Source organism: Cricetulus griseus, chromosome 8 (assembly GCF_003668045.3).
Source record: "Cricetulus griseus strain 17A/GY chromosome 8, alternate assembly CriGri-PICRH-1.0, whole genome shotgun sequence".
In the NCBI taxonomy this organism is placed as follows: domain Eukaryota; kingdom Metazoa; phylum Chordata; class Mammalia; order Rodentia; family Cricetidae; genus Cricetulus; species Cricetulus griseus.
The window spans coordinates 84,548,450-84,619,420 of NC_048601.1; the positions used below are offsets into that span (position 1 = coordinate 84,548,450).

At 40.3% G+C, this 70,971-nt stretch overlaps 2 protein-coding genes and 1 non-coding gene across 5 annotated transcripts; 2 read left to right on the forward strand and 1 right to left on the reverse strand.

Annotated features, from left to right (window-relative positions):
- Nucleotides 1–4,505: 4,505 nt before the first annotated feature.
- Nucleotides 4,506–50,505, reverse strand: Avl9 (AVL9 cell migration associated). 3 transcript variants are annotated; one of them, XM_027429709.2, is made up of 16 exons: nucleotides 50,190–50,504; nucleotides 41,384–41,504; nucleotides 39,989–40,074; nucleotides 38,847–38,918; nucleotides 35,332–35,421; nucleotides 34,396–34,462; nucleotides 33,315–33,355; nucleotides 32,379–32,417; nucleotides 30,003–30,072; nucleotides 28,500–29,038; nucleotides 19,818–19,952; nucleotides 17,804–18,023; nucleotides 15,700–15,817; nucleotides 13,343–13,396; nucleotides 12,812–12,900; nucleotides 4,506–9,532 (listed from the first exon to the last, which is right to left on the reverse strand). In XM_027429709.2, exons 1-16 carry the CDS (start codon nucleotides 50,280–50,282, stop codon nucleotides 9,417–9,419), a joined length of 1,950 nt encoding a protein of 649 aa, XP_027285510.1. In that variant the 5' UTR covers nucleotides 50,283–50,504; the 3' UTR covers nucleotides 4,506–9,416. The 3 variants fall into 3 exon arrangements, with proteins under 3 accessions (XP_027285510.1, XP_035304329.1, XP_027285511.1); XM_035448438.1 differs by lacking the exon at nucleotides 50,190–50,504 and adding an exon at nucleotides 43,358–43,479; XM_027429710.2 differs by lacking the exon at nucleotides 19,818–19,952 and having other exon boundaries at nucleotides 50,190–50,505.
- LOC113837100 lies at nucleotides 30,988–31,094 on the forward strand. The gene has a single exon (XR_003487735.1). It is a non-coding gene; the product is annotated as a U6 spliceosomal RNA (small nuclear RNA).
- Nucleotides 50,506–57,339: 6,834 nt separating the features above from the next.
- On the forward strand, nucleotides 57,340–60,403 carry Lsm5 (LSM5 homolog, U6 small nuclear RNA and mRNA degradation associated). The gene is made up of 5 exons (XM_027429708.1): nucleotides 57,340–57,461; nucleotides 58,381–58,476; nucleotides 58,755–58,782; nucleotides 59,705–59,777; nucleotides 60,171–60,403. Exons 1-5 carry the CDS (start codon nucleotides 57,416–57,418, stop codon nucleotides 60,201–60,203), a joined length of 276 nt encoding a protein of 91 aa, XP_027285509.1. The 5' UTR covers nucleotides 57,340–57,415; the 3' UTR covers nucleotides 60,204–60,403.
- Nucleotides 60,404–70,971: the final 10,568 nt, after the last annotated feature.

Below are 70,971 nucleotides of genomic sequence, written 5' to 3' on the forward strand. Positions count from 1 at the left end.
ACACGATCTAGTCACCAAGGCATCATAAAGAATGAATCACAGGAAAACATAAAATGACAAAGAAATTATATGCAGAATGCAAACACCCATATGTGTCCCAGTTTCAAAGACTTTGTCCCCTTAAAAATCTACGTTGAAAGTTCATCCCCAATGAAATAGTATTAAGCGTTTGGTCGTTAGGCACAGTCCTCATGAATGGAGCTAGGTGCTCTTACAAAAAGTGTGGTGGAGGGAGCTTAAGTCTTTAAATTTTTTTAAAAAATAATAATTTAAAATCCCTTCTGTGTTCCTCATTATTGTGAGGACACCACTCCTCTAGAGCAGTGATTTGTAACCTGTGGGTTCGACCCTTTTGGGGGGTTAATGACCCTTTCACAGGGGCCACACACATATCAGATATCATGCATACCAGATTTATAACATCACAATTCATAACAGTAGCAAAATTATTGTTATGAAGTAGCAACAAAAATAATTTTATGGTTGGAGGTCACCACAACATGAGGAACTGTGTTAAAGGCCGACAGCATTAGGAAGGTTGAGAACCACTGCTTTACAGGATGGTGTAGTAAGATGCTGTGTTGTTTGAATGAAAATGGACCCCACAGACTCAGGGAGTTGCATTATTGGAGGTGTGGCCTTGTTGGAGGATGTGTGTCACTGGGGGTGGGCTTTGAGGCTTCAGATGCTCAAAGCAGGCCCAGTGCTATTCTCTCTTCCTGCTGCCAGCCAATCCAGACAAAGAACTTTCCGTTACTTCTTCAGCATCACATCGGCCTGCATGCCACCATGCTTCCTACCATGATGACAATGGATTAAACCTCTGAACTGTAAGCTAGCCCCAGTCAAATGTTTTGCTTTGTAAGACTTGGCATGGTCCTAGTGTCTCTTCATAGCAGTAGAAACCCTAACTACGCCAGGAGCTGGCACTGGGGTATTCCTGTGATAGGTTACATCATGCTTTTGTTTGGCGGGATATGGACCACATTGGGATTTTGAATTAGAAAAGCAGTTGAATGCTGTAAGTCTCGGCTTAATGGCCTATGCTAGTAGAGGATAGAAGACAGTGGCACTGAAGGTGATTTCTACTGTGGGGGCCCAGATCAAGAAGTTTGAGAACAGAAGAGTATTAATATGTGGCCTACAGATAGTTCTTGTGGTATTTTGGTGAAGAATATGGCTGTTTTCTGCCCTTATCTTAAAACATCTGTCTGAGGATAAACTGAAGAGTCACGGATTAACAGTTTTGGCAGAGGATAGTTCCAAACAACCTAGCATTGACTGCGCTGTGTGGCTATTAGTGCAAATCTGTAATGAAAAGGAGCAAGCTGACCAAGTAAAAATACAAAAGGTACAGTTGGAAGAGAAAAGGAACATGAGGAAGATTAAAGAAAAGCCTGTTTAGTGGGATAAAGGAAGTGGTGGCTTCAGAGCAAGACCCCAATCCAGCTAGGCTTCCAACTTGTGAAAAGGAATCGAAGAAAAGCACAGGGCCAGGTGTGGTGGTGCATACCTTGAATACCAACAGCCAGATGGCAGAGGCTAGGAGAGTTCAAGACCAGCAATAGAAACCCTAACTAAGACAGAAGTCATCTTGGAAGAAGAGGCTCTGAAGACAATGGACCCAGTGAAGAGAATGGACAAGAATCTTGGATTCTTGTCCTCTAGGGTGATGAGAAATAACTTCTTATTCTTCATAAATTACCATATTGGGTAGTTTGTTTTTATCAACACAGCATAAGACAGAACATCTCTCTCTCTCTCTCTCTCTCTCTCTCTCTCTCTCTCTCTCTCTCTCCCCCTCTCTCCGTGTGTGTGTGTGTGTGTGTGTGTGTGTGTGTGTGTGTGTGTGTGTGTGTGTGTGTGTGTGTGTGTGTGTGTGTGTGTGTGTGTGTGTGTGTGGTGTATGAGAGAACATAAGGCAATGGGAATTTTTCTTTGCTAATTTTTGACACAGGGTTTCTCTCTGTAGCCTTGACTGTCCTATAACTCACTCTGTAGGTCAGGCTGGCCTTGAACTCAAGAGATCTGCATGCCTCTGCCTCCTGAGTGCTGGGATTAAAGGTGTGTGTCACCAATCCACAAACCCAGAGAAGCTAGGTAAAAAGGGGGACCTTAAGAGGGAAAAACATGGAGGGCCCCAGGATGGGAAAATAGTTAAGATCTTCTGGGCAAACTGGGAAGTGGGGTAGAAGGGAGGGGTGGCGGATGGGAACATGAGGGACCAAGAAGGCAGAGGTGAAGGAGGAACAGAGGGGGAGAGCAATGAAAGAGATATCTTGATAGAGGGAGCCATTATAGGGTTAGGGAGAAACCTGGTGCTAGAGAAACTCCCAGGAATCCACAAGGATGACCCTCACCTAAAATTCCTAGCAATAGTGGAGAGGGTGCCTGAATGGGCCTTCCCTTTTAATCATATTAGTGACTGCCCTAATTGTCATCATAGAACCTACATCCAGTAACTGATGGAAGCAGATGCAGTGACCACAGCCAAGTACTAAGCTGAGCTCCTGGAGTTCAGCTGAAGAGAGGGAGGAGGGATCATATGAACAGGGGGGTGGGGTCAAGATCATGATGGGGAAAATCACAGAGACAGCTGACCCGAGCTAGTGGGAGCTCACAGACTATGGACTGATAGCTAGGGAACCTGAATGGGACTGAACTAGGCCCTTTGAATGTGGGTGACAATTATGTGGCTTAATCTGTTGGGGGGGGGGACCTGGCAGTGGGATCAGGACCTATCCTGGGTGCATGAACTTGCTTTGTAGAGCCCACTCCCTATGGTGGGTTACCTTGTTCAACCTTGATACAGGAGGGAGAGGGTCTTGGTCCTGCCTAAACTTGGTATGCCAGACTTTGTTGACTCCCCAAAGAAGGCCTTGCCCCATCTGAGGAGTGGATGGGGGAGGTGGAAAGGGGGAAAGTGGAGAAGGGGAGAGGAAGAAATGGGATTAGTATGTAAAATAAGTAAAAACAAATCTATTTTCAAATGAAAAGAAAAAAATGTGTGTCACCAACACGGCTGTCAACAGGAATATTTCAAAAGTAGAAATGAATGAAATGCCTCCCAAATTTATCCACATTCAGAGAAACACTCACCAGACTGGCCAAGTTTAAGTCTGGTAGTACCAATAATGGTAACACAAGAAATAATGGTAATCCAAACACTCTGGGATTAGGAGATGAGAGAAGCATACTGGCTCTCTTGGGAAGTGGGAGCAGAAGCAAGCTTGTGTTGTTCACATCTCCCCGGGGCCGATGGGCAGCCGATGGGGGGCCGATGGGCAGGACACGGCAGCTTCCACCTTGCGCGGTGAATCTGTTTCCCTTTAAATTCTATTTCCTTTTGTAGCCCCATAATGAAGATAATTTGTAACTCTTGCAATACCTCTCACATTACACACAGACATAACACCCATACATAAACAACAAAGCAAAAAACCTTTGAGCCCTATAGCCCAGTATGGTGATGCATGCCTGTTATCCCAGCACCCAGGAGGCTGAGGCAGAATTGCTGAATTTGTGGCATTGAGAGCAACATGCCAGCAAGGGCTACATAGCAAGACCTTGTTCTAAAATCAATCATTTGAATACTACTTTATGATATGTTAGGATGTCAGTAGCTCCAACAGCAGCTGTTCACAGGATAAGAGCAAAGAATACAACCTTCTGATTTCTTGCCCAGGGTATTCTGTCTCCTGATTCCATGATCATGAAGACATGAGTAAGTGCTGGATGGTTTGGTGACAGAGAAACGAGGCAGGTCAGCTTTGTCAGTGTGCCTCCACAACGCTGTGTGGACTGCCTTAGATTCTCCTTCATAAAGACCCGACTCCTAGGGTCATGTCTTTTCCACTGTAACTCCCACTGTCCTGTCAGAGTGAAGACTAGGCAGCTGTTAACCTGGGTGAGGACAGGGACTCAGACTGAGCAGGTCACCAAGATGAGGAAGGAGATGGTAGTGGTCATCTCAACAGCTCCAAAACCCTTACAAGTCATATGAAAGAACTCTTAGTCTTGTACCATCACTCACATGTCCCCAGAAAAGGGACATTTATCAGCTTATTCCATGAAATGTATCACAAAGGCCTTCCTTTGTACAACAGTTGTAACAGAACCAGGGTGCACAGAAAATGTGCTTGGAACCCTCAGTGTAATATTTTGAACCTTTCAATTCCAAGTGGAGAAAAAGGGCTGCCTTAGTGCAGTGTCCTACTTCCCTGGCCTTGTCCATGAGGTGATTAGATGACCAATCTCCTTAGTACTTGCCTAGCATCCTATCTTCAGAGTTCCATAGATGCCATAGGGCTCTTCCTGCAGAGGTCACAGCTAGAAAGCTGAGGGTCCACCACAAGCAATGTCAGGAGGAGGCTATATGGGCGGAGAGTCCTTCAGTTCACCTATGTGCTGCTTTCTTGACAAATGAAGAATGCACTGTTGCCCAGTTGTGAAGGCCAGAAACCACACAGACAACACGCAGATATGTCTAGGAGATCAATAGCAAGTGTGCAAGAGAAACAGGATAATTTTATTATCAGGTTTTGCTTAAAATAAAGGTACAATAGAATCTCTACAGTTAGCATGATTAGACATGATATATAACTTGAATACACTTTAAAAAAACAAATGACGATAGAAATGAACCAGCACAAACTACAAAACTACTAAAGAGAAGCAATTTCTCTGATAAAATATGTGCTATAGCTAAACTTCCTTAGAAACTACTTTCCAACCACTAAGTGCCTTCACCAATTCATTAATCAAATGCTTCCTAAATTTAGAAATGATTATCAAGTGGACTGAAACATGCAATTCTCAATCTTGTTTTTCTAGCTATAAAAGAACAGTATTTCAAGAAAATAAAATATTTTCTAAGCAGTTTTCTGAAAACTTCAATGACCTTTTCTGGCTCAGTACCTGACTTGAAATGTTCAAATGTTTATATTGCACACAAAAGAAACTTGAGCAGCATAGTATGTGCATGAGAAGCTGATGAGAAATAAGATTTGAAACCCCCTTAAATTGTGTTCCATTTACATGATTTAAATATATAGCTTTCTATATCTTTAATTAGTATAAGTAAAAAGGTAAATTTATGAACAGCACAGAAATACAAATGTATTCAGAGTTTTACAAAATATATCCAACCCCTTAGACATGCATAACCTTTTAATTTTGGAGTGTTCTAACACATAAGGGAGCCAGTTTCTTCTTCATAACATATAGGTAGGAAGTCATTTTTATGAAGTTTTTTATATGAAAAAATAAAGATGCACATTCCTTTTCTTTGTTTCTGAAAAGTTTGTGGAATGTTGGGAAATATGAAAAAGCAATTCCAAAGCAACGAAGACAGAAGACTTGGAATGAGAAAGACCCAGCGGCACAGCATGTTATGATGGCTATCTTCGAGTGCTTTGGGGAGTATCCATCACAGTTAAAGGCTCCCGAGAGATGGCATGGAAAGCCAGGAATGCTGGGCCATTTTTCAATAAGGAACCAGAGTGTGCGAATCTTGCCACTTCAGAAATCCCAAGCAATGCCCCAATACACTAACAGGCTGGTGCACTTAGCACCACAGACCAGTCAGCAGCTTCTGCCCTAGCAGACTGCCTTCTGTGGAGGCTGCAGCAGATGTCTGCCTGTGGGTATAGATGAGGATGATGGCCTGCAGGACTTCCAAACCTATCAACATGGGAGGGAAAGGGGCCACTGACTGTTAACTCCCACAAAATTTTCTCCAGAGAATATACAGCTTCAATAAACCCTGCCTATCAGGAAAAGAATGTTACAGCTTCATTTAGAAACGCAAATAGCTGATTACAGTTCTAACTCCTCTAAAGAACTCATACCTGAAATAGGTTAAACACTGATGACAAAATACTCTCATTCAGACTTTGAGTGCCCTGCTCCCCAGCTGTGCAACACTTCATTTTTGTTTTCCGGATTTGCTTTCTCCTTGAGTTTCTAAGGAAAGCTATTCTAAAGAACAGTAACTGCTTAGTTCAAAACCTGGAAAGCAACAGGGTGGAGGAAGTATGTCCTGTGTTCAAGAAGGCCCTGCTGTTTCTTAATTCAAAGAGAGAGGAGAACTGCTTTCAGGCGTGGGGGCTAGTGAATCATGAATGGATTTAGGGATGGGCAAATCATATTCTTTTTTTTTTTTTCTTGGTTTTTCAAGATAGGGTTTCTATGTGGCTTTGGAGCATATCCTGGCACTCGCTCTTGTAGACCAGGCTGGTCTCAAACTCACAGAGATCCGCCTGCCTCTGCCTCTCAAGTGCTGGGATTAAAGTCGTGCGCCACCACGGCCTGGCCAATTCATATTCTTCATGAATCAAATATACATATAAAATTGTTCTCCACCTCTGTTACCTGCAGCTTCAGAATTTCTACTCATCTAGCCAAGATTCACAGTTTTAACTCTCTCCCTTATCAATGTCACTGTCACTATGCTAGGAATATCATGGGCTTCCTCAAAACCACCTGGACAGCAAGCAGTACAGCTACCGACAATGTCTGCATCCTGTAAACCTGAAAATTGTTCGTTGACTTTCACTTCCTCAGGTCTAGTTACAAACACTCAGTTCTTAGACACAAAAGCATTGTTGGTCACTGGAGAAAAGTGTGGGCTTCAACATCCATAACTCTGCAGGCAAGAGTCAAAAGGCCTGGTATTGGTTCCAGGGCTACGGCGTCAGTGTTTGGAGACTACTCATCAGTTAGTCTCTCTCACTGGTGCCTAAAGCAGTGTGTGGGCTCCCTGGGCTAGGGCCACATCTCTTATTCTCCACAACACTGGCTACAGGAGTGCCCCTGCCAACAAGAAAATGGCATATGGCCCTTGAAAAGTCAATGCTTCCCTGAACCTGAAGGAAGCAGGCATATGGTCTCTGACCATTCTAGGATGTTTTATATTCCAAGATAAGTTATTATATGCTGAAAGCCAGTAAAGTGACCATTTTAAGAGTTAAGTTTTAATTTACATTAAGAGAAGATTTAATTAAAATACACACTTAAGCTTAGCAGAGTGGTAAACTCCTATAATCCCAGTTATTTGGGAGACAGAGGCAGGAGGATGGCAATTTAGAGACTTGTGTAGTCAGACTGTAAGATCCTATGCAGAGGGACCCATACACACACTCAAATGGGGAATGTGATACAAAAGCAGAATTAAATTTCATTTAACTTTTTTCTTCAAGTATATTCCAAGGTGAGTGTTGCATTGCTTTTTAAGTGACAGCAGGCATATACCCAGTCATACACACCTGGTGCAAACTAAAGAATGAATTATTATCTTATTGACTAACGAGTCAGGGCTCCTAGCAATGCCAACTACCACAGGTCCATTGTCATGCTGTAGCTACATGAATGATATCTAAGAAAACCAACAGTTTCAGCAAAACACTGATTAAAATGCCTTTCAGCTTCGTGTGGCTTTACTACTTCTCTTTCAAATAAATATTCCCTGGCTGAAGCAAATGAATGGTGTTCTCCCATTAAACAATTTATTTATCTCATATTAATCAATTTATTGTCACTGGATTCTCTCAAGGTATTATGCCCAATTGGAAGTAGTTTGTGTTTTGTGTGGAAGTGCAAATTGCAAAGCTTTAGAGATATTAGATTATGCCCTATGTTCTTTCATAGTCTTTAGGGCATAAGGGATAAATGGAATATAATCCATGTCCTTAATTAGGCCCCTTACTTTTCCAGTGCTTGTTAAAAAATATGTAGATATGATTATTCCACATGTCTTCTGTTACTAAAAAGGCAGACTGTTCCCCAAAAGTAGTCCCTGAGAGCCCCCATTAAGGATCCCCTGAAAAGCAAATGTCAGTTATGAATGATAAACACATGAACTCCAGCTATGTACAAATCATGAGAAGTTGGCCAATTCATGCCTGTAGTAACATGAAACTAGTTGTACTTTACCTAACAAGTGACTCACAGCATGGCTGTGGGCTCATTCTCTTGCTTCTTACATTTCTATCATCTGAGGGGTACGTGTGCGTGTGTGCGTGCGTGCGTGTGTGTGTGTGTGTGTGTGTGTGTGTGTGTGTGTGTGTGTGTTTGTGTAAGCATGTACAATGACACACTACCCACGCAGAAGTCAGAGGACAATTTTCAAGAGTTGGTTTTTTCCACCTTGTTTTGAGGCAGGATCTGTCTTTTTTTCTGTCAATTCACTGCACACTCCAGACTAGCTGGTTTGTGAGCTTCCAGAACACTGTCCTGACTCTGACTCCCATCTCACTATAGGAACACTGGGATTACAGATTATTCAGATTCCAGGGATCTGAACACAGGTTGTCAGGTTTGTACATTAATCGCTTTTCCTCACTAAGTCAATCCCCTAGCCCACTTCTTGGTTTTCTACGTGTGAGCTAAGTTGTGGTCTATATTGTTGTGACCTTTATTGGTCACTTTGTTTTTCTTTTAAAGGTGGTAGATCTGACTAAAGGAGGATTTTCAGTCAGGGAAGTAGGAAGGCCAAATATCTCTGAAAGACTCGATGCAGAATAAGACTAAAGAAGGCCTGCAGATCTGTCAAGATCCAATGGACAACCATTCACAAGAAGAAACAAGGCACACATTTTAGATAACAAAGTGCTGATTAAGACTACAACATAACTGGAGCTGATCATGCCGGCACATGGGTCATTAAAATACTGCTCTACAGACATGTGCCAACCCTTCCGTGCTCCTGAGCCACCACTGCTGTTTCCCTGAATGGTCACTGCCAGCAGGAGGAAAGCACAGTGGCGTCTTTGCTGCCTCACACCAACTTTGTCACAAAGAAACACATCTAAAATGACAACTCATCTTTAGAGCTTTCCCTCTTGACTTTCACAGCTCTGGGAAGAAATGAGCTGGTAAATGTGTTCAGTGGGTAGAAGGTCCCTTCCATGCCCCACCCCCACAAAAGTTCATCCTAGAACTCAGCAGAGTAATATAGGCCGGAATGCATAGTCCCTATACTTTACAAGTATATTTTAGGGCTAACTTCAGAGAATAGTAATATAACTTAATTTTAGTCAATATAAATTACAATGACCATCTAAATATTTAAACAGCAAAATAGAACAAAATATACATATGTAAAAATTCTACGTAAACAAATGTACAATCTCAGAACTTAAAATTCACTAGAAGGTTCATTGTGTACATTAATTAGGCTCAGAATGAAGTAAAAGTAGTCAATTTAACCCCCAACCTGGAAATCAAGTCCTGCTATGGTTGTGGTTTCATGTGTTCAGCATCCTGGAACATTCATTTAGACAGAGTGCAACCGTCCATGTAAACACTTTGCTATCTTGGTCCCTGGGTATGGACCCGTAGATAGAGGAGACCCTGGGAGCAACAGATGAGGAGGGAGCATTACACCTTAGAGAACAAAGCAACTTCTGCTGTTGGCCTCAAGGCTTCCCATTGGGTGGCTCAGGAAGACTCTGAGGGGTGGATGTGGTGAAAGTAGATAGCCAGGAAGACATAGCTGTCTTTGCACTGGAAAAAGCTCCTCCCACTGACTGGCCTGTGTGAAAAAGAAAAACAAAAGGAAAAATATATGAACTTAATAAAAAGGTTTAATTTTTTGCATGCTGAGAATGGAACTCAGGGGATGCTCTAATATTGAACCACACCTCCAACCTATACTCAATATTTTATTACGAGACAATGAAAACCCAACAACCATTAAAAAGGGTATCTCACTGAAACACAGTAAAACGATGTGGTTACTAAAATACCACTTAAAATTTCAGTTTAAAACAATCTCTTTCAATGGGAATATCTTAAAGAAAACCAAGTAATTTCTTACCATAGGAGGCACACTAGGTACTTTGTAGGGGGTTAATAACATAATTTTATAGCCACAGCACTAGCAACTCTGACTGTGAATCAGAATTACCTAGAGAGCTTAAAAAGTCAAACATGGGCTGCAGAGATGTCTCAGGAGTTAAGATCATTTACTGTTCTTCCAGAGGACCCAGATTCAGTTCCTAGCACCCATATAAGTAAACTCGAAAACCACCTTTAAGTCTAGCTCCCAGGGATCCAATGCTTCTAGCTTCCATGGTCACACACACATACCTGTACATATTCATACACATTCAGGAAGACAAGACAGACAGACGACAACACACACACACACACACACACTCACACAGTCATACACTCTATGTACCTTAAATGCTGAGTAACCACTTACTCATACTGGAAGAATAGTAATATACTGGAAGAGAATCTAAAACTGCTATATAAAACAAAGAAATTCAGAGCCTTGCAGGCCTCAAGTCTTTGCTGTTTAAATACTCTCTCCGAAGCTGCTGTGTGAAATTATTTGAGTTACTGCTATTTCGATTTAATTAGCAGCAGCAGCAACACTGAAAAGTGGGGCCAGAAGTCAGGCAGACACAATAAGTAGTAAAAGTAGGACATACAGGGTGGGTGGTGGTGGCACATGCCTTTAGTCCCAGCACTCAGGAGGCAGAGGCAGATGCATCTCTGTGAGTTTGAGGCCAGCCTGGTCTACAGAATGAGTTCAGGACAGTTAGGGCTACACAGAAAAACCCTGTCTCAACACCCCCACCCCCCAAAAAAAAAGTAGGCAAAAAGAAAGGTAAAAGCCCCGAGGCAAAACATAGATGACAAGAAACAGGTTAAGTTATAAGAACTAGCAAGAAACAAACTTAAGCTAAGGCAGAACATTCATAACTAGTAACAAGTATCCATGTCATGATTTGGGAGCTGGTGGCCTGTAAGAAAAAGCCTGGTATAATAAGAATTCAAAATAAATCAAATGTATAACCATACAGAAATAAATGCTTATATGTTGTGGAATATTATTTTAATGTGTGTTACATTTGCTTATGCTATGGAACATTTGTTTTAATGATGCAAAGATGTGTTGGATTATTTTATTTTGCATTTGTTTAGCTCTGAAGCTGTTGTTACTTTGCCTATCTAAAACACCTGATTGTCTAATAAAGAGCTGAACGGTCAATAGTGAGGCAGGAGAAAGGATAGGCAGGTCTGGCAGGCAGAGACAACAAATAGGAGGAGAAATCTGGGAAGAAGAGGAAGGACTGAACAGCAAAAAGAGCAAGAAAATAACCACCACATTTATATATCAAATTCCATTCCTCTGGCAATAAAGTGAATCTAACAGTAGGACTATATGTTCTGTGCCTTTTAAAATGAGTTCATAGAGTCCTTCCACCATCTTTCTATAGGTGTAAGGAATGTTAGCTACCAAGATCACTATGACACATTCTCATAGGGGGCTTTTGAGTTGTGTTCAATAGGGTTAGCTAACAGTTATTTGTGTTATGTGTTAATCATAAAGTATCCCCACAGCATATGTTTGAATGTTTTATCCTTGCATGGTGATGCTATTTTGCGAATTCTTGGGTGGGGTTTTGAGATTGTATGTTTCCAGTTCCAGTTCCATGCTTCCTGATACACCAGGATGAAAGGAACAGCCACATTCTCACACTGTTATGAATTCCATCACGACTTTGCCAACCTGATGAACTGTACCCTTTAAAACCATAGCTAAAGCAAACTTTTCCCTTGCTTCTGTTAGGTACGGTCAAAGTGGTGAAAAGTAACTACTGTGGTTTCTAGGATTGAAACTGGATCAAAATAACAAGTTAAAAATACAGAAAAGAGGGGCTGGATGTGGTGGGGCATACCTTTAATCCCAGTATTTGGGAGGCAGAGGCAGGCAGATCTCTGAGTTCAAAGCCACCTTGGTCTACATAACAAGTTACAAGTTAGCCAGAGCTACATAGTGAGACCCTGTCTCAAAACAAAAAAAACAAACCAAACCAAAACAAAAACACCAACCAAACAAAACAAAGAAAAGAGAAGGAAAGGGGAAATAAAGAATTTATTCAGGTTCAACAAGGAATATCATCTTCAAAAATTTTTAAGTGAACAAAATGGTAGGCACAGAAGGATATATGTAACATGTTATGATTTATCTAGCTTTGGGTATCTGGTTGATACTGGCCTCATAAAATGAGGTGGAAAGTATTACCTCATTCACTACTTTCTGAAAGGCTTTGTATACAATTATGTTATTTCTAAGAATTTCAAAGAGAAGCTTATATTCTCGGCACCTGGGATGTTGAGTCAGGAAGATCCAGAGTTTGAGACTAACAAGAGCTACAAAGTGAGACTGTCTTAACAAAAAGAAGAAAGGGTTGAATAAGAGAAAGAAAGAGAGGGAAAGAGGAAGGAAGGAGGAAGAGAGAATTCAAAAGTGAAGCCAACATAGATGTGGATTAAGTTAGAAATCTGGCACCAGGTTTTAATTTCTTCAGCAGAGCCAGAGCTATTCTGATTTTAAATTCCTTATTAGTTTATGTCTTTCAAGGAACTTGTCCATCTATGTCAAGTTTGTTGACAAGCTTCCTTTGTCCTTTCAGTTCCTGTGAGTCTACAGTGAAGTCACCGCTTTAGTGTCTCTTTTAGCACTCCACTTAGAAAACATAAATGCCTTCCTTACTTTTAAAACTGACAATTTTTTTTTTTCAAGACAGGGTTTTCTGTATAGCTTTGGAGCATGTCCTGGAACTAGCTCTTGTAGACCAGGCTGGTCTCGAACTCACAGAGATCTGCCTGCCTCAGCCTCCTGAGTGCTGGGATGAAAGGTGTGAGCCACCAACTCCTGGTTAAGACTGACAATTTAAAAATCCCCTTTGTATTATATGATCCACAAATGTCTATAACTTTATTTTAATGAAATACACATTGAAGAGAGAAATAGGTATGTGTGATAGCAGCTCCTGCTGAGGGTGTGCCTTACCGACAGCTTTTCCTGTTTGTACCACATTCCGGCTAGTTGAGACCATGACATTGCCAATTTTTTTGCCACGTTCACTGTTCTGAACAGAACTAAGAAAAGAAATACAATTTTTAAAAATCTCAAACATTTGAGAACACCCACAACCAAACCACTCCATTACCATCCCAAATTAGTACTGGAAAAATAAAAAGCAAAATTATTATGAGTAAATTTCAGAATGTACTAAAAGACCCCAGAAATGAGCTAAGAGGTGAGGACATAAAGATGTATCTCCTTGACAGACATGGTTTGCTGACAGCATGTCATCAAAATAGGAATGATAAGTCCTGTTATTTTTTTCATACTATTGTGGATGGACAGAGTGCTTTCATTTTAAAATACATGCTGTTCAATTACAGAATGTTATACTCATTGGGTTACTATCTGAAACACAAGTCCATCAAGTAGATAAACAAAATACCCAATTGGCAATGAAACACATGGTATGTACTCAGACAGAATAATTTCCCCTTACTTTCTATAAGTACTCACTGTGAGAATCTGAGTTTCATGTCTGACACTGAGTACTGGCCTTGAAAAGGATGGCTGCAAAACAAACCTTAAGTTTAGACTATGAGTGCATCATCAATAAAGCTGCATGCTGTTAGTAAACCTTTTGGGGGACACAAGTGGACACAGTGCTCTTAAACTGACAGTGGGGCCCCATCTATCATTCCTAATATGAGCTCTAGAAGAAGTGACTCAACAATTTTGAGCCCTATCTTCTTTCTTTGTGCAATGGATGACCATGGTTAGAGATGGATGTGTGTGTAGGGATATGGAGGTGCTAAAACTACCCCAACATAGTGCTAACAACACCCCTTACTTCATCTGCGGTGAGACCTAAGCATCAACCCAGCTTAAAAACACACTAGGAAATCAATCAGGTGAGTAACTGACGTAGGTGAGTCACAAGCGTACCTTGACCCTGGTTGCCCTGTAAATAAATATGTGTCATTGCCCATGAAAAGATTTGCTGGTGAATCAGCAAAAACTGTTTTTATTAGACAAGCAACTCAAAATGCAGAAACTAAAATGGCACTGTAGTTTTGTATGAAAATACATTATTCTTACTTATTTCTGCCACACCTAAGGAAAAACAGTTTATTAAAACCAAAAGCAAACCAAACACATGACTCAAGCAATTAAGACTGGAAGAGAGAGGTCAATAAACAATTCCTATCTTACACTCAGGTCCCTCTGTCCAGTGCTATGAAGAAATTGAAATTCACAGCTACTTTTCAAATGACAGCAAAGTGCTGTGAGTCAAAGCAAGCACAGAGAGCAGGTCATCCTTTTATAGATATCATAACTAATCTAACAAATCACAGAAACATTCTGTGGTTGTAGCTGGTATATCACTTGCCTAATATGTTCCAAGCTCTGAGTTCAAAACACTATAAAATCACAAAAGCATCCCCAATCATTCTTTCTTCCTGTTTTCAGAAAGGCTTGATTTTAGAGGTAGGATGTGGCTGATGCTTGGTAATTTTAGAGGATTCTGCTTTAGGAGCTAAAAAAATAATTAGTTTGGAATGTTCCAAATTATACTTCCTGATTGTTCCCCCTTTTTCCTTTCTTCCCTACAACCCTTCCAATGTAACCCATCTTGCTCTCTCAAATTTATGGCCTCTGTTTCTTTAATTGCACACATACACATAAAACTTAGTCTGCTTAATGTTAATTGTACGTATATGATTTCAGGGCTGACCACAATTTGGGGGCTCTTCCCTGTGAAAACGTCTTCTGCTTCCTCTGTTCTCAGCATTCCTTAGCTTTCTGTAGTTCTTGGTCTGGCTTTGAAGACCCATGAGACTTCCCCTTTTGTGTTAGCATGTCTATTGCTGTCATCCTTGTTTTTGAAGACAAGTCTTGCCATGTGGCCCGACTTAACAACTCTCCTATTTTAGCCTCTTGAGTGTGGGATTGCAAGCATGTGAGACCATGCATAGCTATACTCCAGTCTGGTTTTCAACTCTCATAACCTTAGTTTCTTTATACATTTTGTCTAGGTACCATTTAAATAGGTACCATATCAAAGGATTTATAATCCTTTAAAGCCCATTCTAGCTAAGCCTATGTGATAGCATTAAGATCTGTAGAGCTGGTTCAGGTTAGTAGCATCAGATGCAATGATGGAGATGGCTCACATACTGGGCAGCTGACAATTAGGGTAAGGAGAGCCACCTCAAGTGTCCCTGGCAAACCAGCTCACATACTTTCTCTTTACATGCTTCAGAACATAGACCTTGTAGCTGGCAAGGCATACTACTTTGAACTCTTAGTTTCTTCATTTAATAGCAATAAAATGTTGTCTTCTTTTAAGTTTTTTAATATATTCAGATGACAATATAGGTTTTGCTACAGCCAAAAAATTCACCAAAGTTAGGGTTGAACCTATTCATTTTCTTTGAGAGATAACAGATGTGTTCACCAAAATGTTCTAAAACTACCTCCCTATGCAGATGATCCTGTTTAATCTGTACCTTGTAAAGTCTGTGTGTCTTTATCCTTTCTAGCATAAGTTAAATCACAGTTCCACTTTAGCTAAGAACATTAAACTACAGCCTCCAAATAAAATGGTGTTGAACACAAAATTGACTTTGTCCATTTCTCATAAAGAAATGAAGTTCAAAATACAATGAAAATAGCCAATAAATGTTTGTATCACTAAAAATCTAAGCAATGGGAAGGCAGAGCCAAGTGGCTCTAGGCTTGAGGCCAGTCTGGTCTACATAGTGAATTCCAGGTTAGGCAGGGGCTACACAGTGAGACTGTCTCAATAACAAAAAGACTTTCTTTTGAAAAGCAACCATTATCTATCCCATCAGTCTAGAGGATGTACTTACTTTGGGTTTATCTCTGAAAGTGCTGGGTGCTTATTGCTGTTCCATACCCTGTAGTTGTGAGTATTCTTCCAGGCGGCAACAAAAGTAGTTCCATAGTCTGATAACATCTTTTCATTATCTGACAATAAATGGTTGAAAGAAGTTGAGCTGGACCACAGCCATCTGGGCATGAAGATTAATAACCATAAAGGGTGAAAGCATAGTTTTAAGTCCCACTCCTACAGTGTGGGGACAAAGCCTACAGGTGTCAGTAAACTTGAGTCTAGCTCCAGAATTCCTGTTAAGAAGCTATGTAGCCTTTGGCAAGTCACTTAATCACTCAGAACTTCATTTTCTTAACTGGAAAATAAGAGGACTGAGCCAAACATTTTCCAAAGCTCTCTACAACACCAAAATGTTTTCATGTTTTCCTTACCGTTACAAGGATCATCTCACTTATTGCACAGAAACTAGAGACTTGCCACTGAGCAGACATACTGGCATAAGCATATAGTGGGGCAGTTAGAACCCCTTCACAAATGTCAAAAGAGTTAAGAACAAGCAAGTCAACTGCTTTTTTATCCAAGTTTCCTTTGTTTGGACTTTCTCTCACTATTTGGTGCTTTACTCTTGAGTATCCAAGTATTGTACTGTCAAAAATACTTAACACAGGATTTTCACATTAATGCTAAATAGCTCCTGCCTTTCTTGATACTATGGGGAAGTGTCAATACAGAACATTTTTCTACTTGCAGAGACAGAAAAGGTCTGGAAAACTGATCTAACAAGCTATTGCCTCACATTTATCATACAGGCACGAAGGTCTGCTATTTTGTTTTTGAGACAAGGTCTTGCTATGTACTCAGGTTTGCTTCAAATTCTTGTGACCCATCTGGTCTAGGCTTTCTTCTGTCCAGGCAGGTGGTAACTGAGGTGTGTGCCACCATGGCTGGCTATGTTGTTTGCTTTGAAGGTGAAATGCAAGTAGCTTTTGTTACTAGGAAAGGCCTAGGAGACACAGTTGCATCTACAGCTTAAAGGTATGCTTTGACAAGCCACTCCTGCAGCTAATTCTCCTCTCTTGACCGTGCTGGCTGGGAGCAGACTTAAACCAGACAGCTGAAGCCTCTCAACCAGATGGATGAGCAAGTTATGGCATTTCCCCCACCTCATTCTATCTTCTGTAAAATTGGAATGTCTGGGGTTACTGTTAAGGTAAAAATTAATTACTAGCTATAAAATGAGTTGGGTAGTGGTGTTGCATGCCTTTAATTCCAGCAGTGCAAAGGCAGAGGCAAGTGGATCTCTGAGTTCAAAGTCAGCCTACAGAGTGAGTCTACAAGAGCAAGTTCAGGACAGTCGGGCCTACATAGAGAAACCTTACCAAAAAAAAAAAAAAAAAGAGTATTAGCTATAAAGTTTTCAGAACAGACTTTTCATGTATTAATTTTTTTTTTAAGTTGTTTACTCATGAGGCCCAAAACCTGGTGGCTACCTGGGCTACTTTTTAGATTAGTAATTAAATTTGAAATGCATTTTTTTTTTTTTTAAGACAGGGTTTCTTGTCGGATGGTGATCCCAGCATTCGGGAGGCAGAGGCAGAGGCAGAGGCAGAGGCAGAGGCAGAGGCAGGCGGGTTTCTATGAGTTGAAGGCCAACCTAGTCCAAGACAGCCAAATCTACCCAGAGAAACCCTGTCTTTGTTGTTGTTGTTTGAGACAGGGTTTTTCTGTGTAGCTTTAGAACCTGTCCTGGCACTCACTCTGTAGACCAGGCTGGCTTCGAAGTCACAGAGATTTGCCTGCTTCTGCTTCCTGAAAGGCATGTGCCACCACCACCACCTGGCACAAGATTTAATTTTGATGCTTCTGCTGCTGTATTCGTAGAGGTGACAGACATTTAAAAACATCCAACTAACAAATGAGGACTTGACCATTAGTTCTTCTTTATAATAAAGGACGTCTCTGAAACCTGGATTTAAAACTACCCTGGTAGGTGGGAGTGACAGTAATGATCTAAAACCCTGATAGACACAACAAGGCAAATTATCTTCATGACACTTTCACAAAACATTACACCAGAACATGAAAATTCATAGGAAGAAACGTGGCTGTGTGCTTCTTACCTAACTGCAGTGTAGCAGCCAGCAGAGCATGGATGTAGACTGCAAATTGTGCCCGGATCCATTCGTCACCTCCCTCCCAGCCTGTGCCATCCAGGAAGACATCATCGCGGTTCTCAGTCACATGCCTCACTAGGTAATCTGCGAACCTTAGGTCTGCAGTGGTTGGGTTAAGCAGCTTCCTAAGTTCCGGATCATGGATCTGGATTAGTGCCTCTTCTACCTAGAAGAGTATTCAGGAACAAGTCAGAGCTGGGACACTCACACAGACATCCATGCCACATTTTAAAGGTAAACACTGGGGAACTGCCGCTGGAAATAAAAAAAAAATATCAGACAGTCTAAGAAAGAGGCAGGTTTTTACACTGAAGTTTCTATATACTTTTATTTTTATAAAAGTGATTTTTATTTTTTAAAAATACAGGCAGAGAAGCATAGTTGAGTCAGTGGTTAAGAGCACTTGTTGCTCTTGGAGAGGATCTGGGTTTGTTTCACAGCACCTACATGGTTGCTTATATCCATGGGTAACTCCAGTTCTGGGGGATCTGACACCTTCTTCCAACCTTCAATGTGCACACAGTACACACATATACATATATGTAGGCAGAATAAACATGTATAAGTAAGTTTTTAAAAGCAGAACTTACAGAAAAAAAATACATGTGCAAATAACATGACTTTGAATATAAAAGTAATTCATGCTTTTAAAAATCTTTCACAGTGCAAATATTTGGGGAAATATAGATACATACACAATGAAACTTGCCCTTATATTAACACAGAAAAGAACAAGCTCAGTTATAAGTTCTTTAAATTTTTCCATTTTGAGGGCATGGATATTTCAGAATATTTTAAATACTGTAACATTTTATGTAAAAAAAAAAAAAAGACTACCTTGCAAGGTTTTGTTTTGTTCTTTGAGTGCTGCTGATTAAAATCAGGAACTTAGGCATACTTAGCAACTGCTGTACCAGTACACTAATCCCCAAATGTTAGTTTTAGATGAAATAATAAAACATCCACCAAACAACTTCTGAATGTTAAAGTACTTTGTGGTTCTCTCACCTGTACCCTCCTATCTGGTTTTCCCCCCTCACTCAAATTTGGTATAATAAATATAATTTTGAATCTTGGATTTTTCATGTTATATTTCAACCATTTTCCCACAATGTATGAATATTCTGTCACTAATTATAAAAGACCTAGTACTGTTAAAATTGTGAAATTAAATGAGTAATTAAAAAATTTAAATACAGCTTTGCAGTGGTGGCACACAGCTTTAATCCCAGCACTCAGGATGCAGAGGCAGGCAGATCTCTGTGAATTTGAGGCCAGGCTGGTCTATAGAGCATGTTCCTGGACAGACTCCAAAGCCACACAGAACTCTGTCTCAAAAACACAAAACAGCAGCAAAAAACTTAAATGTATCAATAAGTAATCAAATATGTACTCGGAACTTCCATAACATCAGGAATACATTAATCAGGATATGTGTTTAAATTAGTTTAAAAAAAAAAAAAAGAAAAAAACTCACATTTTAATATGGCATTGAGACCATGATAGGTTGGTTTACTCAGGTTGGAATCTTTGCTCAAGCATTTACCAGTTGATTGATAATTGGAAAATCACTTAACTTGTGTACCTTAGCTTATGTATGTGAAAATATAGACAGTACTTTTCTTATAGGGCTTTTAGGAAAATTAGATCAGTTAATACATATAAAGTAAGGAGGCATAGTAAGCTATGCCTTTAATCCCAACATTTGGGAGGCAGAGGCAGGCAGATCTCTGAGTTTCAGGACAGGCTACACAGAGAGACCCTGTTTCAAAACAAAACAAAACAAAACAAACAAGACAAAACAAAACCCCCAAACAAACAAAGATATATAATTAAAGTTACTGGAATAGAGCAAGCATTATTTTCTTTGTTAGTGCTGTTACTATAGCTTCATAATTATAATTAGGAAAGGAAGAAGTGAATTGGTAGGCCAAGTATACACACTCAGACATAAACGTACTTCCACAATGGCATCACTGAGGTGCTTCTGTTGTCGAAAGAGGATGTTAGTAGCTCCAGCCACAAATCCCCGAACAGTGACATCAGAGAGAAGATGATGCTGCTGCAATGCCATGTAAGGCAAACACAGATATCCCTATGGATTACAAAAGCAACAGAAAATAACAGAAAAGTCAAAAAAACCCCAGCTACTTCTCTTTTCAAGCTAAAAGCAGAAGAGCAAAGAGTAAAAGAAATGTCCATTCTTCCCTGCCTGTCTAGTTAATCTCTGGCTCAATAAAATAATGCTCATGGACAAATGTCTCTCCTTGATTGCAGTAGGTCCAGTTACTGATTTACTGATTTTCTTCACAAACAGTCAAATCTCTCTGCAAGGCTTTCTTACTTGATCACATTGGTTCTGATTCAATTTAAATAAAGTCTGACTTTTTTGATTTAGGAAATTAAAAGCATTGCATTCAATAAAAAGTATGTTATCTAATAGAAAACAGTTAAGAATTATAAAACATGTATCTGTACACTACCATGAAGGTGCAATGAGATGGCAAAGCATCCGTTTATTATCAAATTGCAAAAATATGTCAAAGTATTTGCTACAAAACAGTTAAAGCCCAAGTTACACCGACAGTATCTGTGTTCTAATTTCCATTTGAAACAGCACTGCCTTAAAATTATACCCTCAGCAGGCATTTAAGTCTACAAACCAAGCAAGCAAAAGCAAGCTCAACCCTGCACAAACCCCAGAATTAAAGGTGGGGTCAGGGGTAATGATTTGTGCACGAAGGCAGGGCAGAGCTGTTTAATTTTATTTGTAGCCTCATGTTGTACATAAATCATCGCACATACCAAAACCTATTCTGACTGAGGATTTTTCAGCAAGTTTCTATTTTCCTTTCTGTGAATATTTCGACCGGGCTACTTACAAAGAACCTTGTCTTGAAAACACATAACACACACACACACACACACACACACACACACACACACACACACACACACACACACACACACACACCCATCCCTCCATCTAGTACTTTAACTAAATTTATACCTGCTCATCTGTTGGTATATCTTTAAGTTATTTAATAGAGCACTATTTATTGTAAATAGGATTCATAACTTCATGAAGAGAAGAGTACATTTTTAGCCATATAATGGAACATTCTAAAGCCATCAAAAATGATGGAGTTCAACTTCCAAGATTGTCATATAAAAGTGATCTAAGGGCAGAAAAAGATGGGTACGGAGTGCTATTGTTTGTGTAAAAGGGGTAGGGGAAAATCAGTGGGAAGGCCTTGCTTGTCAGAGGTTGGAGTCTATCATGGCCTGACAGCTTTTTCTAAAGCTCAGTGACATGGGGACTAGATTCCCTTCCCTCTAACGAAACTTCCTGCTCTCTATCTGCCATCTAGAGAATGTCCCTGGGCCCACAGGACTGACCTTATCTGAAAGCTTTCTCTAAGTCTGGGTGCCTGATTTACCTCTAGGGTGACCCTTGGCACAGTTTCCTGCTAGAACCTCCCCTGCTGCACACATGCCAACTAACACTTGTGCCAGGGGCTTTGCTTTAGGACCCTGCTGCCACACATGAAGCCTTGTGATAGGAGTGTGCCACCATGCAAATGAGGACTTGCCCCAGGCTCCCCAATCTTATATATGTCCTATACTCTGGAATAAAGAAGAGCAGATTCACCAAAGTCTGTCTGCTTCCCTGAGGGCTGTCTCTGTTGTACCCACAACTGTCTGAACCCTGTTCCTTGCTTCTGCCCTTCCACCCTTGTGAACCAATACACCACCGGATCTAGAAAAAGAAGCAGAACCACAAAAATCTATGCATTTCCTTATGCCATAAAATACAGCCAGAAGGAAATAAGACATTGGTAATGTTACAGAAGGTAGATGTGCACCTTCTATATGGTTCTAGAAGTTGAATCCATGGCTGTGTGTATGCCAGGCATGCATTCTGAATCCTCAGTCCATAGAAAGTTTTATTACAGGTACTTTGGACCATTTTACTACTGAAGCATGTGGAAATATTACATATTGACACAAGTTCAAAAGAGTTTAATATAGTGCCATTATTTTTCTTTCCATGACACTCAATTTAGCTAAAGTCTTTCGGAGATGCTGGAATATGGTTGCAGAAGAATATAGGTCTTTTTCCAAAAAGATTTCACACCTAAACCCATTACTGGCTTCCTATTTATCTAGGACAACTTAACATCTATATTTGAAATGATACCATATACTGATAAAACAAGACAAAAAAAACCCCAGAACAGTTATCATGTATGATTAACATACACTAATACACACAAATTACAACAAATAAAAATCCCAAGCAAACATCACTGAGATATATGCATATCCATATTCTCACAAGAATTCATAATAGGCAAGCAGGAGAATCAATGAAAGTATCTGCTAATGGATGAAAAAAAATAGAGTAGGGTAGAAAATGTAATGGAATATTCATCTCCCCTCTAACTATCCAAATACTAAAAAAAATATACTCTATATATTCAGTTACAATTTGAGCAGTTACAATTTGTTTTTATTTTCCCAGACAGGATCCTACTATGTATCTTCGGCTAGCCTCAAAGGATCCTCTTGCCTCAGCTACCAAAGTGCTGGGTCACAGTCATGTGCCACCACACATGGCTGATATAATAAGATTTCATTATTTAAATTTTTTGTTTTAAATTTACAAATAGCAACTATAATGAAGTAACTTCTAATCATAGTTTTTACCATACCTCAACTGATTATACTAAATGACTTGCAACTGGAGAGGAACGCTGACACATGCAATTAGACAGAAAGGGATTCCAGTCCTTTCTAGCCAGTCTGACCCTAAGTATGCCAGAATGTGCCCAATTCTAGTAGAAAATCAGGGGAAATGGAAAACCTTCAATAATGAATTTTCACATCCTAAAACATTTCTAAGTCTCTCTTTTTTTTAGCTCTTCACACCCCCCCCCCACCGGTTCCTCTGCTCATTAAGTTGCAAAGCATGAGTTCACAGGCATTTGTTTTAAAGTTTTTTTTTTCTACCATTCTTGGTATCTACAATTTACTTCCTACCACTCCATGGGTGTCCTGCTTGATATCTGCTTCTAGACTCATCATTTCCTCAGCCCTTCTGTTACTTCAGTATATTTCTTAAACAGCTCTCAGGGAAAGGCCAGACAAACACCTGACAATCTATTACCACTAGTGTTTACATAAAAACCTGGTCTGTAAGACTGACATCGTCCTTATCCAAGTTCAGACACTAAGGTGGGGAACTGGCTTAGCAGTTAAGAGCACAGGCTGCAGCATTTGGGAGGCAGTTCAAGGCCAGCCTGGTCTACAGATTGAGTACCAGGACAGCCAGGGCTACACAGAAAAACCCTGTCTCAAAAAACCAAAAACAACAAAAAGAGCACAGGCAGCGTCTACATGGTGGCTCTCAACCCTCTGTGGCACCCACCCAAGGGTGTCTCTAGGGTATCTAACATCCTCTTCTGACCTGAGCAGGCACTGCATATACACATACATGCAGGCAAAAATCTTACATGTATAAGAGAAAAATAGATCTAAAAGTAAAAGAACTAACTCCAGGAGGAAAACAGCTTAAAGACAACGTGGTTTTAAGAATATTTCATCTTCCAAAGTTACTGACAAAAAGGATCAGTATTTGTAGTTAGAAGTGTGATAAAGCAACAAACTGGGTTTTACTCAACATACAATAAAAGATAAAGCCAAGAAGAAAAATGATTTAGTTATCATAGTAAAGTGGTAAGCCTATGACATAGTCAGTACTGGCATAAAGAACATAAATCTATCAGCTAAACATGGTTTATTGACAATATTCACATCACTTTAATTTAGTAACTTGACCCGCAAAACCAAAATTCTTCTTCAGTTCATTTGCCTCTTGATAAAAAGTGCCCTGAAAGATGCAGGAAACAGTGACAGTTTAAAAAAAATTCACACGCTGGTGTTGGAGAGCCTACTTGGTGGTTATCACCTGATGCTTTGCAGGGCACCTGGGTTTGGTTCCCAGTATACAAACTCACTTGGCCACAACTGTCTACCACTCCACTTTCCAGGGATCTGGGACCAACCACATCAGGACCACACAGCACACGTACATACATTTTCTTACTTAGGGTTGCTATTGCTGTGATAATGTACCATGACCACAGCCAAGTTGGGGAGGAAAGAATTTATTTCATCTTACTACTCTCAGGTCACACTCCATCACTGAGTGAAGTTAGGGCAGGAAGCTGAAGACACAAACTGAAGCAGGAACCTGGAGGAATGATACTACTGACTTGTTGTTCCCCAAGGCTTGCTCAACCTGCTCTTTTATACAACCTAGAACCACCTGCCCAGAGATGGAGCCACCCATGACAGACTGAGCTCTCCCCCATCAATATTTAAGAAAACGCCTTGCAGAATATCCACAGGCCAATCTTATGGAGTTGCTTTCTCAATTAGGATTGCCTCTTCCCATGTATCGTTAGGTTTGTGTCAAGTTGAGGAAAACTAACCAGGACATTTGACCCCTTGCCAACTTGACACAAATATATCACTTACTAATCATAACTCTTCCTTTCTTGTTCATCCCCATGATCTATCAATATTACAATATAAACTGAACATTTTTAAAAGTTCTTCAGTCTTTAAAACATTTCAATACTTTAAAAGTCCAGGTTTTCTTTAAAAATTCATCATCTTTTTAAAAGTTCAGTCTCTCTAAAGTATCTAAACTGTGGTTTTTTTCATTTTATAGGAACTGTGTGTTCCTATAAAATAAAAAAAGTAATAGTAATTTCTTATTCCAAGAGAAGAAGGAAGGTAGAGTCACAATCTAAACAAAAGAAAACCTAGGTCCCAAGGTGTAAAGCTCAGTGTCAGACAACTGGGACTCAATCTTCTGGACTCCAAAGGGCTTGAGCAGCACCATCTCTGTGGCTCTGCTATCCAAGCACATACAGTATGTTTCACAGTCTCACAATTGCTCTATTCCACACCTGGCTTTGATGCTTATCATGTTAATGGAATTTCCAAAATGCTGGTGTCTCTGCCACAAATGGATTGCACCTTCACCGATAAATAGCCTCTCTCCAGCTTTCTTCGGGGACTCTGAGTGCCTGCCATATGATGCTAAGTCTCAAGTCTCAACTTCTCTCCACAACTTATTCAGTCTTGGGGCTTCTTTACCTGAGGCTGCACACTCAGTAGTAGTCTCTCCTAGCTGCTTAGGTAGTGCTAATCCCCAGCTACTCTCCAGGTCCCCTTCATGGTATGAAAACCAGTACTATCTGGGAGACTCTTACATATTATCAAGTTTAGTGGCCAGCACAACAGCCTTGTCCCACTCTGGACCACAGCTTGTGTGCTGACCCAGAGGAAACACTTGCCAGATTTTTGTCTTGATGATGTTGTGCTCTCTCTCTCTCTCTCTCTCTCTCTCTCTCTCTCTCTCTCTCCTCTCTCTCTCTCTCTCTCTCTCTCTCTCTCCCTCTCCAGGATTTCTCTGTGTAACAGCCCTTGCTGTCCTGGAACTTGCTCTGTAGACCAGGCTGGCCTTGAATTCATAGAGATCCTACCAGCCTCTGCCTGGGATTAAAGGCATGGCTACTATGCCCAGCTTGATGTTAGTTTTTTTCTAATCACAGCTGACTCTTTAGCTCCAGCTGACCTCTATCAACTGTCCCAGAAAAGTAAAGGTTTCACTTTAGTGGTTCTGGCCTCTTGTTAATTGTAGAGGATTCTTCACCCCAAATGGCCAGATCAACATTTCTTTATTCAAAATAACAAATGGCCCTTAAGGGACTCTTCAAACTTCCCTCTGAAACTCCATAAGTTAAGGGACAAGCCAGTATGCTGCATTCTTCCTTGGATTCTGCTTCAGTTCCAGGTTCTTGCCCTGATTTCCCCCAGGGATCAATTGTGACCTAGGAGTTGTAAAGTGAAATGAACCCTTTCCTTTCCTAGTTGCTATAGAAACCCCAATTAATACAGAAATTGGTAGGAGGTTCATGGGATTTTGCTGTGACAGACCCGACCATGTTTGGGGGAAAGATAATAGAAGGACTCTAAAACTTTGGGCTAGAAAAGCTATTTGGTGTTCAGATGTTAATAAGCTGTTGTAAGAACTTAGAAATTAATACTGAGATCAATGTGGACAATGGAGCCCTGGCTTGTAAAGTTTCCGAGACTGTCAATGTCTGAACATTATTTAAGAGTCTAAAGTCTCATAAAATCTCAAGGGAGTCTCTTGATTGTAAAAATCAAAACACAAATGATATACTTTTGACATACATTGGCATAGAATATACATTACCATTCCAAAAGGGAGAAAAGAGGGAATAGTTACGAAAAACTGGATCCAAGCAAGACTGAAACCTAGTGGAAAAATTCAAATCCTGTAGCTCTATGTCTGATGTGCGTTTTAATTTCAAAAGACTTAGATGGCTCTGCCCCTCCAGCTTTGCGGCCTGTAACATACATCTTTGTTTAGGCTGGTTTCACTCCCTGTATGCAGCTCTCCCTGGCAGATATCCTATGGCTCTGGCATCTCTAACAGCTCAGGGGTTCCTCTCCAAAGATCTCACTTTCACAGATTCACTCAGGCTACAGGCTGCCTGGCCTCAGAAGCTCTCTAAAGCCATGGAGGAGGAATCCATGACCCTTCTCTCTTCGATCCTTCATACCTCTGAAGTCAGCACCCGGTGGACATCATTGTCAAGTTTGGCTGCTAGCTGGGGATGAACCCTGGGCCCCTTAATTACATTAAGCACCAGAGCTTTTTTAAAGCAGAAAAGGCCTTAGGACCTCTTTCATAAGTCTGAAACTTAGCTGGGTAGTCTTGTCCAAGGACACCTTCCCTTTATTGTAGGGCAGTGCTGGCCTCTCCTTAATGGCATTAATTTCCTTAACTCTTTCAGCACAAGCTTTGGCTGCATCATTAAGTTTCTTGGTTTATTTTAAACTATACATTTTGTATTTATTTCTGAGTTGTTTACTGTTTTTCATTGTAGATCTGCATAAGAGTTATCAATAATAATGCCAGATTCAATATTACTTGCCTTGAAATTGTCAAAGAAATTAGTCCATTACTTTAAATTTAGCTGCAGGCATGTAGTTAGGACAACTTTTCTCTTGTGATAAAACACCATGACTAAAGCAGGTGGCAAGAACAAGAAACTGAGAGCTCACATGTTCAATGGCAAGTAGGAAACAGAGCGAGCTGGAAACAGTATGAGGCTTCTAAATCCAAAGCCCACCCCAGTCACATCCTTTCTCCAGCAAAGCTGCACCACCTAATCTCCTCAAACAGAACTGTCAACTGGAGACCAAATATCTGAGCACTTTTGGGTCAATATTCATTCAACCACTATATATATCCTTTTTTGTTTTCTATGTAGGTTTTTTTCATGAATAAAAGATGAATAATGTATAGAGAAAAAACATGCTTTAATTACTTGGAGGGCATATTTATAGTTTGAGGATGGCAAGAATTTATGATAACCTGCACATAGGACAATAAATATGTGTAGAATAAAAGTTGAAATGGATTTTTTTTCCCTGTTCCACTTTGAAAAATAATTCACAAGTAGCAATGGAAAATTTTTCCTGAATAATTTGAAAAACAAAAACAAAACCATTTCAAATGAAGCGGCCCCAGGTATATCTTAGCATCACTGTTACTGGTTTATTGTATCATCTTTAATGCAGGACTGATGTTAAAAGATTATATTCAATGACATAAGATCCTGAATCAAAGACTGAATTGATTTATTACACTGTGCTTAGTTATTTAGAAGATACACTTCTGCTAATATTACAAGTATACACCATGATACCTGGATTGAATGGTTTGTCATAAAATAATTGAATAGTTTGGGGATATAATTTTATACTAAATTATAGCAAAGTTAAGTATATGAAATATATATATATATATATTATATATATATATATATATATATATATATTTGTTTTTGTTTGTTTGTTTGTTTTTTCCAGACAGGGTTTCTCTGTGTAGTTTTGGAGCCTATCCTGGCACTCAATCTGGAGACCAGGCTGGCCTCGAATTCACAGAGATCCGCCTGCCTCTGCCTCCCGAGTACTGGGATTAAAGGCGTGCGCTACCAACACCCAGCCAAATGTATATATTCTGAGTAGAAATATGTATACTTACTAACATAAGTTAAACACTTATGCAAATCTTTTTGTTTTAAAATGGAAGATTTTAGAATTATTTCTTTTTTCTCAGATAGTCTCTCTTATGTTTTTAAGTTGGCCTTAAACTCCTAGATTCAAGTGGTTTTCCTGTCTAGTCTCCTACGTAGCAGGGACTACTGGCTATAAGCACAGTTTTTTAATACAAACTTTAAGTTCAGTCAGGATTATCTAGATTACTTGTTTAAGGATTTCATTTCATTCTTTTTTTTCAAAGAGAAGTCTGAATAGTAAAAAATAGACCAAATGCAGTAACTGCTGGCCTCACTGCCCACTGGCTTCCAAACTCTTTCCCTTTGAGCTTTTCCCCCATAATTTTAAATATAATCACAGATCTAACAGCACTATACATTCAGTATATATATTTCAGTTTTTAAGGACAACTTTTAGATCTTAAAAAAGTGTTCAAACATTTAATGCCCTCAATAAATAAGCTGCATTTTACCTTTGTAAAGATGGCCAGAGGCATGCCATATTGGTCCTCTTCCAAACCAGAAATGAGTCCTGGTATCAGGACCACCTGCCTGGTGTTAGCTTGAGGTTGTACAGTAATTGGAGGACTGTCGGAGGGCACAGAGTCTTTTTGAAATATGTTTGTCTGGTCTGACTCCATCTGTTCCCTTTCTTTCAAGCTAGAGTCCTCTAAAACACTAGGATCCAAAGTTTCCCAGTCACTTTCTGAAGACTCTGGAGATGGCCGAGGTGGGAGTTTCAAATAGCGGCCAGTATCACTGGGTTCTTGTTCTTTGTTGTTGTTATCTTCTACCTGGAAACAAGGCTTTTCCAACTGGAGGACAGTGTCTCCTCCATGGTTTCCTGAAATGATTTTTGTGACAGTTCCCAAGTTGGTATTTGAAATGTCAGAAGTGGACTCAGAAATAAAATCATCTGCAGGGGGATTACTTTGTTGAAGTCCAATATCTTCAGACATACTCTTTCGGGGTCTATACTGAGAACAGTCACTGAGGCCATGTTCAATCATTCCTAAAATGTAAAATATTGGAGAACAGCTTGGATTATAATAATATAGAAGAAAATAAGAGATATATATTCTACTTTATAGAGTGGAAATCTATAAACTTTTTTCAAAAGCTGTATTTACGCCTGAATTAATCCCAGCACTCACATAGGCAGAGGCAGGCAGACTCTGAGTTTGAGGTCAGCCTGATCTACATAGTGAGTTCCAGGACAACCAGGACTAAATAGAGAAATTCTATCTTGGGGAAAAAAAAGAGTTAAGATGGGAGCCTGAATACTCAGGTTCTATACCACAACACACACACAGTGGAAGAAGGGAACACTCTTACAAGCTGTCCTCTGACCACCAGCATGCCATGGCTTGTAGCCCCCCACCCTACCCAAAATAAAGGATAAAAAATAAAATAAAGAAATAAAGAAAGGCACACAGACTTATTGTGGGATAATTGATCACGCTGTATGAAAGATGTGTCACTTTTACCTCACTTGCCTCAGGCACCTTCTGATTGGTTTAATAAAGAGTTGAATGGTCAATAGTTAGGTAAGACAGGTTAGGTGGGATTTCAGGCAGAGATTGGAACTCTGGGAAGAATCTGAGCAGCAGGGTATTTGCCAGCAGGATGTGAAGGAAGTCAGATATGTGGTACTGAGGAGAGATGACGGGCCACATGGCAGAGTGTAGATAAATATAAGCAGGGTAAGGTTAGGAGCTAGTTGGGAACAAATCTTGGCCAAACTTTCAGAATTAATAATAAGTCTCTGTCATTATTTGGGAGCTGGTGGTTCAAAGAAAGACCTGCTACATTGGCTAACAGGAAAAACAAAACAAAACAAAAAACAAAAAGCTATTGCCAAAAGAAAAATTAAAACAGAAATGTTAACATTAATGCATTTATTTTTGTATACTTTTATTACTAAAAGTTTAAAGTCAAATAGCCTTAAACAAAAGTAACTATGGCTATCCTCTTACCTGGAAAAAGGGATAACACGGTCATTAGTGCACCCACCAATCTATTCACTGGAGAAATGTAAAAAAGAACCTGAAATGGATTCCAATGAAATGAAATTAGAAAATTCAAGAAACTATATTAATATATAAAGGAAAGATTCTTTGTATATAAGTAATACTGAAAAACAAAAACCGGGCTGGAGAGATGGTTCAGCAGTTAAGAGCACTGGCTGCTCTTCTGGAAGACCTGAGTTCAATTCCCAGCACCCACATGGTGGCTCATAGCCCTCTTTAATAGGATCTGACTACCTTTCCTGGTGTGCATGAAGAAAGAGAACTCAAAGACACAAAATAAATACATCTTTAAAAACTAACAAACAACCCCTCTCCCAAACCCTTGAGTCATGACTTAACAACAAAAACAATCAGCTTTCCTACCCACCAAAATTCAGGTAAAATCTGAGGTCTAGTGATGATTCAAAGGATAAAGGTGCTTGATGGATGAACTCAGTTCAATCTGTGTGTCCTACATAGCAGAAGAAACTCCTACATACACACATACATAGATACATACATACACACACACACACACACACACACACACACTGAGTTAACTAAACGTTGGGTCTGGCTAATTTCATAATTTTTAAAAAATTTACAAGTTCTTTATAATAAAGTTTTAATAAATAAAAAAATAAAAGTAATTATAAAAATATTGCCAATGGACACTGAAATGACCATGGAAGATTGTTGGGCAACAGAATATTCACAGTTATATTTATTATCTCACAAATTATTAGTTAAGGTAGTTTGTCACCTTAACCAAATGATCAAATTTCCTATTACCAAAAACAGTACAGTTATGTCACATTCTGAAGTAATGTGATCACTCATTTAGCATCTTGCTAAAAATGCTTAAAATTTGTAATCTGAAACTAACACCAAGAAGACAATCACACATTTAATTCTGTAATACTCGACTACATTCTTTTAAAAAATGCCAGTGGAACTCACTTCAGCAGCACAGATACTAAAATTGCAACTATACAGAGAAGATAAGCATGGGCCCTGTGCAAGGATAACTTGCAAATTCATGAAGCATTCCATAATTTGAAAAAGTGCCAACCACAGCTGAGTGTTGGTGGCACACGCCGTTAGTCCCAGCACTCGGGAGGCAGGGGCAGACGGGTCTTTGTCAGTCTGAGGCCAGTCTTGTCTACAGAGTGAGTTCCAGGACAGCCAGGGCTGTTACACAGAGAAACCCTGCCTCAGAAAACCCAAAAAATAGATAGATAGTACTCTGCCTTCTGAGTACTGGGATTAAAGGCATGCATCACCGCAGCCTGGCCAGAAAACTTTTTCTATACATCTCTTATCATGGCTCAATAGTTAAGAACAACTGCTGCTCTTGCAAAAGACCTGAGTTCAATTCCTAGCACCCACATTAGGTACCCTGTAACTACAGCTACAAAGTATCTGATAATTCTGTTTATGGCTTTCACAGGTAACTGTATACATGTGCACATACCCACACGCATAAACATTAATATACATATATAAATACAAATAAGTTTTAAAAACAATAAACTTCTATAAAAGTAAGTGGTAAGCTAGAACTGACTATGAGGCCTAGTTCGTAGACTTGAGGTTGGCAACAATCCTGTCAATCCCAAATTCCATCTCTTTGTAGTACAGAGCGGTCTGGAACCCAAATTTAAGCCTATTAGTGTAGGCAAACTTTTGGTAACAGTTCTGAATTCTGCCTGATGGGCAAACAAACTGATGACACAAATTCATATTCAACGATTTTGGAAGTCATATTATGTCTGAGGAAGCAAACAGCCAAATTACTGTTGGAAGTTTCTTATATATAAAAGAGATGAGCTCTGAGTAAAATTAATTAGACTGTAGAACAAAGAGAAAACCCCCAAGGTTGTGATACCCTGGAAGCACCAAGTCTGACTGAACTACAACATTTCCTTTTCTTTTCTTTTTCTTTTTTTTGGTTTTTCGAGACAGGGTTACTCTGTGGCTTTGGAGGATGTCCTGGAACTAGTTCTTGTAGACCAGGCTGGTCTTGAACTCACAGAGATTCACTGGCCTCTGCCTCCCGAGTGCTGTGATTAAAGGCGTGTGCCACCAACGCCCGGCCACATTTCCTTTTCTATTTAAGTTAGTTTAAACTTCTTTCGGCAACAGTATAATTGAATATACTATCAAACTGCCTCCAAAAAGGGCACACAAATTTTTATGTTTATGACAGCAAAGAATTTTGTTTCATTTGATAGACTAAATATGTCTTAATACTTAATCATTAATTCCCATGTTACATAATATGTAAGCAATGTCAATAAAAGATAAAACATCTGTTCTTCCTTTCATCTTTCTATATCTCACCTTTTTTTCAAGAAGAATTAGCTTAAACAGGATCAAGACCTGCAGAAAGAAAAAGAAATGTTGTGTTAAAATAAGAACTCAGATCTATTAATCATTTGCTATTTTCTTTTCTCAAGTACAATCAGGTTATGTAATATTAAATAATTATAGTACTTAAGATACATAAGAAATTATGAACTTGAATTGAGAAATTAGGTATTACCAATGTCCTCAAGAAATATGAGAATCATTTAATCTTCAATTGAAATAGTTTGTTTTTGGAAGGAATAGTGTTAATTTTGCTTAAAAAATTACAAGAAAAGGCAGAGATTTGAGGCTGGGGAGTGGCTCAGTTGGTAATGTGTGCACCTACAATGTATGACAGCCATGTGTTCAGATTCTCAGAACCATTTAAGCTATACATGGTGGTGCACACTTGAAATCTCAGCACTCAGAAGTGGAGGCAGGAGGATCAGAAATTCACAGTCATCCTTAGCTACACAGTGAGTTCAGGGGCAGGCTGGAATACATAGACAGCATTTACATGGATATTCAATAAAGGTTTGGTAAATAAATGACTAATGTGTGTGTATCTTAGACAACATATACTTTAACTATAAAGATCATAATGTCTGGCCCCAAAAGCCACAACAAAAGAAAAAAAAATAATTTATGTAGAAAAATGTTCGGGGAACACATTTTTTTCCACCCACACTAAGTGAAATTGCAGACTGCAGAACAAAGGAATCAAAAGTAAACCCTATCCAACAAGAGATACTCCCAGACTTTTACCACACAAATACCCCTGATGCCTCCAGCATTTGTGGTTAGGAAGAGCAAAAGCACAATTATGCCGTCAGCTGATTGTGATGCTGCCTACTGAGTTCACAGGAAAAGGAACCCAAGAACAGCCTTTCCCTTTTCAGTACATCACAAGTTGAAGGATATCTATCACACCTTGTGTCGAAAATGAAGGACAAGATCTCGAGGAGACAGACCTACAATGTAAAACAGGAGAACTAAGTGTGAAAGGAAGAGAATATCTAAAAAAGCAAATGAGAATATATAAATATTCAAACATTTATGTATATTTGGTAAAACACATATACACTCAGAAAGAGTACTGTCTAAAAGAATCTTCCCCAAGAATGAAAATGTTTAAATATGCCCTGTGGATACATTAGCCACTGAGCACTTTAAATGTGGCTTTAAAACTATATTAACAGCAATATAAATACACAGATCTATTCATTATTAGTGAATACTGCTTTAGACACTGGGTCTAACACTGCTATTCTACAAACATAAATCACAGAAGTTTAAAATTCATGAAGCTTACACCATTGCGGCAGTCAGTCATTTAAATGTAACTTCTAGTCATTAGATTACATATACTATTATTTCTGAATCACATTGTTTTCCAATTATTCATCTCAAAAACCACAGTAAAAGAGGAAACAATTTATAAATACACTCTCAGAACAGGACTATCTAGCTGACTTTCTGTATAACTACATTAGTATTAGTTACTTCACATTGAAATGGAAACCAAGGAAGCAAACATCACCATAATTGAATATTCACCACAAAAGAATATTTATTGTCTCAGGTAATAATGGATGTTTTGAGCTGTCAAAACACTGTACATTTAACAAATCCCCAAGATGAAGAATTTCAGTAAAGAGCTAAGCAGCACCCGCCCCCATCCCGCTAGTAATTAAACTGATCAGCATTAATGAAAAGAAGTCCAGTACTATTCTAAAAAGTTCAAACTCACCTGTGCACTACCTGTAACTGTCACTACCAGTGTAAGATAATGATCAATCTTGTATGAATGCTGGCAAGAGGGTATTTAAGAAAGAAAGCAAACTTACGAACTTAGATCCCATACAAAGATTGTGTGAATATTTAATTATTTGTACAATATTCAATGAAAGGCACATATGCTTTAACAGTTCTGATCATGAAGAGTTACGTGCAACTCAGTTTGGCCACAGACAACTTTGAGGACGTAGCTTCTAACCTGCAAGTTACTTACCAAGATACACCTGTGATCCTTCTAATGAGGCCCCTCCTAAGGAACTGTTCATATGCTCATAGAGCTCCTGTGGAATGCAGACCAAGTTTAGAACCTTTCACTATTACTTTAGACCTAAGCTCCTAGAATTATGACAATCAGAAAAGGATTGTGTAGGTTATCCTGCCACCTACTAAATTAAGCAACCACAGTCTCTGAAACCTACTAGTTTTCAGCACTCAACTCATTCCTTTTCTTGTAGACATCAACAATATCAGGAGAGTATCTGAGCAAAAAGAACAAAAAGCTACTTAGGACAGTCTTTCTTTTTTGAGCCATTTCAGAGCTTTAATAGTGTTATAAATTACCTTCCCTCTGCCTCCTCACTAAATTGTAACTGTCCCTCTCCCCCAGGGCCCAGGACAGATCCAGAACTGTATACTGATGCCATTCTTGAGAAAAATATGCTACCCTTCTTCAATAAAATACCAGGCTAGAAAACAGATATTCAAATTTATAGACATAATGCCATAGCACAACACTGGTAAGAGTCACTGATAGTAGTTGCTTGCGGTTACTACCTCCTCAAGGACAGTCTGCATTTAGTACTTAGGTAGAGCTTGCTAGAATATCAATGTTTAATGCAAATATATTTTAAATAAAGAATATATATATATATATATATATATATATATGGTGAATCTTTAACATTTTTATTAATGTGCATGTATGTCCCTGAATAAGCCAAAGAAGAAAACATCAGAGTGATCCCTAGGTGGTTGCGAACCATTCAATGTGGGTGCTCTTAAGCACTGAATGTTCTCCTGGGGCCAGGGAAAGGATTTTCAACTATGTTATTCTTAAACTATCAAGTACTATGCTTCACAGTACTACTACAGAGCTACTTGATTCATTAAGCTACCTTCCACCAAACACATTTGTAGGGAAATCAGTTACCTTTAGAATAGAAATTTGGGAAAAATCTTTCTCTTCAAAATATGCATGTGTAATGAGTTGAAGTTTTGCTTGAAGTAAGCCATAAAGAGGCTACAGAAAAAGAGAAACCATCATTAGGTTGATCACAGTAAACAACAGGAAGAAACAAATCCCTATCATCTTTTACTCTGAAGATATCAGGGAGGAAAGTTATTAGCACAAACTGAGGGCCCACATACACTGCTGGAAGCTCTGATATCACGCGCTCTCACTCTGTGACATGGTGAAAGCTATCTTGCCAAGGTGGCGGTGAGTCAGCTCAGACTCTGGGCCACTCCATCTTTCAGCTGCTTAATTAAGGGCCCTTAACTCTTTCATACCTCCTCACCAGCGACCTCGTATAAAAAAAGGTGCAACTTCTATGGCTGTGTTAAAGATCAAATAATTGGAAAAGCACTTAACAGAGTCTCTGGCACATAGCAAGAATGTCAATAGCTACTGCACTCATTCTGTTGTAATGTCTAATCATCTCTCAAGTGGTCTGTTTCCTACACCAAGCTGAACACTGATTTAAGCTCATATCCTTTGTTTCCTGTTACCTGTGGAAGATGAGAACACCTAGTCTATGTCTTCTACCATAATATTATTTTGTATACAAAGTTACTCAATTCTTATTTTTCCTACCCAAAATTGATCATATCCTCCCTTTTGTTCAACATTCTTAAGATATTTTCTCATTTATGTGTCCCTTTTAGAATGCAAGCCCTGTGTTGTGGAATATTTGTTTACACTGTGCAGATGTGTCTTTGCCAAGGAATCATCTGATTAGTTTAATAAAGAGCTGAATGGACAATAACTAGGCAGGAGAGTTTAGTGGGGACTTCTGGGGACAGAGAGGACTCTGGGAAGAAAAAAGGTAGACTCCAGTCAGACTCAGAAGACACAGGAAGTGCAAGGTGGAAGAGAGGTAATGTCTGTGGCAGAACATAGATTAATATAAATGGACTAAATTAAGTTATAAGAACTAGTTGAGACATGCCTAAGCTAAAGGCCAGGCATTCACAATTATTATAGTAAGTCTCCGTGTCATTATTTGGGAGCTGGCTGGTGGGACAGAGAACTCCTACAGTCCCCATCCCTGTAAATACATGAGAGTTATCATTAAGTATAATACCATTATATTTTCATATCTATTTTAATGCCCTATGAACAAGTGAACCTTTCTGATTAAATAAGTTGTTCTCATTCCTTATGTCTCTTTTAGAGACAGACAAAACTGGATTTTTACCCTATTTTTATACTTAATAGTCTGACAAATTATGAGAATTAGATATTGCTACTCTAAAATATATTTACTTATAAAATGACATCAGCAAAAATATCTCAAGATTGTTAGGAAAACAAAAAATACAATATGAAATGTCTGGTAAGAACTAACATCTGACACAGACAGACACTTGGTGGTTTCTGTTATCCACATTGCCCTTTGAAGGTGACTATTTGGGGAGCTTTTCAACATCTACCTACTTACACATATGATAGCCTATGTTTTGGTTAATGGACCCTTTCTATACTATTTTTCAGGCTAGCCTCTAGAAATTGTGTATTGTTATTATAATTTATGTATTATTATTACAAATTATGATTGGAGTTATTGTGATATGGCAATGGCATGCTGGTGCACATCTAATCCCAGTATTCATGAGGCAGAAGCAGAGGCAGTGGGTAAAGTTCTGTGAGTTCAAAGCCAGCCAGGCCTACAACAGTGAGACCTCCTCACTGTTTTCTCCTCCAAGAAAAAAAAAAGTATATATTATTATAAATTATTATTATTCATGGTCTCTCTCCAGCCACTTCTCTCTCCTTTTCCTTTTCTTTCTCCTCTTACTCTTTAGATAGTAATAAATCCTATCATGCAAACCTGGATTTACATTATAAAAAACTTTTTTTCTAGTTTTTCGAGACAGGGTTTCTTTACATAGCCTGGCTGTCCTGGAACTTGCTCTAAGGACCAGGCTGGCCTCATAATCTCTATGAGTATAGAGATCCATTGCCTCTGCCTCCAGAGTGCTGGGATTAAAGGTGTGTGCTATCATCACCTGGCTAAAACTGTGTTTTGAGACAGGGTCTCATTATGTAATTCTGGTTGCCTTGAACTCACTATACAGACCAGGCAGGCCTTAAACTCTCAAAGATCTGCTTGCCTCTGTTTCAAGTACTGAGATTAAAAGTGTGCCACCATTCCTAGCTATACAAAGAGTATTTAAACTGCCTATGGATAAGGAAATTAGATAAGTACCCAAGAAACAATCAGACAAAACCTACATATATCTGGTAATTGGGCCAATAAAACATTTTAAATTTTGGTTTGGAGTGACTACAAAATGACTACCATAGTAATCATAAAACACAGATAATTAACATGATATAGATCTAGACTATTTCCCACAGGAGGTTTTTTTTGGAGGGGGCACTAAATTTTACTGTAGAATTAGGCATCTGATACAATGTTGTCATTATCTTATTGATTATCAACAGACATCAAATACTGTAAATTATTCAACTGAGGACTATGAAAACCAAAAATGTCATTAATTTGTATTTCCTTCCTTCCTCTCTCTGACCCTTCTTCTCCCCAACTCTTTGTGGCGATGCAGATCAAAACTAGGACTTCCATAATACATACATCTCAGTCACTTATTTTCTTTAAAAAAATAAATATAAGCTGAGTATGATCATACACACATGTAATTCTAGAAGTGGAGGCAGAAGAATCAGAAGTTCAAGGTTTTAGATAAAGAGTTCCAGGTTAACCTGGGCCATATGAGACCCTGTCTTAAAAACAAAATGATGTTAAAATAGGGACAACGACATTGGCCCAGCTGATACAGGTACTTGCAATCCTGCCACAACCCTGATGACCCAAGTCTGATTCCTGTAACCTACATAAAGGCAGAGGGAGAGTAGTGACTTCACAAAGTTGTCCTCTGGCCTTGACATGTGCAATGTGGCATACACCTCACCCCCAAGACTAACAGTACAATTTAAAAAGTAAAATACATGTTTAAATGTGTAACTGTTAATGTCAACTTGAAAAAATGCACCTAGAAGAAAAACATAGCTCTGAAATACTGTTATAGTACATGCAGTTTTACCATGTTATTAAATTTAAAGTTTATATTAAAGTTAAAAGTCTTCACTACAATAGTCATGAACTCTTATATTACAAATAAAATTAAAGCAATTATGATTTTTTTAAAGTTACTAAAATAGCATTTATCCAAAGTCTTGGGGACAAACAAAAATAGATAAATGAAATATAACAGCTGCTTCATTTGGGTCAAATGTCAACTTGCGCATCTTATAGTTTTCAACAGAATACAAAAAAGACCAAACTCCTGGAAGCAGAGGATACAGGAGCATATCAGTAAGCCAATGACTAATTGTATCAAGTCCTTATTCTCATACACCTCTTACTCTAAAACAAAAGTTCTGCCTTGAATGTTTCTACATAAGGAGGTTACAAGATCTCTTACCAGCTTGCTCAAAACACAGACACTTTTCTGAACAGTCTCTCTGGTGATGTCAGCTTGCCTTACTTTTAATGCCTATGACAAGCAAACAGTTATTTATTAGAAATACTTCATAGCTGCATTTACAAAACAGTTTCAATATGAACATAATAATTAAATAGAAAAAAATCTTGCATTCAGTTAAATTAAAGAACTTCACAGTGAATCTCAGATATGCTAGCTGAACGTATCTGCTAGCCTTGCATTGAATGCCAGAAGCTAGGCACTAGGTAGAATACTGAAGGGAATCCTCAGTATTGGAATTTACAGGCCAATGGAAACTGCTTTATGTACAAGTCATATACCAGACCAACCATTCAAAGAGAACCAACCCATAAAAACTGACTAGATTAAAAAATAAGATTTGCTATCTCCTAAAAACATACCTGTCAGATATCTAAAAACTGAGAGTCACAAGGATGGAAAACAACCTACCAAGAAAATGGGAGCCTTCAAAAAAAACTAATGTTGCTAGATTCATAGCTGCGAAAGTAGACTTCAAAACTAGTCAGGAGAGATAAAGAAGGCCACCATACCACAAATGTGTTCTTAGGAACTGATGCTCAAATTTACTTCTGGATGTATCTCCTCTTTTCATTAGTAAGGCTACTGAAAATATTCTTTTTTTATATTTCTATACATTTAAACCCTTCCACCGAGTTTAATTTTTAATGTGGTTTTGATGCCATCTTTTCATTAGTTCACATTATGTATATTTAAATATGCTCATAAAAATAACACAGGACAAAAAACCCACACAAACAAATCGTAACAAATTCTGGTACATATGTGGAGAAGGAGAAACCCTCATTTTCTTCTAGTAAGGGTGCAAATTGTTACAGCCACAGAAATCAGTAAGGAGGTTACTCAAAACCTCCATTGTTTGGAGCTGGAACAATGGCTCAGCAGTTAGGAGTGCACATTACTCTGACAGAGTGCACCACTTCTGTCCCAGAACCCATGTCAGGGGGCTCACAACAGCTCCATGGGACTGAACAGCCTCTTCTGGCCTCTTCAGGTACTTGCACTGATTCCCCAAATGACCAACATCTAAGCAAGGGTTGGAGGAGCTTTGTCCTGCTGTTGCTCACCATCAATTATCATACCTTGGCTTCAATTTGTCGATAGCAAGAGATACCATATACGGTGGCTCCATTTCCATTTCTGGGTGGCAAGTGAAAAAACACAGTATCTAAGAGATACATAGAAAAATGTAAATAGTGATGTTAATTACTCGTTACTAAACAATCAAATGTGAAGTTATAAAGCAGTCATTAACACACAAATGATGACAAATCCAGGAACCATCTGATACTTATTTCTAGGATCTCAAACTTTTTCCCAATCTTATAGTACATGTCTGTCACAAAACCTAAGAGATAATAGGTCAAATAAACTGTACAATTACAGGAAACATATGCAGTATTTAGTTCCAGACTAAAGGAAAGTCAAGTCATAAAAACTGATGGCAACATGTGAAATCTTGAGTAGATTGAAGAAATTTTGAGAAAACTGGGGAGATCTGAACATAGACTGGAAGTGAGATGACACTATAGAATCACTGTTAGATCTTTTAGCTGGATAATGTAACTGGATGATAGGGAATGATTATATTCTTAGGGGGTACAGGTACTAAGGTATTTAGAAGTCAAGTATCTGCCTTTATTCCAAATGACTTTAGAATAAAAAGTAGACAAAACTGAACATACACATAAACATAATGAAAACTTATAATATATTCCCTCTACTCTTAATTTAACTCTTTCACCAGGTTGAAAGCATCCATAACAAAAGTTAGGAAGAAATGTATTTCTCAGGTTATATATCCTATAAGAAAACTTATTTTGAACTGCCTGGTAACATTTGATTTATAAAGGAAAAGTTAAATATTGCAATAGGAAAGCAAGTAGTCAAATTACATTGAATCCCGTTTAATCAAAGTAAAATAGTATTTCATTAGGTCTGGTACAGCACTTTTCATATGGGGGGTAGAAGACTCAGTAAAAATGTCACCACAATCTTCTCTGAGGACACAAACATTCTCCTCATACAAGCAAGCAACTTTTAAAGTACAGGGTTGCAACAATGGCTACAGAGTCAAAGAAACAATCTCAACTGTATTCAGATGGACATGAGAGGGTGGCCTAGTAAGTCTGAAACTAGAGCTTTCCAGGCCATGCAGGTAACTTCATTTCTGCCACCAAGTGGAGTCTGAAGCATGATATAATTGTAGGCAGAAACCCATCAACAGCTGTCCCGCTCTGGCTATCCCTGAGTGCTCTGGACAGGAGAGGAGCCAAGCAAGGGTTACTGACCACAGAAATAGACCCAGCACTCTGAAGCTTCTCTAGTGCACACCTTACCTCCAAACACCAAACACACACATTTCATAAATAATCATAATAGGTTCAAAGGTTTCCATTTACCCAAGTATTCAAACTTGTTATGGAAAAAAAATTCCAAAATTGCACCTAGTAATTGGTGACTATTTAATGACACACCTTCCTGATAGTTATGTGCACCATCTGGTAAGGCGAGGAAAGGCAAATACTTCCATTCTTCAGGTAAAGCGTGACTGTCATGTCCATCTCCTGGAATCAGTGGTGGGTAAGAGAATTCAACCTAAATTGGAAAAGAATGTTAGCGAAATGGTTATCAACGGGAAGACACTTATACTGACAAACAATAATGCTCTTAAACCCTGAATGATGCCATTGGAGATCATCAGCAAACCTACACAAAGCGGAGAGGGGAAGGTTTATAGACTGTTCCCTGCTGACTTAAAGTGCCTAGTTGTAACTCAAAATGCTGTCTACTCATAAATATGTTTAAATAGAACTTAGATACTATATATACTCAGGAATTCTGTAAGTGAAATTAAGGCAATGCTAGGATAACTTGGGTTCAGTGTTTATAACTGTTTGTTTGGGAAAATGTGGTCCAGACTCAAACAGCTAACTTTGGGAATACAACTCATCCATAAATTGTAGACTGCATGCCTTATGTGGGCAGTTTTAGAATTCTTATTTCCTGCTGGTAAAGTTGCTACTAATAGATACTTGTACTTGAAAATAGATGAATTTGCTAATCAATTTCAAAACAGTTAACCTCCTATCTACATGGACACATACAATTTTTTTTTTTTTTAAGACAGGGTTTCTCTGTAGCTTTGGAGCCTGTTTTGAAACTCCCTTGGTAGACCAGGCTGGCCTTGAACTCAGAGATCCACTTGCTTCTGCCTCCCAAGAGCTTCGATTAAAGGCATGTACCACCACCTGGCTGGACACATACGATTTTAATAGCTACATGGTATCATTTATTTATTTAGCAGTCCTCTTATTTTAGAATTTTTAAATAGTTTTATTAACTAGTTATATTTTTCAAATGTGGCATAATAAAAATATTTCTGCTTTCTACAACCAAGATCCTAAAACGCTTGAAACTTCCTGAGTCATAAACTACTTCTAATGAGTCCAGGGCTGGGAGATGGCTCAGCTGTAAAGGCTAGGCTCACAACCAAAATATAATGAATCCCAATACACGAGCTTATGCTTAAGCTATCTTAGGAAAATGGCTGTCACCAGAAAGACAGTGCCTTGATTAGAAAGATAGAACTCTCGGGCTGGAGAGATGGCTCAGTGGTTTAGAGCACCAACTGCTCTTCCAGAGGTCCTGAGTTCAATTCCCAACAACCACATAGTGGCTCACAACCATCCATTATGAGATCTGGTGCCCTCTTCTGGTGTGCAGATATACATGGAAGCAGAATGTTGTATTACATAATAAATAAATAAATCTAAAAAATAAAAGAAAAGGAAAAAAAGAAAGATAGAACTTGAATCTATGTTTTGACCCTGGAAGAGAGCCTGGAGATTGAATGGACAATGTATTAACCAATCATGCTTATGTAGTGAAACCTTTAAATCCTTTAACATGGGTTCAGAAAGCTCCTGAGTTGCTAAGTACATGAAGATGCAGGGAGGGAGTGGATGCTCTCTGTCTCTCCTTCATATCCTCTATGTTTCACTCTCTTCACCTGGCTACCCTTGAGTTCACAGTTGTGGGAACCTTTAATTAGGGCTAAGTTGGACAGAAGTCAGGTGGCCTGAGTCCTTGGGACCTGTGACTGGCATTTGAAATAAGGTAAGTCTTATGGAACCAAGCCTTTAAACTGTGGGGTTTGATGCTAACTCTAGGTAATAAATAATAAGTCTCAAGAACAGGTAAGAATCTGAGATCAGACATGGACATTAAGCTCTCAGAGAATAAAGCACTTACACCAATTATTATCCACTAGTAAGTAGTAGAAATTCATGGGCCAAAATCTTAGTGAAATTTAGGGATCAAAGAACATGGTGAGGCAATAGAATACATCAGTGTGAAGGAGATATTAATGTTCTTCAAAGGTATAACGATAAACCAAAAAAACTTCAAGAATCTCTCTTTAAATAACCAATTCATGTGGCTAGACCTACCTTGATTCCAGTTACTTTATACATTTATTCTGAAGTGATTACAGGAGGAAAGACGACAACAATGGCTGACTTCTAAAAAGTAGAAATAATAATGATGCTCTAAATCACAAGGAATAGTTTTTTTCTTTATTATGTGTACAGCTGTTTTCCCTGCATGTATGTAAATACACCATGTGGGTACCCTTCTCTAGTGATTACCGAAGAAACAGGAGGTGGGGTCCAACGCTGGTATGATGGAAGGATCTATCCTCAACTGCCCCCAAACCTGTTAATTCCTCACTAGCTACTTAACAGGAAAGACCACACTGCCACATATGAAAATGGTGAAGACTATGTTGAGGCCCACTAAGGGAAAGCTGCTTTCTCTGGGTCAAAATGATAGAACCTGAATTACATCTCTGGTCCTAGGTGGAGACATGACATTCTGATGTGCTCCAAAGATTAGAAAATTATACACTATTCTCTCTAAGAATTAATCCATGGCTAGTAAAATGGCTCAGACAGTAATGGCACTTGAAGCCAATCCTGAAAACTTAAATCCAATCCCTGAAGTCCATGTAGTGGAAGGAGAGAACTGGCTCCCCAAGTTGTCTTCTAACCTCCACTTGTGTGCCTGGTCTGTCAATCACCTGGCCAGAAGAAAAAAAAAAGATGGTTCATCCGAAGGTACGCTGTGGCGATGAGAATGAGATCATGTACTTATCTCCCAGAAGCCCGACTCCCCAAAAGCTGCTTACAGCCCCCTTCCATTATGCAGTACTACTAAGTTTGCCAGTTGTTCTGACTCAATCAGTATAATTTTCCTTTTCTACCTATTTCTTCTTTGGTTACAGTCCAAAATCTGTTCAGACTCTCTGGGCCTTTTCACTTCCTATGTAGACTCCTCCACCCCATTTATAGCGGTTTTCTGACTTCCATGGCTGAACCCTCCAGGTCTCTTGGATTCTAATTCAAAAGGCATGACTTTCAGAACCTATGAGATGGCTCAGAAGGTTAAAAGCATCAATCCTAATGACTGGAGTTTAATCTCCAGGATCCTTATGGAGGAAGGAGACAACTGTTTCCAAGTTGTTTCCTTTATAAATTGCCTGAAGTTAGACTATTTGACAAGAAATAATCTATGTATGTTTCTACAGTAAATTTGCTAGTTATAGATCCCAGACTTTTATTTGTTCTAGTATATAAACTATAATTGTCAGATTGGCATTTTTTACTATTATTTATTTACTTTTGAGTAAGGGTCTTACTATGTAGACCAGACTGGCCTTGAACTCAGAGATCTACCTGTCTGCCTCCCAACTGTTGGAATTAAAGTCATATGCTACTATGCCCAGCTCTTTTTAAAAAGTCATGCATGAGGACTGTATTTATACAATTTCCTCTCTCTCTCTCTCCCTCCACTCCTTTCATGTCCTTCCCTCTCCTCATGATTTCATCTTTATGATTATACACACACACACACACACACACACACACACACACACACACAAACACTCAGCAATGTACATATAAATATAACCTGCTGAGTCTATTTAGTGTTGCTGTTATATAAGTGTTTAGGGCTAAGCACTTGGAATGGGATAACCTATCAGGGACTTGTCCCTGGAGAAGACTGATTCTCCCTCTCTAAGCATTCATTAACTGCCTGCAGCTCTCACAGTAAACGGCAAGTAAAACCTCCATGCACATACAAAATAAAATTAAAATGTAGTTTAAAAAAACAAGCCATGGGGGCTGGAGAGATGGCTCAGTGGTTAAGAGCACTGACTGTTCTTCCAGAGGTTCTGAGTTCAATTCCCAGCAACCACATGGTGGCTCACAACCACCTTGAATGAGATCTGGTGCCCTCTGCTGGCATGCAGGCAGAAGACTGTACACATAATAAATAAATAAATAAAATCTAAAAACAAAAACAAAACACACACACACACACACACACACACACACACACACACACACACCCTGACTTTCTCTCTTCGTCTTCTCCACCTCCTTTCTTTTGGTTTTTCGAGACAGGGTTTCTCTGTGTAGCCCTGGCTGTCCTAAACTGGCTCTGTAGATCAGGCTGGCCTAGAATGCAGAGATTTGCCTACCTCTGCCTTCCGAGTGCTAGGATCAAAGGTGTGCACCACCACCATTCTGCTCCTGTTTTTTTTTTTTTTTCAAACTCTAAAGAAATGGCCCTTAAATTTCCTTCTAAGTAAGTTTCTAAATTGTTTTATTAAAAGACTAAAAGCCCACAAAAGGAAACCTCAAGTTCCTTAGCAATGGTCCAACTGTTTTGCAATTCTTTTTCTTCCTCCCCAGAAATACAGAGTGGGGCTGGAGAGATAGTTGAGAAGATAGAGTACTTGTTGCTCTTCCAAAGAGCTCAGGTTCCCAGCACCCATATCAAGCAGCTCACAAGTGCCTGTTACTTTCTCTTCTGGCTTCCATGGGCACCTGCATGCATATGAACATATATACACTCAGGCACACACATGTACACACAAAATAAATAAATCCTGGGGGGAAAAGAAATACAGGGTCATGGAGAGAGGGTCATAAGGCCTGCCCATGTTTGAGGAGCTACTGGCAGTTACAGTTGCTGGGGAATGGTGGTGGGGGGGATTATTCTCTTGAACAGTGTAGCCATTAAGCTGCCCAAGTTTCAGTGAAAAACTTCCCCATCCATGCTTGTGCAGTGGGTCACACACATAAGTAACAAATGAAACATGAAGGAAGACTTGTTGAGAAGAAAGGGTTCAGTAGGAGTGGAGGGCATGAAAAAGAATAATGCAGGAGTAAAATGACCTAAAGACTTTACATACTTACATGATGCTCTCAAAGAATAAAGAAAGCAAAGGAATACAGTTTGGTAAAAACATTCACAAGAGGTGAAGTTAAGCTGGGAGGTGGTGACACATGCATTTAAGCCCAGTACTTGGGAGGCAGAGGCAGAGGCAGAGGCAGGAGGATCTCTGTGAGCTTGAAGCCAGCCTGGTCTACAGAGTGAATTTCAGAACAGCCAAAGCTACACAGGGAAAATCAAAAAAGAATTTAAGTTGCTAGCTATGTATACAGACAAGCTATCTATCAGAAAAGAGGTTAAAAGCAAAAATTTAGGGTGGTCAGATGGCCTAGTGGGTAAAGGTGCCTGTAGCCGGACAATGCCAGCACGAAGACACTGGTTCATTCTCTGGAACCTGTGTAAATGTTGGGATTCAATCTATGGAACCTGTGTAAAATGCTGATGGAGAGAACTGATTATCCTCTGATTTCCACAAATGGGTCATGTCCCCATTCCATGAATGTTGTACACACAACAAATAAAGTGTTGCAGAATATTTGTGTATACTGTAAAGATGTGTCTCTGCCTAAGATGCCTCCTGACTGGTATAATAAAGAGCTGAATGCCAATAGCTAGCCAGGAGGTATAGGAGGGACTTCTGGGCAGAGAAAGAACTCTGGAAAAGAAGGTGAAGTCACCAGCCACAATCGGAGGAAGCAGGATGGGCAGTATGGAGATGAAGTTACACCATGTGGCAGAATGTGGATTAATATAAATGGGCTAATTTAAGTTATAAGAGGTAGGACAAGCCCAAGCTAAGGCCAAGCTTTCATAATTAATAATAAATCTCTGTATTGTTATTTGTGATCTGGCAGCCCGAAGAAAAATCCAACTACAATAAAGTAATTTTAAGGTTTGGAAAATAACTGCTCTCTACTGAATGTTTAAAAATGTAAAACTATGAACAAAATCAGAGCTTGCTTGATACATACTTGATTATTTAACAAAAGATTACGGCAATGTGATTTGCAGGCTGGCCCAGGCTGGTATGTATAGCTCTTACTCCTCAGAGAAGCCTTTTTTTTTTTTTTTTTCCTTTTGATTCTTTACAGAAATCCACAACTGGTCAGAATGCAGAGAACTGACCATGAGGTGCCCACCCCAGTGGACAGTATCTACCACACAATCCCTACACCTAATGCTCAGAGAACATGGTGGAAGAGAGATGGAAACATTCAAGAGCCAGAGGAGGCTGGGCAGTGGTGGTGCATACCTTCAATCCCATCACTCGAGGCAGAGGCAGAGAGGCAGGGGCAGAGAGGCAGAGACAGGCAGATCTCTGTGAGTTCTAGGCCAGCCTGGTCTACAAAGTGAGTTCTAGGACAGCTAGGGCTGTTACACAGAGAAACCCGGTCTCCAAAAACAAAGCAAAAAAAGGGCATGTGCTGTGAGGCACTATCTTTTACATGTATCAGGGAAGCCACACACATGATATCAGTAATATGGTTGCCTAAACAATACTTGCAAAATGACAACAGTAGATACGCCAAAGTAAACGGGAGATATCTCACAAGGCCCACCCCTAGATAAAGAGCTATGGGCAATTAATGGAGCTGAGAGATGGAGACTCAGGCTTCTCCAGGGACAAGTCCCTAATTATCTATTGGAAGTGGTCAACCCTAAACATATATACATAAAAGCAACATCAAATGAACTCAGGAGGTTAAAAGAGAGAGAGAGAGAGAGAGAGAGAGAGAGAGAGAGAGAGAGAGAGCAAGCCCTCATGGACACAGGCTTGCGCATGAGTAACAGTAACAAAGATGAAACATGAATTTGAGGAGGGACACAAGAGGAATTGGAAGAGGAACAGGAGATGAAGAATTATATAAATAATTATTCACGTATGACATTAAACAAAGAGCAGGGTATGCTGAGAAAAATAATAAACATTTTTGTTTGTTTTTGTTTTAAGATAGGATCTCTGTATAATGTAGCTCCAGTTGTCTTGGAACTCACTCTGTAGACCAGGCTAGCCTTGAACTCACGGAGATCCACCATCAACCCAAAACCTTGTGTTCACTAGGCAAGCACTTTACCACTGAGTTACATTCTCCCAGCCCAGGATTAGGTTCTTAGTGCTTTGTTTCTACAATACCCTAGGGTAGGTGTAATTTTACAGAGGTGAATAATAAATAAAGCTACTTTGAGCATCAATTGGGGAAAAACTCAACTAGGATTTTTCTGTTTCATTGCAATTATTATAAACTATCTGGCAAATTAGGAAATGGAGAAGGGCAAATTAGGAAAGATACAATAGCCCGCCTGACTTCTGCACAGAACTTACTTTACAAAAGCAGTCACTTTTATCTGTGTGCTGAAACCAAGACCCAAAGACAAGGAAATGACACAGCATGCAGGGGGCTATTTATCTTTCCTTTTCTGTACTTTAATCTTTATGCAGTACTACTTTCATTTTCCTTTACAGAAATATATATTACAAATAAAGCCAGTAAGACAGGCAAAAAACATAAAATCTAGACTTTCAAATGGCAGCAAGAATTAGGAGACTCCATCCTATCTCCTATCAATACTGATGTTTTCTTCTTTCTTTTCAGAGCTCCATTCAGTGTAGTTCTGAAGTGAGCTTCCACATGGTTTTTACCCAGAAAGTCCACACTGACACACACATGGCACAGGAAGCAAAGTTTCCATTTCTGATTCCAGGGCTCTTTTTTTGTTTTGTTTTGTTTTGTTTTCTGGTTTTTTTGTTTGTTTGTTTTGTAAGACATGGTTTCTCTGTGTAACACTCCTGTCTGTCCTGGAACTCAATTTGTAGACCAGGCTGGCCTCAAACTCATGGAGATCTGACTGTCCAGGGCTGTTTTTCAGTATGATCTCAGCATTTTTTTTTCAGTAAGATCTTTGTCAAGTTTTGTCTCTTTACTCACATCTTATGAAGCAACTAGTTAGTTCGACAGCTGTAGGCCTGAAGTACTAAATAATCTTAGTATCACACACTACTACTTTCTCTTTGGTGTTATTCTATCTTTTTAACCTGAGGATAAAGAAATATAATACCTTAAAGTTAATGGTCTCTTTTTTGATTCAGGGTCTAAGTACTCTGTCCAACTTAAGATAATCCTCCTATCTCAGCCTCCCATTTGCTCACATTCAAGCCATGTGCCAGCACCACACGTGGCTTGAAGTTAGCAGTACACACACACACACACACACCACCACCACCACCACCACCACCACCACCACCACCACCACCACCACCACCCCTATCACCTCTTCACGCCCTTCACTATTGTTATGTTCTAACGAATTGAACTTTTGTCAGTATGTTAATGTTTCATTCTCTGTGAAAGGAAAGAAACCAAATGCTTCGTTATCTATTAGTAGTAGTCGTGTTTTTTTTTTTTCTTCAGTATCTTAAGTATTCAATCTACAACCACTAGCACATTATGACATCACTGCCTTCCAGTGTTTCTTCGGACTCAAGAACCCTGTTCTATTTTGCTCCTCTGCCTTGAACACAAGAGCAAACGCTCCTTTCACGCGGCGGGTTGAAGAGCCAGCTCAGAAGTTAATACATGTCCATTTGCACTAACTGCTTGCTACATTGCACTTGTATTTACTGTAACTGACTTGGAGTGTCACCCGAAGCAAAAGAAAAGCTCTGGACGGGAGCAAACCCTAAATGGCACAAGAGAAGGGGGCGGGGCCGAGCGCCAACCCTACGCTACCCGCTCCTGAGGCTCGCAGGAGATAAACAAAGGAAGCTGGTTCCCCTGCGCGGCGGCGCCTCGCGCGTCAGCCCTCGAGCATTCGCGTGGAAAGCCACAGCTCCCCGCCTCCGGGGCGTCCAAACGCCCAAGTCTGTCGTCAAGACTCTATGGGTAGACAGACGCCCGGCGGGTCAGTGAAGACCCGCAGATAACCGAAGGCGCGGCCGTCTTTCTTCCGGGAGCCCGAACCCCCCGCTGCTCGTCATGCACTTCGCGGAGGGACAGGGCGCGCAAGGCCGCGGGCGCCGAGCGGGCGCGGGCCGGTCCTCACCTGGCAGCCCTTCTTGTGGTGAAAGCCGACCACCACGATGTGCAGGACAGGCCCGCAGGGGGCGCCGTCACCCTCACGCCCAGCCTTCTCCATGGGCGTCCGCCGCAGGCCCGCACCGCGACTCCAACCGCCGAGGTCGGCCCACACGCCCTAGAGCGGCGGCCTTCAGATATCAGCCCGAGCGCCACATGGGCGCTGCGCCACGGGCTCGAGGGCCGCCAAACAGCTCCCTCACCTCCGCGAAGCCCCTCCGGGCCTGCACGGCTCTGCTTCATCCGCTTCCGCAGCTTCCGGGCTGTCACCTGACGCTACAGCCGCCTCCGGCGGCGCGGGGCGGGGACCCGGACGCCTCTGTCTGGGCGGGGTCTGAGTGGCATGGGCGGAGCCCGGATACGGGGCGGGACTAGAGGGAAAGGAGCTGGGGAGGGGCGTGGCTTTATGGCAGAAGGGGCGGGGCCTCCCGGGCGAAGGCGCGTCCTACAGAACCGGCGGGGCGGGGCGGGGCCGGATGGATGCTGATGCTGACCCTCAGGGACTCTTTACAGTAGGGGGTTAGTGTGGTTGCGGCTTACACCTGCTCCTTTCTTCCTAGGTTCTTTATCAAATCACTTCCTTCTAAAATCTATTTTTCCTTCTTGAAATCTTCCTAAGCCCTCAGCTTTACTTCTTCATAAACGTGTTTTCTTTTCACTCTTTAAATCTTTTATGTAATCTCTCAACCTTGAGTTTTAAATGTTTAGCAAGGAGCATATTTATGAGGTTCGGTATCTCGTGCATTCAACGTCTAAATTATGTTGCTTGCTTACTCAGAATTTTCTTTGGTTTTGTTCTAGAGTTTTGTTTTTTTGTTTTCTCATTTAATTTTTATGTGCAGTCCTATGTAGTGGCTGCATGCGTGTAATGCCAGAACATGAGGGCCTGAGGTAGGGATGCAAGTTTCAAGCCAACTTGGGCTACGTAGTGTTTGAAATGTGCACACAAGGTAAAAGTTCACCATTCCAATTATAGTGACCCTGCAAAAGTTTATAACTTCAGATCAGGCTGGGCTTGGTGGCACACGCCTTTAATCCCAGCACTCCAGAGGCAGAAGCAGAGGCAGGGGCAGGGGCAGGGGCAGGGGCAGGGGCAGGGGCAGATTTCTGAGTTTGAGGCCAGTGGTGTCTATAGAGCACAGAGTGAGTCTAGGACAGCCAGAGTTACACAGAGAAACCCTGTGTTGTAAAACAACATCAATAATTAATAACAATAATTTCAGACTAGGAGAGTCATAATTTGAAAAATCATAGGAACAAGCCCTCCTGGTCAGGATGGCCTCAGTCTTCCATCCCTAAGGCTACGTTGTAGTGGTGTGAGTGGCGGGGAGTGTGGGGATGGGGGGTGGCGGGGTGGGGGCTTGGCTTTTCCTCCTTAGCTGAGGTTTGCTCTCACATCTACTCCTGACCAACTAGAAAGTGGCCAGAAAAAGAACAAAGGCAGAGTGCAGAGTAAGCAGTGTTTAAACCGAGTACACCTGGCTAAAGGATCTGGAGAGGAGACAAAGAAGACACGTGGTTATTACGCCTGTTTGGAAGAAAAGACACATTTTTCCCAATGGAGAGTTTAAGTTCAGTCTAGGCAAACGGGAATCCTTCTCGGACCTGCAAAAATAAATACATAAAATATATGAAAGAGTTTGGAAGCAATTTAAACCTTGAATCATAATATCTTTGATGATATTTACATTTTACCTGTGAAATGATTATTTCAGTATCTATATGTATCACAGTACTGGAATCTATCTATCTATATCTATATATATGTCAATGTACAATTTTCATTGCATTTTCTGGGGTTTACAATAACTAGCACAAAATAGGACTATTGTTTCAAGGGTTTTCAAATCCTTTGCTGACTGAACTACCAATTTCAAAAAAGTAAATTGTTTAGATTCTACTAAAAGAAAACCCCACAGTTTTCAATATATTACTATCCATATTCTTTTTAAATTACAAAATTCTTGACAGTACTCATGGCTTCATGAAAACTATACTATATCCAATATACAGAATACATTAACATTTCTTAAATGTTACTCTTTTATGTTAACTAGTTGATTTTTGCTATTTTCTTTCTTTTTAAAAAGCAATTTATTTTCATTTTATATGTATTGGTGTTTTGTCTACATGTATGTCTATGTGAGGGTGTAGGTTTGAGTTACAGACAGTTGTGAACTGGCATGTAGATTCTGGGAATTGAACCCTGGTCCTCTGGAAGAGTTGTCAACCATCTCTCCAGCCCCTAACTTTTACTATTCTCTTGATGTAAACTGTGTTAATATTTTCCACAGTTGGCATAGCTAAAATTAAGTCTAATTTCACACTTTTGTTTGAAATGTGTGGATAGATTGCTGTCTCCAGTAAACATCAATATTTAACTCACTGTTCAGGAGACATAATTATGCCTTCAGAAATATGTGGCACTTCGTATCCTAGAGCAGCCATGTGAGATTAAGTCATCTATTTATAACTATTATGTTTAAATGTTTTAAGAATATACCATTTAAAGGCGTGCTGTAGTTACTATCTAACCAAATGCTTGACAGGAAGTGACTAAAGGGGAAAGGATTTGTTTCAGCTCAGGGTTTGAGAAGATACAGTACACCAAAGAAACAAGAGACAGGAGACTTCAAACTGGTTCATGTAAAAACAGTTTAGAATGGCACTTCCCTTACACTGATTTTTATATGTATGTATTTACTTGTTTCCTGCAACTAAGCTATTCAGGCTGGCCTTGAACTCACTTTGTACCTCAGGCAGTCTCAAAAGAAAACAAAACAGAATACACACACACACACACACACACACACACACACACACACACACACACACACACACAGGTTAGGAGCATATAGCTCAGGGGGCTCACGGGTAGAGGACTTTCCCAGTGTGCATGAGTCCCTGGTTCATCCCCCGCATTGCAAAAAGAAAATTGCTGGTGTTCATTTTATTCATATCATGAGAGACTTTAAGGATTGACTGTGTTATTCTTTCTGATCAAAATAAAACAGGAATAAAGATAGAAAAGAAAATCCAGAAAAGGAAGAGACTTCATAAGTGATTTGGGCCTTACTCTGTATTTAGAACCTCACAGAGATTAAGGAGTGTGCCAAGGGGCATAAATGAGATAGAATAAATTCAAAGAACATTGATTAGAACAAATCTAAGAATATGGTGGCTTTAGTGCACCAAGCAAGGTAAATTGTTGCCTTCATGTGGTTTATGGCTATAAAACAATCTTTCATTTCTTTTGTGTGGGGGAATTCATAGGTTGACTTGAGAGGACAGCTTTGGGGAGCTGGTTCACTTCTACCTAGTGAGCTCCAGGGGTTGAACTTAGGTTATCTAGCTTAGCAAAATGCACCTTTATCCATTGAGCTGTCTCACCAGCCCCGAAAATAACAAAGTTGCAAGCAATAATGCTCTCTGTATATAGTCCCTACCCTATGCCAAATAATCAAGCTAGTATTAGGAAACAAAGATCAGTGAGTAACAATGCATCAAATACAATGCAGTTTGCTGTGCACTAGATCTTGTCCTACCCAATTTTCATAGGTTATTTAACTTAATCATTAAAATAATCATTTCAGTGGGTGAGGGAAATAGTTCCATGGTTAAGAGCATTGACACCTCTACCAAAAGGCCTGGGTTTCATTCCCAGCATCCATATGTCGATTCACAACTGACTGTAACTTGAGTCCTGGGGGATCTGATGTCATCTCTGGCCTCCATGGACACCAGACACACGTGTAATACACAGACATTGAAATGGTTTAAATAAGAATGGATCGCACAGGCTCATATATTTGAATGTTTAGTTACCAGGGAGTGGAACTGTTTGAAAGGATTACAAGTATTAGGAGGTGTGGCCTTGGAGGAAGTATGTCACTGGGGATGGGCTTTGAGGTTTTCAAAAGCCATGCCAGGCCCAGTCTCTTTTTCTTGGCCTGTAGATCAGGATGTAGCTCTCAGCTACTGGTCCAGTGTCATTCATGCTGCCATGTTCCCCCACCAGGGTAATAATGAAGTAAACCTCTGAAATGGTAAGTTCCCAATTAAATGCTTTCTTTTATAAGTGTTGGTAATGGTGTCTCTTCATAGCAGCAGAACAATGACTAAGAGAGACATACATGCAAACAAAACACCCATATATATAAATAAGTAAATAAATAATGAAAAATATTGTATTTGCCATTAACACCATTGTTCCTAATAAATTGAGATTTTAAATAATGCACACATAAGTCAAATAATTAAAAATTGTGGTGGCCTAATGAGATAGATCAGTAGGTAAAGGTTGACTGAGTTTGAGCCCCAGAACCCACATGCAAAAGGAAAGAACATATTCGCTCAAATTTTATTGTTACACACACACACACACACACACACACACACACACACACACACACACACACGTTCATTCACATGGTGCACACATATAATTTCAAAAGCATTTTAAAGCATTTTTAATTTTTTTATTTAATTAAAAAATTTTTTTATTAGTCCAAATTAGGAACAAGCTTGTTTCACATGTCAATCCCTTCTCCCTCCCTCTCCCCTTCCCCCAACCCTCCTCCAACTCCCCACCTGCCCCCATACCATCCACCCTCCACTCCCCAGGCAGGGTAGGGCCCTTGACGGTTGCCCCCCAAAGTCCACCACATGATCCTGGACCTTCCCCCATGTGTTTAGGCCAAGAGTGCATCCCTTCACGTGGGATGGGCTGTTAAAGTCCATTCTTACACCAGGGAAATATACTAATCCACTACCAGGGCTCCCCTAGTGTGGAGGCCTCCTCATTGACATCCATGTTCAGGGGTCTGGATGAGTCCTGTGCTGGCCTCCCAGACAGCAATCTGGGGTCCATATGCTCCCCCTTGTTTTAAAGCATTTTAAAAAAATTTTTGATATAGGGTTTCTCTGTATTGCTTTGGAGCCTGTCCTGGAAGTTGCTCTGTAGACCAGGCTGTCCTGGAACTCACAGAGATCCTCCTGCCTCTGCCTCTGGAGTGCTGGGATTAAAGGCGTGTATCACCAACGCCCAGCTTTAAAGCATTTTTTAAAGGTTGAATTTGAATAAAAGTCACTAAATTCAGAACCGATGTATTTAATGACAATACTATGTCCCAGCATAGTCTTGAACTCAGTCTTTTAAGGGGAGGTAGCTTTGTTGAATAATTACATAAAAAATACACCCAAATAACTCTGACAACTATTAACACTGCTGCCAGCCAGTGATAGATTCCAATAGACTCACGAGACTCAGAATAGGAGATCATTTCTGAGAAAGTCCTTGAAACACGAGCAATATCTTTATTAGGACTTGGAGGAATATCATAATGTTAAATAAGAAAAATTGCTGAAGACTAGGTTTGTTAAGGAAATACATTTGAGAAGGCAAGTGTTGTATGCTAAATGGGAGAGAAATGTGGTTTAAAGACAAGATCTGTAAGAGGAGCTTGGAAGTGACACATACCAACTGCACACAATGTCTCCTTCACTTGGAATGCTACCTTTGTCTGTTTATCCGCATTTTAATCACCATGCAAGACTAGACTCTTGTCAATTCCTCTGTGAAGCTTTACAAGCTGATATGTGTGGTCACGGGACAGTTATTTAACTTCTTTAAGCACAAGGAACTTAATCAGGATTCTTGTTTCAAAGGATGGCAGTAAAGAGTGTATTTGTGCAGTTGGGAGGCAGAGGTTGGTGGATCTTCGTGAGTTCAAGGCCAGTCTGGTCTACAAAGTGAGTTCCAGGACAGCCAGGGCTGTTACATAGAGAAACCCTGTCTTGAAAAACCAAAATAAAAGAATGTATTTGTAATTGCCCCGACACCTAGTAGGTACACGAGATTTATGGAATGGGGTTTGTGGGGAAAAGCCACCACTGGCTTGAAATTGAGAATGGAGTGGAGTTTCCAAGGATCCCTAGAGGCATTGCTTTATCTATTAAACTTCATAGTGCTATATACATACAATTTATTTGTCCTTCTTCTCACTCACTCTTGTAGAAGACTTTTCTGTACATTGCTTTATATACCCAGCGAGCTGCTAATTAAACGGTGTATGAGGGGTGCTTACCAAACACTGTAAAAATGAATGGTGTTGATTATGATCTCTCCTATTCAGATTGTTTAAGTCCCTCAGACACAAATGAGACAACCGAAGCTAAAGAATTTGCCTGCTGCTTTTTTTTCTTTTTAAGTAGGGACAACCCAGGTCTCATGAAGTCATGAATGCTAGGAAAGCACTCTAGTGCTAAGCAAGGTGGTTAAGCTCTCATTAGTTTTTATTTCCTATTTCGTGTCAGGGTCTTACTAAGTTGTCCATGCTTGGCAACTGTGGCCTCCTTCTGTTTCTTAAGCGCTGGGATTGCTGGCCACTCCTCACAGCAGCTTTTTATCTTTTTCCAAAACACAAGTGTGATAGCATGTTTTCCAAATGTGATGACACCAACATACGGAGTGACATCTAGCAGTTACCTGTAAATCAATAAGTGTTAGTAACTGCAAAAGCCTGCAATAAACTAGACTTCTAAAAGGACAAGAAGAAGCCGGGCATTGGTGGTGCACGCCTTTAATCCCAACATTGGGGAGGCAGAGGCAGGCGGATCTCTGTGAGTTCGAAGCCAGTCTGGTCTCCAGAGCGAGTTCCAGGACAGTCCCCAAAACAATACAGAGAAACCCTGCCTCGAAAAACCAGAATAAAATAAAGTAGCAAAAATTAAAAAAAACCTTTGAATACTCGGTATAGAATATTTTTAAAAGATGCTTCGTAAGGGTTTTCAGTACTCTAGGCTTAAAAGTACAGGATTCCTTAAGAAAATGAGTAGTAGTTGAGACAAACGCAGAACGAGTTGGTGATAGCAAATCCTCATTGATTTTATGGCTCTGAAGAAAGATCCAACCTTTTAGAGGAAAACTAGCCGACTCAGAGATCTCGTATGTTGTAGTCTTCAGGCAGATATAGAGGAGACAAACTGTCAAGTTAGCAAAACTTCGGGGGCACGGGATGGTGGCACCGATATAGTGCGGAACTATTCTATCGAGTCTGTCGGTGATCCATTTGGATACCCCGCGATCGCCAGATCTGCCTCCGATTAGTTCCGTCTGAGCCAGTTGTGGGAAAGGGCGGAAGCGCGCTCTTTTAAAGTCTGCGCCCGTAGCCCTATGCCACTTCCGGCGTGGCCATGGCGGCTAACGCGACCACCAACCCGTCTCAGCTCCTGCCGCTAGGTAAAAGTCTCGCCCGGGGCGCGGGCGGGTTGCTGCGGCCCCACGCCCGCGCCGGAGGCTTGCCCCTGGGGCCGCTGCGGAGACCGAGCCCGTTGTCTGTCGGCGGCCGGCGGGGGCCCCACTTGGTGAAGGACGCCCTCGGCCTTGCTTGTGAGCTCGCCGGTTAAGATGTCCCGGTGCCGGCCCAGCTCGCAGTGTGGCCTTTCCGGTCTACACCTTAGGGAGCCCCTGTATTGCATTTGGCGGTGTGAGGAGGGCGCCACGGTCTACAGTGACTCCTAGAAAGAAATCTGGAGACTAGCTCCGTCATTCGTTCGTTCATTCATTCATTCATCCATCCATCAAGCAGTTCCCTCCCCGTGCCAGGGTACTGTTGAATAACGAATTTAAACTACGGCCATTGCTTTCAGATAGCACACTGAAAGACTTCGTGCCGAGCAGTTCTCGGTTGGCCACGGAGATGCTCAGGTTGGTCTCCAAGCACAGAGCTAAAGGCAAGATGAGAGAAGTGACAGGAAGCTGGTGTCGGTCGTGAGGCCTCTCCTCTGTCATGTTTTGGCGCCGGTGAAGTTAGTCAATGTGGCAATGATGGAAAGTTCTTGCAGGGTCCACTCCAGGGTATGTTCATCGGCAGAAACACTGATGAGGAAAAACTAACATGGTTTCCACCTTGTGGTGTAATTGTTTTTCATACATTAACCAAATAGTCAAAATCACAGTCCCGTTAGTTGCAGCAAAAAAGGAGGTAAGCGAAGGCCAAGACAAACATTTGTGCTAATGGCTGAGCGGAGATTTGTGTAAGATGTAGTTATTTAGTGACTGCTTTTTGTTTCTCTTTAATGATACGGAAATAGTAAAGTGAGCACTCGAATGCTTGTTGAACTAATAAGTGGGTAAAACAATCTTTTTCTTTCCACAGAGCTCGTGGACAAGTGTATAGGATCAAGAATTCACATTGTGATGAAGAGTGATAAAGAAATTGTTGGTACACTTCTAGGATTTGATGACTTTGTCAGTATCCTTTTAAAAAGTGTTCATGGAACAGGTTTTTAAAGATGTATTAATATAAGAGCTGTAGACAGATGACATATTTCTGTTTATTACATTAAAAATTATTTATTTTCCAGGAACTTGGTAACATTTTAAGAGGTGTGCTTGCAGAAAGCAGATAGGGTTCTCTCCAACAACAAACCTTTTGAATTTGCACCATTGTGTTGAACATTTTTGCAACCAAACAAAAACATAAACCAGAATAAATTCAACCTTGTTTATTTTCTTAACAACAAATTTCAGATATGGTGTTGGAAGATGTCACAGAGTTGTGAGTAGTATTAAAAATGACAAATAAATGGGGGAGGAGAGGAGGAAATATCTTTTTGAATTAAAGGCAGGTACCCTAGTTCCTTTTCTGTTACTGTGAAGAGACAGCATGGCCAAGGCAGTTTATAAAAGAGAGCGTTTACTGCGTGGGCTTGCTTACAGTTTCAGAGGGTTAGAGTCCACGTTTTTTCATGGTGAGGTGTGTGGAGGCAGGCAGGCAGGCAGGCAGGTGTGGGGCTGGAGCAATAGCTAAGTGATTCTATGTTGAGATAACCATGAGACAAACAGAGAGCCAACTGGTTATAATTTATTCTTTTGAAACCTCAAAGCCCACCGCCACAGTGACACACCTCAGACAAGGCCACTCCTCCTAGCCATTCCCAAACAGTTCTGTCAACGTGAGCCCGTGGAGGCCATTTTCATTTAAACTACAATAGCAGGATTAGTATGATGGATAAAGTATTACCTGTTGGAATTCTTTTAATGCTGACTTATTTACCGGTATTTGTGAGGTTGGGCCAGAAGATTATTATCTTAATGTCATTATTCCTGAATTTCTAAGAAATTAGTGTAAACACGCTTTATAGTGACTTTACATTTACTTCTATATTATATCTTTGTAATATATCTTTATATTTACTTCTGTATTTATGAAGTTTTATATTTACATAACTATTATCTGGTGGGCAGACTGTATTGCTGAAAATTATTGTAATTGTATGAGTTCACATTCATTCATATGTAAGAATAACAGTTTTGATGCTAGGGATTGAACCTAGGGCCTTGTGCTCTGCCACCCAGGTGGTGCTCTGCCACCGAGCTAACCTCTTTACCCCAGGAATAATTTTTAGAGAGGAAAAGCGTTTCCAAAATAATTGCCTTTGAATACTTGTTTATCCTGACTCCATTTTTTATCTATTTAGTGAAATTACACCAGAAGGAAGAAGGATTACAAAATTAGATCAGATTTTACTAAATGGAAATAATATAACGATGGTAAGACATTAAAGCTGTTTTATTTTGAATTTAATTACTTTTATAGGGCAGGGATTACAGAACACTGCTGCTTAGCTCAGTGTTCACGGTCTAGACATGCTGAGGATGGGAAGGGAGCCTTCAGTGATCAGTGCCCCAACGCAGCTATTGAAAGAGCATTGGGCCTTAAGATTCATTTGCTTATTAATCTTTATTACCTTTAGTTCATCAGGAACCATTGTTGAAACTCTTAAGCATCAATTAATGTTGGGATTACTAGCAGATGTTGATGATCTGGGAAATGGGAATTGAAGGATAGGGGAGAGACAGTGGTGGCTTTGGTCCATGAGGAGCACATGGGGAGTTTTAGGTGGTATGATAGTGTTATTAATAAACTCTTTTTCTCTAATACAGCTGGTTCCTGGAGGAGAAGGGCCTGAAGTATGAATGGATTGCCCTGACTTATGCTAGATTCTGGCTTTTAAAAAAAACTTTGATGTTTAGATTCTATAAAATGAAGTTTCCGTTAAAAGGAAATACTTTGGAAATATATACCCATTTTTCTAAGCTAATCATGGTTATTTTGGGAAAGGAAGAGTTTCGTTTTGTTTTTTTTAAAGGCTTAAAATAAAGATGTTTTTGGTTAATGGTGATGTTATTTATTATGTTGAAAGGTCTAATGAGACAAATGCAGTTATTTTGATACTTGTTTTCTTATTGATTTCTGTTTATTTTCTTCCTCATTTATTTGATTTGGGGTGGGGACAAGCCAGTTTATTCAGAGGCTTGAGGGTGGAAGAGGTCTATCTGAGTGAGACAATGTTGGCCAATGGTTGGTCTTGGCCTCTTTGCTAAAAGTGAACTTAACTCTTGTTTTTTTAAAAAAGATTTATTTGTATTTTATGTGCATGAATAACTTCCTTTCATGCAGATTGGCTTCATGTGCACTGTCTGCAGAGGCCAGAAGGGGTATTGGACCCTCTGGTATAGAGTTACTATGGTGGGTTGTTACCTGCCATGTGGGTCTGGGATTGAACCTGGGTTCTCTGCAAGAGGAACACGTGCTGCTGAACTGTCTCTCCTGCTCCTGAATTTAATTCTTAATTTTTTTTTTTTTTTTTTTTTTTTTTTTTTTTTTTTTTTTTTTTTTAAGGCAGGGTTTCTCTGTTTAGCTTTGGAGCCTATCCTGGCACTCACTCTAGAGACCAGGCTGGCCTCGAACTCACAGAGATTCGCCTGCCTCTGCGTCCCGGAGTGCTGGGATTAAAGGCGTGCACCACCAACGCCCGGCTCTGAACTTAATTCTTAAACAGCATTTATTCCAAAACAGACAGCTTTGATTTTGAATATATCATCTAAAAAAAAACCTTAATGATCCCTTAAGAAAATTCAGTTCAAACTCTGATACTTTGTAATGAAGCTTTCCACACTGAATTCAGCTTTTCCTAATTCCTATTAAAAGCATAAAATATGTGTGCTGCATGCACATTGTAGAAGTGCGGGTAAGCAAAGTCGAGATCACGTGTTATGTTTTCCTAGCCTTGGAAACATTTTTCCTTTTTAATTTGTGGAGTGTTCTGCCTGCATGAATGTCTGTGTACCACTTACCTGCTCTGCACTGTGACAGCCAGAAGGTGGCCTGGAGTTACAAGGGATCGTGAGCCTTATGTGGGAATGAACTGGAGTCATTTGCAAGAGCATCAAGTGTTCGTAACTGCTAAGCTATCTTTCCAGCTTCTTCTTTTCCAATACTGAACCCCCACCCACCCCGAGTGCAAGTGCCATGGAGCACCTGTGGAGGTCAGAGATCAGGGGACAGCTTGCAGGAGTATCATGTGAGTCCTGGATATTGAACTTAGGTCACCAGGCTGGGTAGCAGTGCCTTTGCCTATTGAGCAATTTCACCCACCCCATCAAGGATTTTTTAAAGTGTGTACATTTTAACAAAAACTTGCTTATCCTAAAAATTTAGGTTCCATACAAGTACATTAAAAAAAAAAAAGACTAAATGATAAGTATTTTCTGTGTCAAATATTTCAACAGTAATATTTATAAAATTGTATTAAATGTTTTTACAATAAATTATTTGGCCTCTGCTTATTAACCACAGTAACTTTAGCTAAATCTTTATAATTTTCGTTTTTCCTAGAGTAAGTTCATAAAGTACATGTTTGTCTATTGCCAACAGAAAATTTGTATCACACTACTTTCCAGTTTTTCAATACCCTATACACTCTTATCAACATGTGACTGCTCTATTGTTTTCTTCCACTATGATGAGCAATCCTAATTTAAAAACTTAAAAAAACTTACTTGTATTTAATGAATTATTTAAGGCCTCACCCCAACACTTTTTAGACACAGGGTCTTGCATACTTCTAGGCTGCCCTTGAACTTGCAATCCTGCCTCAGTCCTCCCAGCACTAGGATTACAGGCATGTTCTGCCGCACCAAATTTGTATAAAGCTTTTACCTATTTGTTTTTAGAAACAATGGGTACAAAAATAGCTTGCAAAACTTTGTGAGGCTATTTATATTAGTTGCTCTTCCCATGTTGCTGCATGCAACAAACACCCGACAAAAGCAACTTAAGGAAAGGAGGGTTTGCTTTGCCTTATAGTTCCAGGGGTAAGAAAGTCATCGTCAGAAGGAAGACAGCAGGACATGAGGAGACAGTTGGTCACACTGCATTCACAGTTAGGAAGCAGAGAGCAGCGAATGCTGCCACCCAGCTCCCTTTCTCCTTTTTATTCAGTCTAGGAACTCAGCCCAGAGGATGATCTTCCCACCTCAACTTTATCTAGAAAAATCCCTTACACACATGCCTAGGGATTTGTTTTTATGGTGATTCTAACTCCCATCAGATTGAAAATTAAGATGAACCATATTTTGCAAATAACATCCCCAGCCTATAGTTTGTCTTTTACTGGTATTTTTGATATACTAGATCTTATTTTCATCTGGTCCAAATTGATCAGAAAGTCCTTTGCTTTGGGGGAAATACACACACACACACACACACACACACACACACACACACACACACACACGCGCGCGCGCGCGCGCGCGCGCACGTGAAAACACTTTTCAGTGTTTTTTTAAATCTTAAACTTACTAGGAATTTTAGTGATTCTGCTCTTAAAAATGATTTTTAAATTTCTAGAACAAGTTATTTGTTTGAATTACATGATATGAATATTACTGTATTGCATAGTTTCAGTTTGACTATGATTTGCTTGCTTGCTGATTTTTCCTTTTGGGACAAACTAAATGATGTAACACTGACTTTTCCTGCCTTTTTATTTTCAGTACTAGAGAAATGTCATTGCCACCCCCCCCTTTTTTTTTTTTTGTCCTATGACTGAATACCCTGCAGGGGGCACATGTTCTAACTTCAGCATCCTGTAAGTTTTAATAAGAGGAGGCATAGTTGCCCATGTGGCTACAGGAATGAGAGCTACTTGCCTACTAGTTCTTCTAGTCTGTTCTTTTTCTCAGAGCTGAGAATCAAATCCATTGTCTTGTTCATGCATGGAAAGCACTCTTCACTGAGCTGTGTACTCATCTCTCCTAATCTACTCTTTTAACAGTAATGAAAATATAATTCCTCTGTTTACACTTTTTTTTTCTTCTGAGTTTTCAATCTTGGCAGTGTCAGGATTTCTAACCATGAAATAGGAGTAGAATAGCCCCTTTTATTCACTGTCCATCTAGCTATAACAAGGTCTCTAGACACTACCACATATCCTAAGTAAATAGTCACTCAGGATTATTGACTGAGAACTTTCTAAATAAGTGGCTACTACTTATTGGGCTCTCCAGAATCATCTAATATTTATTTAGTCATGGACCAGGAGCACTGAATTTAGATAACTAAAATTTCGGGAGAAAAGGCTGTGACAAGAGTGTTGATATCCTGGTTTCTCTCCCCGAGTCCTGGGCAACCTGGCCCTGTTCCTGCCAGCCCTTTCTGGGCCTGTGCCTTCTCCTTAGGGAACCTTGTCTGGTTTCAGGGCCTCTAATTCTTGGCCTCTCACCCTGCCCCGGGATCCATCTTCGACAGGTAATTGCTCCTCACTGACAGCTGTCAAAGGTTGCATGGCTGCTTCGTGCATGCATTAGGTGACTGCATAAGGATTCTGCATGCAGAAACCATGTGGAATTGGGGATGCTCAGAACTGGGCCAACGGCAGTCCCATGACTCCAGTTTCAATGGCCCCAGCTGCTGGACTCGTTCTAAATCATTCCCATTCCTTATTTGAGCGAGCACCTCCTGCCTGTTCTTTCCTTTTCTGCTCCCCTCCCCTTGCTCCCTTCCCAGTAAACTCCATATGGGTTTGTTGAGTTTGGTGGATTGTGTTTTGCCACCCGAAGCTGCAGCGAAGAACAAGAAGGTTCCATCAGAGCAAGATAGGTGGTTTTAAGCTTGAAGATGCTGAATCGGGAGCTAGCTATACACCACTTCTCACTTTGGGAGGATGGTAGCCCCAGCAAGCTGATGACACACTAAAGCTGTGCTTGAGCTCCCTGCCTAGCTTGTAGGCAGCTGGGAGTCTGCCACCCCTGGGGACTGTTCCCTGCTTTCCAACCTTGAAGAGGGAGGGGCTCTATGCATATTGTAACTTTCAGGGATTCCCTGAACTTCTAGAGTATCAGGCACCTCCCTGCATGAAGAATGCAGAGAGAGAATGCCTGTGCAACAGAATCAGGAGTGTGACCAATGAAATGAAAGATTAGGGAAAGATGCAGAACAGACAGAAATGGATTAGAATGAACTGGGACATGGGCCACTGCTGCAGGACTAGAGATAGCAGAAAGAAAGGCTGCTTCATGCCAGGTGCATCTGAAGACAAGTCCCGACAGATTCCAGTTCTCAGCAGGCCTATGGGAGCTCAGGCTTCAGAATTTACCCTGGGAAAAGCCACATTTGCAACACTATATGCCCAGTCTGCTGTGGCTTTGACAATGTTATGCTTGTGGCTCAGACATTTTTACTTGATACGATCATGAGCTGGGGTCTGGGGTGAGTTTTCTAAATTGGGTGTTGGGCCTGGTAGTAATCTTTGTATGCAGGTAATGATTTGGTCCCATTAAAAAAGGAAGCATGGCAAAGCAATACAGAGAAACCCTATCTTGAAAACAACAACAACAACAAAAAAATCAAACAAAAAAAGGAAGCATGGGCCAGGTGGTGGTGGCGCACGCCTTTAATCCCAGAACTCTGGGGGCAGAGGCAGGCTGATCTCTGTGAGTTTGAGGCCAGCCTGGTCTATAGAGCGAGTTCCAGGACAGGCTCCAAAGCAATACAGAGAAACCCTATCTCGAAAACAAAACAAAACAAAACAAAAAAGGAAGCATGGACCGAGAGGGATGGCTTAGCAATTAAGAGCTGCTCTTATAGAAGACCCTATTTTGGTTCCTAGTATCTACATCAGGTGACACAACTTGCTGTAACTCCCATCTTCGAGGTATAAGATTCCCTCTTCTGGTCTCCACTAACAACTGCACACACACATACATGTAGACAAAATAATTATAAAAATGAAGCAAAGCATGAGTAATCAAAACTGAATTGGACGTCTAAAATTAAAAACTTCTCAGGAGTCTTGGTGTGTATTTGTAATCTCAGCACTTGTGCTGAAACAAAGTTTGCTGCAAGTTTGTGGCTAACCTGGTACAAGTAATGAGTTAAGGACAAGGCCAGTTCAGGCTATGAAACAAGCCAAACTGTTTGTTTGTTTTAAAGTACACCTCAAGAAGTGAAAAAGATAAACCATAGAGTAGAAGAAAACATTTGTGAGTGAAGTTGCTTAGACTTATATCTAGATTATATAAAGAACTGAACTCAATAGGACAGCTAGAAAAATGGGTAAATTATCAAAAGGCATTTCCCCAAAGAAGATAACACAAGAGCCTTAGGGTTTCTTTTGCTGTGATAAATTACTGTGACCAAAAGCAATTTGATGAAAAAGCATTTACTTAGTCTTACAACTTGTAGTCTGTCATCCAGGGAAGTCAGGGAAGTCAGGGCAGGAATGGATGCAGAGACCATGGAGGAGTGCTGCTTGCTGGCTTGCTCCCCAGAGCTTGCTCAGCTTTCTTTTATACCCCAGGAGCACCTGCCCGTAGGGAGCATGAACTGCGGCCGGACTGTCTGGTCTTTCCCACATCCGTTACTAATTAAGAGAATGCCCCACAGGCTTTCCAACCAGTGGCCAATTTGGTGGGGCCATTTTCCCACTTGAAGTTCTCTCTTTTCAGATGACTGGCTTCTGTCAGGTTGACATAAAGGTATCTAGCACAACTGACTCCTTGTTAAGTCTGTCCATGTTTCTCTAAAATATTCAGAGTTTCTCTAAAAATTCCCAAACTTCCATAAAATGCTTGTTTCTTAACTGAAGGGCTTCTTTAAAAAGAAAAATAAGTACTTTCTTACTCCATGTCCTGTTTAGGGTTTGCTGTTGCTATGATTAAACACTATGACAAAAAAGCTACTTGGGGAAGATAGGGTTCATTTGTCTTAAATATCTCAACTCACAGTCCCTTGAGGGAAGCCAAGGCAGGAAAGCAAAACCCAGGTGGAACCTGGAGGCAGGAGCTGATACAGAGGCCAGGGGGTAGAGGTAGGAGTGGTTCTGATGACTTGCTAAGCCTGCATTCTTATAGAATTCAGGGTCACAAGACCAGGGGTGGCACCACCTATAATGGGCTAGGCCTTTTCTCATCAACACTAAAAAAATGCCCCACAGGCCTGCCTATAGCCTGATCTTATGGAGGCATTTTCTCAACTGACATTCCCTCTTAAATGACTCAAGCCTGTGCCAAATTCAAAACAAAACAAAACAAACAAAAACCAACTTTAAAAATTCATTATCGTAAAGTATCCTGTCTTTTAAATCTAAAGTCTGTGTAAAATCACTCAATTGTGGGCTCTGTAAAAAAAAAATAAATAAACAGGTTCTTATGTTAAGAGGGAAGAACCAAGGCACAGTCACAATGTGAACAAAGCAAAATCTAACACCAGCATTGTAAACAACTGGGTATCCAATGTCTGGGATTCACTCATGATCTTCCTCCAAAGGACCTGAGTCTCCTCTACAGTTCCATGCTCTGCAGCCCACACAGATTGTCTTCTAAGCTCAGTCTGACTCCTCTCCCAAACTGCTGCTCTCAATTGAGTTTTCCTCTTCCCAAATGACTCTAGCTTATGACAAATTGGCATAAAACTAGGCAGCACAAGAAACACTACTTACATATGCTGTAATAAAACAGAAAAAAAAAAAAAGGTACTACTGAGGAGTGGAAGAAACTAGAGCCTAGAGCATTGCTAAGGTAAAATGAAAAACAATTTGCCAAGAACACAGGGTTAAACACTGACTACACGGCATAGGAGTCCCACCACTGGGCTACACAGTCAACAGAACTGACAACACAGCTACATGAATGTTCAAAGCAGCATCAATTACAAAACAAAAAACAAAAAACACCAAGTGTGAACAGTATCCATACCATCCTCAACTGTAAGAATGATGAAGTACTGCCATGCAACTACTCATCATGAGAAACTGATTTCAGCTGTATGAAGTTTTCAGAGCAGGCAAGTCCATGGAAGGAGAACCGTAGTTTGTTGCCAAGGCTGGGTAGAGAAAAGGAAAGTAGCCATTAAAGGAACAATGTTTCTTTTTGGGTGGTTCAAACATGGAATTACTGCTGATGCTCTACAAGACTTGATGAATATATGAAAACCCTCTGTATTCAGGTGATTTTGATATGCAAATTGTATCTCAATTTTATGATTCAGGAAGGTGTGAGAGCATTTTATTTATTTATTTATTTATTTATTTATTTATTTATTTATTTTTGGTTTTTCGAGACAGGGTTTCTCTGTGTAGCTTTGGAGCCTATCCTGGCACTCACTCTGGAGACCAGGCTGGCCTCGAACTCAGAGATCCACCTGCCTCTGCCTCCCGAGTGCTAGGATTAAAGGCGTGTGCCACCAATACCCAGTCACTTTTTTATTTTTTAAAACAATCATTTTACATTCTAATCCCCGTTCCCCCTCCCTCCCCTCCTCCCACTTTCCCATCTTTCCTCCACCCCATCCCCCATCTACTCCTCAGAGAGGGTGAGACCTCCCATGGGGAGTCAACAAAGTCTGTCAAATCACATTGAGGCAGGACTAAGGCCTTCCCCCGCTGTATCTGGGCTGAGCAAGGTATCCCTCCATAAGGAATGGGCTCTAAAAAGTCAATTCATGCACTAGGGATAAATCCTGGTCCCATTGCCAGTGGCCCCATAGACTGCCCAAGCCACACAACTGTCACCCACATTTTAGAGGGCCTAGTTTGGTCCTAGGCTGGTTCCCCAGCTGTCAGTCCAGAGTCAGTGAGCTCCCACTAGCTTGGGTCAGCTGTTTCTGTGGTTTTCTCCATCATGGTCTTGATCCCTTTGCTCACATTATCACTCCTTTCTCTCTCTCTTCAACTGGACTCCAGGAGCTCAGTCCAGTGCTTAGCTGGGTATCTTTGCACCTGCTTCCATCAGTTGTTGGATGAAGGTTCTATGATGACAATTAAGGTAGTCATCAATCTCATTATAGGGGAAGGCCAGTTCAGGCAACCTCTCCACTATTGCTTGGAATCTTAGCTGAGGTCATCCTTGTGGATTCCTGGGAATTTCCCTAGTGCCAGGTTTCTCCCTAACCTCATAATAGCTCTCTCTATCAAGATACCTCTTTCCTTGCTCTCTTCCCCCAACTTGACCATCCCATTCCTTCATTTTTTCCTCCTCCTCCACTCTTTCCCTCCCCCTCCCACTCACCTTCCCCCATCATGCACCCAATTTACTTAGGAGATCTTGTCTATTTCCCCTTCCCAACGGGATCCATGTTTGTCTTTCCTAGGGTTCTCCTTGTTACCTAGCTTCTCTGGGGTTGTAGACTGTAGTCTGGTTATCCTTTGCTCTATGTCTAAGATTCACTTATGAGCAAGTACATATCATGTATATCTTTGTGGGTCTGGGTTACCTCGATTAGGATTTTTTTTCTAGTTCCATCCATTTGCCTGCAAATTTCAAGATGTCATTTTTCCCCCACTGACTAATTACTCCATTGAGTAAATGTACCATATTTTCTTTATCCATTCTCCTGTTGAGGGGCATCTAGGTTTTTTCAGGTTCTGGCTATTACAAATAATGCTGCTGTGAACATACTTGAGCTAATATCCTTGTGGTATGATTGAACATCCTTTGGGTATATGACCAAGAATGGTATTGCTGGGTCTTGAGGTAGGTTGATTCCCAATTTTCTGAGAAACCACTATACTGATTTCCAAAGTGGCTGTACAAGTTTGCATTCCCACCAACAATGGAGGAGTGTTTCCCCTTACTCCACATCCTATCTAGCATAAGCTGTCATCCATGTTTTTGGACATCTATAACTTAATGAGACCTTAAAAGAATTATTTCTGTGATTGCCACTCAGCCTGGGACTGGAAGAAGCCTGACTTTTTCTGAACAGCAAAGTCCCTCAGTGAGATGGCTCAATGGGTAAAGGTGTTGGCTGCCAAACCTGACCTGAATTTGATCCCCTGGACCCACGCGGTAAGAAATAAAGAACTAACTTTTATAAGTTGTCCTCTGTCCTCCACACTCAAACCCATGTACACAATAACGGATTAAGCAAATGAACAAACAAACAAGTAAGTAGTTTTAAAAGGCCCCATGTAGTTTAGCTGGAGCAGAATTCAAGAAATACTGTTTTTGGCCATTAGTCTAAGAATCTTGGACTCTTTTGTGGGGTGGGGATGGACAGAGCCTTACTATTTGGCTCTGGAACTTCCTATGTAGACAAGGTAGGCCTCAAACTCACAGAGATCTGCCTTCCTTTACCTCCAAAGAGTGCTGGGATTACAGGCACAAGCCACCACACCAAGCAGAATGTTGGACTTCTAACTCATTGAGAAAACAGAGTGCCATTTAGATTTGTAATTCTGTTAAATTTAACATTTTTGGATTTTGCTTTTCAGTTTTGAAATTTCTCCCTATAAACTTGATAATGAGAGGGTATTATTTAGGCTGGGCATATCATTGTTGGTATTAATGGGTCTAAACACTCAGATGTGCCAATTTAGATCATGCTACTAGCTGAACACAACCCACGATGGCAATGGAGTGAATGTTTAGACTTTGAATTCTGGAAACCTGAAAGTTATTTTAATTCCTGTATTATTTTGGTCCCCTTTAAAGCCCCTTGAGACAAAATACATGCTGCTTCCATGGATCCCACGGGAATCAAATGAACAGTAGCTGGTATTCGGGAAGGATTAATGTCAGACTATGCTCTGCCCTGTGTATTGTTAATAGTTAAGCCCAGTGGGTCAAAAGGATCAAAAGACCAAGAACCTAAGGGAGGAATGCCGCTTTGCCACTTCCGGTGTTTCTTTTGTGTGGTGGAAGATTAGTCCACACCCCTGGGTGCCCTCTGCTCTCATTGATTGATGTGATTAAATATGGAAAGATGAATACTCGTACTTCATTTTTCATTTTCCTCTTGGGACTGAGCTGCTGGAGGGAATATGAATTCTGCTCCGACCTTTGCTGTTTAATGGCCGTTTGCTTCTATACAAGAAATCCGGGATTGGGCAAAGTTCATACAAAGAAGGTAACCACAGTCCACTGATAGAAGCCACCAAGCCTCTCTGTTACGTTAAGACTCCGATAGCCCTCTTCTGCTCCGTTAGTATGGCAGCCTTCTCCAGCTCCTGGCTGTTCCTTTACCTTATCACATACATGTTTTCTACAGCCCTCAGCCATGTGGATTATTTGTCTAAAAGGCAGGACAGAGTCACATAAATTTGCCTTTCAAATCCTTCAGTAACCTACCATCTATAAATGAGCCCAAGCTTTATAACAGGATTCCAGAACGTGTTGACCTACTAATAAAACTCCCTAGCTCTTTCCCCTGATTGGGATTTTGGCTTAATGCATGCTGAGCTTCTGAGGGAATGGGCTTGCTCTATCTCCTCCTTCAGGAAGCCCTCCAGGATCCCCTACCGGTACTCCTCACTGCCTCCATGGATGGGTCATAGAGACTTTAAAGGCCTTCTCAATCTTGCACAGTTGTCCACTTCTGGGAAAGTAGCATCCACCATGCATGCCACGCAAAGTTCTGATTTGAAGGGAGATGATGGATTAGAAATCAGAGTTTAAGCGGCTC

Coding starts and splice junctions, on each gene's coding strand:
- Avl9 (XM_027429709.2), bottom strand. CDS start 50,282: ATGGAGAAGGCTGGGCGTGAGGGTGACGGCGCCCCCTGCGGGCCTGTC. Junction 38,919..39,988: donor ATCGACAAATTGAAGCCAAG/GTATGATAATTG, acceptor TGCTTGTCATAG/GCATTAAAAGTAAGGCAAGC. Junction 19,953..28,499: donor CTCTGGCCATCTTTACAAAG/GTAAAATGCAGC, acceptor TGTAATCCATAG/GGATATCTGTGTTTGCCTTA.
- Lsm5 (XM_027429708.1), top strand. CDS start 57,416: ATGGCGGCTAACGCGACCACCAACCCGTCTCAGCTCCTGCCGCTAG. Junction 57,462..58,380: donor GTCTCAGCTCCTGCCGCTAG/GTAAAAGTCTCG, acceptor TTCTTTCCACAG/AGCTCGTGGACAAGTGTATA. Junction 59,778..60,170: donor ATGGAAATAATATAACGATG/GTAAGACATTAA, acceptor TCTCTAATACAG/CTGGTTCCTGGAGGAGAAGG.